This window comes from Lolium rigidum, chromosome 1 (genome assembly GCF_022539505.1).
Source record: "Lolium rigidum isolate FL_2022 chromosome 1, APGP_CSIRO_Lrig_0.1, whole genome shotgun sequence".
Taxonomy (NCBI): domain Eukaryota; kingdom Viridiplantae; phylum Streptophyta; class Magnoliopsida; order Poales; family Poaceae; genus Lolium; species Lolium rigidum.
The window spans coordinates 71695504-71767231 of NC_061508.1; the positions used below are offsets into that span (position 1 = coordinate 71695504).

At 43.2% G+C, this 71728-nt stretch overlaps 3 protein-coding genes, 1 long non-coding RNA gene and 1 pseudogene across 6 annotated transcripts; 4 read left to right on the forward strand and 1 right to left on the reverse strand.

Annotated features, from left to right (window-relative positions):
- Window positions 1–14629: 14629 nt before the first annotated feature.
- Window positions 14630–15251, forward strand: LOC124647073 (annotated as a pseudogene).
- Window positions 15252–33796: 18545 nt separating this feature from the next.
- LOC124647083 (aspartyl protease APCB1-like) lies at window positions 33797–37245 on the forward strand. The gene is made up of 9 exons (XM_047187076.1): window positions 33797–34163; window positions 34902–35044; window positions 35172–35395; window positions 35497–35733; window positions 36177–36330; window positions 36417–36499; window positions 36594–36708; window positions 36796–36868; window positions 36954–37245. The coding sequence occupies exons 1-9, from the start codon at window positions 33797–33799 to the stop codon at window positions 37094–37096; spliced, it is 1539 nt and encodes a 512-aa protein (XP_047043032.1). The 3' UTR covers window positions 37097–37245.
- A 990-nt stretch (window positions 37246–38235) lies between these two features.
- LOC124705086 (aluminum-activated malate transporter 9-like) lies at window positions 38236–42286 on the reverse strand. Its single transcript, XM_047237213.1, has 6 exons — window positions 41902–42286; window positions 40287–40424; window positions 39922–40191; window positions 39618–39754; window positions 39379–39525; window positions 38236–39297 (listed from the first exon to the last, which is right to left on the reverse strand). Exons 1-6 carry the CDS (start codon window positions 42284–42286, stop codon window positions 38620–38622), a joined length of 1755 nt encoding a protein of 584 aa, XP_047093169.1. The 3' UTR covers window positions 38236–38619.
- Window positions 42287–43819: 1533 nt separating this feature from the next.
- Window positions 43820–47853, forward strand: LOC124706155. 3 transcript variants are annotated; one of them, XR_007004697.1, is made up of 4 exons: window positions 43820–44476; window positions 44569–44672; window positions 44788–45123; window positions 46704–47853. It is a non-coding gene; the product is annotated as an uncharacterized LOC124706155 (long non-coding RNA). The 3 variants fall into 3 exon arrangements; XR_007004561.1 differs by having other exon boundaries at window positions 43820–44248; window positions 44321–44476; window positions 44788–47853; XR_007004425.1 differs by having other exon boundaries at window positions 44788–47853.
- Window positions 47854–66439: 18586 nt separating this feature from the next.
- Window positions 66440–67925, forward strand: LOC124675534 (probable WRKY transcription factor 70). The gene is made up of 3 exons (XM_047211618.1): window positions 66440–67125; window positions 67201–67308; window positions 67451–67925. The coding sequence occupies exons 1-3, from the start codon at window positions 66755–66757 to the stop codon at window positions 67887–67889; spliced, it is 918 nt and encodes a 305-aa protein (XP_047067574.1). The 5' UTR covers window positions 66440–66754; the 3' UTR covers window positions 67890–67925.
- Window positions 67926–71728: the final 3803 nt, after the last annotated feature.

Sequence of the window (71728 nt, forward strand, 5' to 3'; positions counted from 1 at the left end):
TCATCCATAAATAAAGAAAAACTAAACTAAAGTACATGTGTAAACAAAAGAGAAGAGGGATGATCTACCTTGTTCGGTAGAGATGACGTCCTTCATGGGAGCCGCTCTTGAAAGTCCGGTTGATGAGGTAGTTAGAGTGCCCACTACCATTCGTTGACAACAACAAACACCTCTCAAAATTTTACTTTTATGCTCTCTTTATGTTTTCAAAACCAAAGCTCTAGCACAAATATAGCAATCGATGCTTTCCTCTTTGAAGGACCATTCTTTTACCTTTATGTTGAGTCAGTTCACCTATTTCTCTCCATCCCAAGAAGCAAACACTTCTGTGAACTGTGCATTGATTCTTACATACTTGCTTATTGCATTTGTTATATTACTCTATATTGACAATTATCCATGAGATATAAATGTTACAAGTTGAAAGCAACCGCTGAAACTTAATCTTCCATTGTGTTGCTTCAATACCTTTACTTTGATTTATTGCTTTATGAGTTAACTCTTATGCAAGACTTGTTGATGCTTGTCTTGAAGTACTATTCATGAAAAGTCTTTGCTTTATGATTCACTTGTTTACTCATGTCATTACCATTGTTTTGATCGCTGCATTCATTACATATGTTTACAATAGTATGATCAAGGTTATGATGGCATGTCACTTCAGAAATTATCTTTGTTATCGTTTTACCTCGCTCGGGACGAGCAGTAACTAAGCTTGGGGATGCCGATACGTCTCCAACGTATCGATAATTTCTTACGTTCCATGCTACTTTATTGATGATACCTACATGTTTTATGCACATTATATGTCATATTCGTGCATTTTCTCGGAACTAACCTATTAACAAGATGCCGAAGTGCCGCTTCTCGTTTTCTGCTGTTTTTGGTTTCAGAAATCCTAGTAACGAAATATTCTCGGAATTGGACGAAATCAACGCCCGAGTTCCTATTTTGCCCGGAAGCATCCGGAACACCCGAGAGCCGCTAGAGGAGGGCCCTGTGGGCCCCAGATGATAGGGTGGCGCGGCCTGGGCCCTGGCCGCGCCAGCCTATGGTGTGGTGGCCCCAGGCCCCCTCCGAGGCTCCCCTTTCGCCTATTTAAAGGTCCTGACCTGAAAACCCCTACGGAGGAAGCCACGGTACGCGAAACCTTCCAGAGCCGCCGCCATCGCGAAGCCAAGATCTGGGGGACATGAGTCTCTGTTCCGGCATGCCGCCGGGACGGGGAAGTGCCCCCGGAAGGCTTCTCCATCGACACCGCTGCCATCTCCACCGCCATCTTCATCACCGCTGCTGCTCCCATGAAAAGGGAGTAGTTCTCCATCGAGGCTCGGGGCTGTACCGGTAGCTATGTGGTTCATCTCTCTCCTATGTACTTCAATACAATGATCTCATGAGCTGCTTTACATGATTGAGATCCATATGATGAGCTTTGTATCGCTACTAGTTATGTGCTACTCATGTGATGTTATTAAAGTAGTTTATTCCTCCCTGCATGGTGTAAAGGTGATTAGTGTGTGCACCGTGTGGTTCTTGTCGTAGGTTATGATCATGATCTCTTGTAGATTGTGGAGTTAATTGTCATTATGATAGTATTGATGTGATCTATTCCTCCTTCATAGAGTAATGTGGACAGATGTGTGCACTATGTTAGTTCTTGGTTTATTTTGCAATGATCTATTATGCTCTAAGGTTATTTAAATATGAACATTGAATTGTGGAGCTTGTTAACTCCGGCATTGAGGGTTCGTGTAATCCTACTCAATGTGTTCATCATCCAACAAAAGAGTGTATGTAGCACATAAGAGAAAGAGTTATTTATTATGCGATCAATGTTGAGAGTGTCCACTAGTGAAAGTATAATCCCTAGGCCTTGTTCCTAAATACTGTTATCGCTGCTTGTTTACTGTTCTACTGCATGTTTACTTCCCGCAATATTACTACCATCAATCGCACGCTAGCAAGCACTTTTCCGGCGCCGTACTACTGCTCATACTTATTCATACCACCTGTATTTCACTATCTCTTCGCCGAACTAGTGCACCTATTAGGTGTGTTGGGGACACAAGAGACTTCTTGCTTTGTGGTTGCGGGGTTGCATGAGAGGGATATCTTTGACCTCTTCCTCCCTGAGTTCGATAAACCTTGGGTGATCCACTTAAGGGAAACTTGCTGCTGTTCTACAAACCTCTGCTCTTGGAGGCCCAACACTGTCTACAAGAATAGAAGCACCCGTAGACATCACTTTACACTTTCAAAGCTGAAGTGGAGATGGCTAGTCCAGGCAGTGTTGTAGCGATAGACAAGCATACAGTTCCCTACAAATTGAAAAGCGGGAAGGTAATGCACAAGGAATGTTTCAGAAGGGCTTTTGTTTGTTTCAAAGCTTGCTTGGAAAGGCTTTTTGGACGGTTGCGGGCCTTATTTGGCCGTGGATGCATCAACTCTTCGTGGCAGGTTTAAAGGACAGCTAGTTGCTTGCTACTGCGAGTTGATGGACATAATTGGATGTTCCCTGTTGCTTATGGGGTTTTGGAGGTTGAGTCACGAGGAAAGTTGGACTTGGTTTCTGCAGAATTTGCGCGACCTTATAGGTCATCCACCAGGACTTGTTATCCACACGGACGCTTGCAAAGGTTTGGAGACTGCGGTAGAAGCGAGTATTCCACAGAGTGGAGCATAGGGAATGTATGCGACACTTGGTACGGAATTTTACAAAGAAATTCAAGGGTAAAGTTTTTACTGACAACCTATGGCCAGCTTCATACACATGCAGCTCTAGGAAGCATCTGTTTCACTTGGATGTGTTGTATAAACAAAAACCTGGGGTGAAGGAGTACTTGGATGAACATCATGGTAGGGTGTGGTCAAGAAGCCAATTCAATGAAATTTGCAAGGTAGACTATGTAACAAGTAACCTTGTGGAGAGTTTCAATTCAAAGGTCAAGTCATTGAAAGGGCTTATGCTGTGGCAAATATTTGATAAGATTAGGCAGATGATCATGATAAAGATCGATCTGCGTCAAAGAATTGCATCCACAAATTATGTTGGCCATCTCATGCTCCCATCTTTGATTAAGTCTTTGCATGAGAGGGAAAAACAATTGAGGATGCAATGCGTCAGAAAAGGAATGGAGGCTGAGGTAACCTACAATGACAGTAAAAACGAGCGGTGGAGGTATCCGGTGAGTTTGGTTGATAGGACATGCCATTGTAGGGGATGGCAGATCCGTGGGATACCCTGCATACACGCATTGTTTTTCATGAGTGTTATAGGGGGTGAAGATGGTGAAGTTGATCGGTATGTGTCAGAGTATTTCTCTGTTGACAAATTTAGGGCTGCATATGCTATGAATGTTCCTACCTTGTTGGGAAAAGACCAATGGATGAAAGTCGATCCAGGCTTCAAACTGTACTCTCCATTATTGACTAGACCGGCAGGTAGGCCGAGGAAGAATAGGATCAGAGCTAGTGCAGAGGGTGGTGCACCGATTCGAAAACGTAAGTGCAAACGTTGTGGAATCCCTGGACACATTGCTAGGCTTTGTAAAAATGATGTTGACCCAGCTTTTGGAATGGAAGATCAGGCGGGAGCAGAAAATGCAGAGGAGAATGAAGCAGCAATTCAACTTGAGATTGAAGCAGCAGTTCAACATGAGGTGATTGAAGCGACAAATGCGAGAGGAGATTGAAGCAACGAGTTCAACATGAGGAGATTGAAGCGAGCAAATGCGAGAGGAGATTGAAGCAGCAATTCAACATGAGGAGATTGAACCGATGGATCGAGAGCGGAGGGAGTAGATGGATGTAGATCTGCTTGAACCGATGGATCGAGAGCGAGAGGGAACAAATGGATGTAGAATTTCTTCAACCGATGAGTCTAGAGGAGAGGGAACAATATAGTCGAGAATGCCTCGAAAGTAGTAAGGCCAACTTCGAAGCTAACTTCGAAGAGTACATGGCAGAAGAAAAAGCACAAGCTTTGCAGAAGAAGAAGAACAAGAAAGAGGGCAAAAGGAAGGTAGACACCGGTAATATCCCTCGTAGGGTTACCCGGAGTAAGGTGGTGGCCCCGGCGAGTCACACCAGGAGCAAGAGAAAGATTTTATTCTGAACAACTAATTTTAATTTGTATGAACAATTTGTATTGTGGTTCCCTTTGTATTGGGGATCCCTTTGTGTTGAACAATTTGTATTGGGGTTCCCTTTGTATTGGGGATGCCTTTGTGTTGAACAATTTGAATTTGTATGAACAATTTGTATTGTGGTTCCCTTTGTATTGGGGATCCCTTTGTGTTGAACAATTTGAATTTGTATGAACAATTTGTATGCCACATTTAAGCCACATTTAAGCCACATTTATCATTTTAGGGTTTTAGGGTTTTAATATTGTAGGGTTCAATTCAAAATAATTCAAAACATGGTGGAACCTTCCCATGGAGCCTTGTTATGTTACCTACAACCTAGAGAAATAATAATGGAAAAGGAAATATAGAGATATGAAGTTTTTATGAAGTTTTTATGCCAAAAGCTTCAAAACCACTTCCTACTCCATGAGCTACTAGATATGAAGATGCAGGGCTTTCTGCTCAATACACCTCCCAAATACCCACTATGCTTACAAACTTTGTCCAAATGAGTCCAAATTCGTCACACTTGTGTATCTTTGAGTTGCAAACAATATCTAGTTGGCCAAAATGTAATATATTGTTCAAATAACACAATTTTACAATTTTTATGCCAAAAGCTTCAATTTCCCTTAGTCTGTTTATTATTTGGGTGCCCCTGTTTTACTTAGTGTTACTCAGTTTTCCCCTCCGGGCCCACTTGTTTTACTCAGTCATACTCAGTTTTGCCCTTCCGATAAACATTTCCTCACTTTTCCCCCTCTTAGTTCTACTCAGTTTTCCTAACTTGTACTCACTGGCTGATCTCTGATTGGTCGCGATGTATGTCACACGGATCTTGGTTGGATGAAAGCTCAACGAACGCTTGCGCCGTTCGATCATTGATGATCGGACGGCCTGTATCTCTCTCTACCACGATGGACGCATACGGAGACAAGAGCAGAGCACATACCTACCAACCCTAGCAGTCGCATATTCCAGTCGCATCCTCCTCTCTCGTATTTCCTCTCTTACTACGGCGGTCGCGGCGGCGCAGATCTAACCGTGCGTGCGGCGGCGCGGATCTAACCTTGCATGCGGCGGCGTGCGGCGGCGCGGATCTAACCGTGCATGCGGCGGCGCGGATCTAACCGTGCGTGCGGCGGCGTGCGGCGGCGCGGATCTAACCGTGCGTGCGGCGGCGTGCATCTAACCGTGCGTGCGCCGTGGATCTAAGAGTGCCGGTGAGGATCTAACCGTCAGAAATAGTTGAAATGTCTCTCTCTGTCTCACTTTCGATTCTATTCTCAGATCTGTTGAATGATGAAGAACACCAAGACGGCGGCCATGCCGACAGTGGTCATCGATGCCACGAACATTGAAGCCATCGCCTACAACATCGCTTCGACGGCGCAGACCCAGCCTTCAATGTCGGAGCCCGTTGATGTCTCACTTCCGGTGCCGAGAGTGCGAATCGATGCCAAGACGATTGAAGCCATCGTCTACAACCGCGCTGCAAAGCCGCCGATCCAGCCCTCCGCAGATCCGTCGCTGATGAAGTACACCAAGACAACGGCGGTTCCGACACTGGTCATCGATGCCACGAACATTGAAGCCATCGCCGATAACATCGCTTCAACGTTTGATGGCGCAGATGACCACCCCTCAGCCGCCCGTCGTCCCGGCCTTTCTTGCCCATCGCTGCGCGGCCGTGTTCGACGCCGCAAATTGGGATAAATTATTATAAATTTGTATTTTTCAATTTCCAAATGGGATAAAATTGTTCGAACTACTACCTCCGTCTCAAAAAAAGCTTCTTCACGTTCTTGATGTGTCCATGTACATCCGTATGTATGATTTGAATTCTATCCCAACTTGATTGGGAAGATATTGATATGTATTTGATCCGGAGGCTGGTACATGCTTTCACTTTTGGGATCCCTTCACTTTTATAAAATGTTCATGCATGCTAAAATTATCGTGCGCATTACTTAGCACAAGTAGGAAATTGTACACCGAAATACAGTGCTTAGAGCCACAACAAAATACAGTGGTTAGAGCCATCTACTGAATAACAATTCTATACTAAATCATCTACCAGAACCACATAACTGCTAGGACAGGGATGACACCTAATAAAACTGCACAGATGAATCTACTTTTCTCCTCTCCCGTCACTTTAAGTTCATGTTCTAGATTTTCTACCACTTGATCAAATACGACAAGATCTGTCTCAACTTTCAACTTCTCCTTGCGAATAAGCTCTGAATTCTTCTTTTCTTCCTCCACAATATGCTTCAGCTCGAATATCATCAGGTTTTTACGGGCCAATTCATCACCTAAATTGGCCACCTTCTCCTCCAAATCCATCCTCTGGCTACACCACCGGGTTGATTCATCTTGGTATGCAATGTACCATGGATCATCGGCTTGCCCGGCTAACTCGTAACAATAATGGAGAAAAGAACAACTGAAATCACCCCAACAGGCCATGGCGGAACTTCAAATTCAACGGTAGTACAGAGAGCTGAAGCTATATACCTGCACTTCCGACGAGGTAGGAGAAGTAGAACGTGACCACGACATGATCGAATCCCCACCCTCGCCGGTGTACCCGCTACGACGAGACATTGAGAACTATTTCGTACCTGGAAACTCCAATAAATTACGGGAACCGAATCGATTAGGGGGCGGGGGAGGCAGAAGCGGAGGTCTTACCAAGCTATACCAATTGGTGCGCGGAACAAATCCCGGTCGTCGTGGGCCGCGGATCTGCTTGCGGCGGACTTTCCTGCGGTGGGTACAATGCGTGCGGACGAAACAAGTGCTGGAGTCGTGGTTGACGTGCAGCGCCGCAGTTTGTCCGACGCCGCCGGGGGACAGAGCCGGCGGCGCGACGAGGCGCCGGCGATGGCTGCTCCGTCCGACGGTGGGGAACGAGCTGCCAGCGGTTCTCCGGTCTAGCTTAAGAATAATTAATTAGCGAACTTGTTGCTTCTCTCTATGATATTATCTAAAGACATATATCAGAGCGGCAATATATGATTTTTTCTCTCTAAATAAATAGACGACCCCACTGGTCATTGGCTGCGGCAGCCCCACGAGCGGCAATATATGTCTTTTCTCGAAAAATAGACGACCCCACTTGGTCATTGGCTGCGGAGGCCCCACAGCGCGGCAATATATGAGTTTCTCTAAATAAATAGACGACTCCACTGGTCATTGGCTGCGGCAGCCCACGAGTGGCAATATATGTCTTTTCCTGAAAAATAGACGACCCCATCTGGTCATTGGCTGCGGAGGCCCCACGGAGCGGCAATATATGAGTTTCTCTAAATAAATAGACGACCCCACTGGTCATTGGCTGCGGCAGCCCCACGGAGCGGCAATATATGTCTTTTCCTGAAAAATAGACGACCCCACTCGGTCATTGGCTGCGGAGGCCCCACGGAGCGGCAATATATGAGTTTCCCTAAATAAATAGACGACCCCACCGGTCACCGGCTGCGGCAGCCCACAGAGCGGCAATATATGTCTTTTCATCGAAAAATATACGACCCCATCGGTCATTGGCTGCGGCAGCCCTATAGAGCGGCCCCATTTGTCATTGGCAGCACCGCATATAAAATCATGAAAAATAAAACGGCCCACACGTCGGCGATAGATGGATGGCTGCTCCGACGTGTCTCCCGACCATACCCGTCAGCACGAGACGGTCGGGGAGGAGCTGCCCTCGTGCGGCCCCACCCGGTCGGACTAACGGTCAAGGCCTCCGACCCGACGGCTATCGGCCGTTCCGAGCACTTGTGCGTGTTTCAAACTAGAGGAGGGGAAAACTGAGGAAAAACTAAGGGACTGGGGAAAACTGAGTACAACTAACGAACCAGGGGCACGAAAATAGAAATCCCTTTACTCTAAATTTTATCCTCCAAGTGAAATTCACAAAGACCGCAACCGTATATATAATTTCTGGCCTCATGATGGAGAGAGTATTGCCCAAGCGTGGGGGAGATTGAAGACTTTAATGCTCAAATGCCCCGTTCATGAGCTTCCTGGTAATATTATCATTGATAATTTCTATGCAAGACTTCCTTTTCAAGATAAAACCTTGTTGGATACTTGCTTGTTCTGGATCATTCACACGCAATAAAGAAGAGTTTAAATGGGACCTTCTTGATCGAATCCAAGAAAATACTGAAGGATGGGAGAATGACAAAGGTAGAGTGTCAGGTATAAATTATAATTATGAATGCACTGAAAATTTTATGGATACTGATGAATATCGTAATATAAGTGCTACATATGGTCTTGACTCTCAAGTTGTTGCAAATATTTATAAAGCCTTTGCCTCTCATTTTGAATTGCCTAGGAAGAATTTTGATAAGTATCATGAACCATATAAAGATAAAGTTGATTCGCCTAAAGGTAAATGTATTGAAATTAAAACTGTTGATCATGTTCTTCCTAAAGCTTATATTGATAAAAATCCTTTCCCTGCTAAAATGAAGGAGTATTTTGTTATAACTAGTGTAGTTAATAAAAGTGCAAAGAAACCCATAGAACCTGAAGAATAAATAAAGGTTGAACCTGCTGTTGCAATAGTTAAAGATCTTGTGACTAAAAATGTGGAAGATGGTCATATTTTTTTTTTGAAGATGCTTCTAATATTGTTTCGCATCCTAATAAGTCTAGGAAAGCCAGTGTTCATGTGCTCTCTGTTCGAATTGGTGATCATTGCTATTATGGTTTATGCGATATTGGTGCAAGTATTAGTGCCATTCCTTATGAGCTCTACACGGAAATTATGCATGAAATTAGTTCTTGTGAACTTGAAGATATTGATGTGGTTATTCGGCTAGCTAATAGAGAAACTATCTTTCCCATTGGTATTGTTCGGGATGTTGAAGTTCTATGTGGTAAGATTAAATATCCTGCTGATTTTTTGGTACTTGGTTCTGCTGCTAGTAAGTCTTGTCCTATTATTTTTGGTAGACCTTTTCTGAATACTTGTGGAGCTATTATAGATTGCAAGAAAGAGAAAATTGTTACTAAATTTTCTGGTGAATCTTATGAGTTTAACTTCTCTAAATTTGCCAAAACTCCTTATAAAGCTGATTTGCCTAATGATGATTTTAGAGTTGAACAGTGTGCATCTATTGCTCTTGCTCCTAGTAATCCTTTGCAGCAACATTTGGAGAATAGTGAGAGTGAAGTTTTTAGGGAAGAAAGGGATGAGCTTGACGAAATTTTCCTTCGTCAACCTATTCTTAAACATGACTTACCGGTTGAAGATTTAGGCGTAACACCACCACCAAAGGAAGATCATGTATTTGATTTGAAACCATTACCTGATAATCTTAAGTATGCTTATATTGATGATAAGAAAACATATCCTGTTATTATTAGTGCTAAGCTTTCGGATATTGAGGAAGAAAGGTTATTGGAAATATTGAAGAAACACCGAGGAGCTATTGGCTACACTCTTGATGATTTGAAGGGGATTTCTCCCGCTATTTGCCAACATGCCATCAATATAGAAGATGGTGCAAAACCCGTTGTTGAACATCAGCGTCGTCTAATTCCAAAGATGAAGGATGTGGTAAGAAATGAGGTATTAAAACTTCTTGAAGCAGGTATTATATATCCTATTGCTGATAGTAGATGGGTTAGTCCTGTGCATTGTGTTCATAAGAAAGGAGGTATAACTGTTGTGCCCAATGATAATGATGATCTTATTCCTCAAAGAGTAGTTGTAGGGTATAGAATGTGCATTGATTTTCGAAAAGTTAATAAAGTTACTAAGAAAGATCATTACCCTTTACCTTTTATTGATCAAATGTTAGAAAGGTTGTCTAAAAATACTCATTTCTGTTTTCTTGATGTATATTTTGGGTTTTCACAAATTGTTGTTAGAGCTAAAGATCAAGAGAAAACCACTTTCACTTGTCCCTATGGAACTTATGCTTATAGGCGTATGCCTTTTGGTTTATGTAATGCTCCTGCTACTTTTCAAAGATGCATGTCTGCTATTTTTCATGACTTTTGTGAAAAGATTGTTGAGGTATTCATGGATTATTTTTCTGTCTATGGGAATTCTTATGATAATTGCTTGCGAAACCTTGATAAAGTTTTCCAGAGATGTGAAGAAACTAACCTTGTTCTTAATTGGGAGAAATGCCACTTTATGGTTAATGAAGGAATTGTATTAGGACATAAAATTTCCGAGAGAGGTATTGAAGTTGATAGAGCTAAAGTTGAAGCAATTGAGAAGATGCCCTATCCTAGGGATGTTAAAGGTATTCGTAGTGTTCTTGGTCATGCTTGGTTTTTATAGGAGGTTTATTAAAGATTTCTCTAAAATTTCAAAGCCTCTTACTAATCTTCTTCAAAAAGATGTACCTTTCGTTTTTGATGATGATTGTAAGGAAGCTTTTGAAACTCTAAAGAAAGCCTTAACAACTGCTCATGTAGTTGAACCTCCTGATTGGAATTTTCCTTTTGAAATGATGTGTGATGCTAGTGATTTTGCTGTAGGTGCTGTTCTTGGACAGCGAGTAGATAAAAAATTAAATGTTATTCATTATGCTAGTAAAACTCTAGACGCTGCTCAAAGAAATTATGCTACAAGCTGAGAAAGAGTTATTAGCCGTAGTTTTTGCATGTGACAAGTTTAGACCCTATATTGTTGATTCAAAAGTTACGAGTTCATACTGATCATGCTTTGCGATTAGGTACCTTATGGAAAAGAAAGATGCTAAGCCAAGGCTTATTAGATGGGTGCTTCTTTTGCAAGAATTTGATTTGCATATTGTAGATAGGAAAGGTGCTGATAATCCTGTTGCTGATAATTTGTCTAGATTGGAAAATATTACTTATGATCCTGTTCCTGTTAATGATAGTTTTCCAAATGAACAATTGGCTGTAATAAAGGTGAGCTCGCGAGATAGTCCTTGGTATGATGATTATGCTAACTTTATTGTTTCGAAGTATTTGCCTCCAACCTTTTCATTTCAAGCAAAGGAGGAAATTCTTTTATGATTTGAGGCATTATTTTTGGGATGACCCACACTTATATAAAGAAGGAGTGGATGGTATTATGAGAAGATGTGTCCCAGAATATGAACAACAAGAGATATTGAGCAAATGTCATGGTAGTGTTTATGGAGGACATCACGCCGGAGATAGAACCGCACAAAAGGTTCTACAATCAGGTTTTTATTGGCCAACACTTTTCAAAGATGCAAGGAAGTTTATCTTATCGTGTGATGAATGTCGAAGAGTTGGTAATATCTCTAGACGCAATGAAATGCCTATGAATTATACTCTTGTTATTGAACCATTTGATTGTTGGGGATTCGACTTCATGGGTCCTTTCCCTTCTTCAGAAGGTAACACTCATATACTTGTCGCTGTTGATTATGTTACTAAATGGGTAGAAGCTATACCTACAAAAAGTGCTTGATGGTGAGACCTCTATAAAAATGCTTGTAGATGTTATATTTCCTAGATTTGGAGTACCTAGATATATTATGACTGATGGGGGTTCTCATTTTATTCATGGTGGTTTTAGAAAAACTCTTCCCAAATATGGTATTAATCATAGAATTGCTTCAGCTTATCATCCTCAAACTAGTGGGCAAGTAGAATTATCAAATAGAGAAATTAAATCTATTTTGGGAAAGACTGTTAATAAATCTAGAAAGAATTGGGCTAGTAAGTTAAAGGAAGCATTGTGGGCTTATAGAACTGCTTATAAAAACCCTATGGGAATGTCTCCTTATAAAATGGTTTATGGAAAAGCTTGTCATTTACCTTTAGAATTAGAGCACAAAGCTTATTGGGCTGTAAGAGAACTTAATAAAGATTTTAAACTTGCCGGTAAGAAGAGGTTGCTACAATTGAGTTCTTTAGATGAATGGAGAAGTGAAGCTTATGAAAATGCTAAACTTTTTAAGGAGAAAGTTAAGAAGTGGCATGATAGAAGAATTATTGAAAGAGAATTTAATGTTGGAGATAAAGTCCTATTGTATCGGTCTCGTCTCGGATTTTTTGCGGGGAAATTACTCTCAAAATGGGAAGGACCATATGTTATTGAGGAGGTATATCGTTCAGGAGCAATAAAAATTAGCTCTTTGGAAGGTAACGCCACACAAGTAGTGAATGGACAAAGACTCAAGCATTATATTTCTGGAGATTCTTATAATGAAGATATTGATGTTATTCAAGTGATAACTCCGGAAGCTTTCATGAAAGATCAATTGACAGTTCTGCAGAGTCCGACTTTGAATAGGTAACAGTTTTAGTAATAAAAAGTCCGCGTTTAGCTTTCCGAACAATATTTCTGCTGTTTATGGAAAATATGAAAAATTACGGGATCGGAACGGAGTGGAGGAGACGCGCGAGGGCCCGTCACCATAGGCCGGCGCAGGCCCCACCCTGGCCGCGCCGCCCTATGGGGACAGCCCCTCGGCGTCCCGTTTCCACTCGTTTTCGGCCTGGAACCTTCCTTTTGTCGTAAAAATATTTGCTATATAATCCCCCGGATCTCTAGAGGTCCGTATATCGTTTTCTCGTCGTGTTTTGTTTCGAGCTGTTTTTCGCGGATATTGTTTTCAGATCTAGAGCCACCATGTCTTCGTCGGAGCCTCCGAAGGACAACTTCTTTGAGAACGTCGTCAACCCGTACATAAGCGAGTTGAAGATGCATCCCAAGGAATTGCTGCTCGTAGATGGAGAGTTGCAGATAGAAGATGTTCGGGGACCTAAGGTTGAAGGAAGCTTGGAGGACAGGATTGAGAAACTAGAACAAGAGGTCTTCCACAGAATTGAGCGTGAAGTGGACATCTTCCATAGAATTGTGTCCGAGCTCATTGGTGAACACGAGAAGGAGACTGCAAAGCTCTGGAGCGATATCCTCTCACTTCACAACACTACCAACCAACTTCAGGCGCAACTTTATGATGTTTGGAATCAAAATTGTGAGTATGAAAACAGGTTTAAACGCATTAGTGATGCTGCTAGTTTCAGGATTCCCGAGACCAAGACATCGTTTGTTGATGGAGAGCCTCTTCCCTGGAAGTCTGATGACAAGAAGAATCCACCATCATCGCCATCGGATGAGTAAATTCATCATCGGTATTGGCATCACCTTGATTTGTTTCAAGCTTGGGAGAGTGCCGCGGTATCACATCATCACTATCTTTATCTTTTACTATCAAGTAGTGTCATATCATGAGTAGGGAAGTTATCATATAGAATAGTTTGCAGTATGGAAGTATCTCTCTCTTAGTTGGTTATCTATGTATCCGTTGGTGTGAGTTATCGTTATGGAATATTAATGAGAAGTCTTATCATTTACTTTTTGCACATCTTATTTTAGTTTGCAATTTTTGTTATATGATTACTCTTGACATTAGTATTGGTATCACTTTGGGAGCATCAAGTAAATCTATTTGGTTTTGGCAAACTTAGCATTGGTCAGTAGCAACAACACCTTGATGTTTAAATAGAAAAGGGAAATACATGTAGATATATTGCTTTATAATCTTTGTGCTAATGAGTTCAGTATTCTGAAGTTAAAATTGCTTGTGCTTATGAGAAAGATGCATGATTGTTTCTATCACATGTATATTTGCTTGTTTCCCTCAACCTTTATGCTTGCTACCCAACCTTGCTAGACAAAGACCTGTATTGAGAGGAAATGCTTCTCATACATCCATGACTTTAAACCAAACCCATGCCATTTGTGTCCACCATAACTACCTACTATGTGGTATTTTGCGCCACTCCAAGTAAATACTTCATGTGCTACCTTTAAATAATTCAAACTATATTACTCCTTATTTGTGTCAATGTTTTATAGCTCATGAGGAAGTCACTACTAGGAAAAGGCTTATAGCAGCACTTCTTACCACCGGCGAGTACGGTTTAAAGATGCCGGCGGTAAGGTCTTCCAGGGTCGCCTCACCTTACCGCCGGCGGTTTGGTCTAGGAGATGCCAGGGGTAATCTAATTACCGCCGGCGAAATCAATTCGCATGCGCCGGGGGTAAAGTTGAGCCGAGAGCACCCAGACAGGTCAAAATTACCGCCAGCATTTTCAGTTCAAACTCGCCGGGGGTATTAGATTTACCGCCGGCGTTTTCAATTTATAGTTGCCGGGGGTAATGTGGACTTGTGTGGGCCACCTGGGCCGAATTTACCGCCGGCATCCCTGAATCGTTTTCGCCAGCGGTAGAGAAAATAGCCTAGCGGTATACTATTTGGCCCTATACCACACGAACATCCAGCCCTTATCCTCTCACGCCCTCTCTCCTCTTCCCTAGTCCCCATCTCCATCGTCGCCGACGCCGACTCTCCATATCTCTCGCACCGGCCACGCCAGTCCGCCCACCACGCTGGTGCAACCTAGCACCACCACTCACCGACGCTGCTCCTCCACCGTTCCCCTGGTCAAATCCCCACGGCGGCCATGGCGTTGTTGCGGCTGTGAGGGAGGGGGAGCGAGCAGCGCCGGCGGCGGCAATGGAGGATGTGGCGGTGCAGGTAGCTAGGTGCCACCCGGCTCCACCTCCGCCTCGACATCGGAGACCGCCCCGAGGCGGCGCTGCTTGGCGGAGATCTCGAGCTCCTCGATCCGGCGGAGGATGCAGACGGTTCCCCGTCCCCGTCCTCGGCGGCGTAGCGGTGGCGCGCGGAGGCATCCTGGGCGTTCCAGCACTACCTGGACCGGGCGGCGGCGCACACGGCGGGGCGGTGGGAGGGCACGCTGCTGGCCGCGGCCGTCTCTGCGCTGCGGGTCTACTACGCGCAGGGCTTCTACGTCGTCTCATACGGGCTCGGCATCTACCTCCTCAACCCCCTCATCGGCTTCCGCTCCCCCATGGTCGACCCGGAGCTGGAGGCGCTCGACGCCGCCGGGCCCGCGCTGCCCACCCGCGGCAACGATGAGTTCAAGCCTTTCATCCGCCGCCTCCCCGAGTTCAAGTTCTGGTACGGCTCCACGTCTCTCATTTCTACGCTCTTCCCTAGTCCCCCGCTCCCGTTCGATTACAGGGAGTTTATTCGAGATCACGCTCTTCTAGCGTCGGATTTGATTGGAAACCCAAGCAGCCTGCTACTAAGACGATCTAGCCATAGGATTTAGTTACAAAGATTGTCTGCTTAGTAGTAAATTCCTATATTTGTTTGTTGAAAAATAATCATGTACTTAGTTGGATCAATATGAGGATGCAACGGTGACAATGACATGGTAATGCAGATCATTGGCCTAATTGCAGAGTGGACCTCTTTTTTTTTTCAGCTGTCACATGTTTGGCTGCTCCTTGCTGAATCTGCTATATCTGACCTAACTTGAGGCACAACAATACAAGTTGGCTCTTGTTTTTTAAGTTAGTTGCCTTTGTTAGTATGCTCAAGTTTAAGGCTGAAAGTTATTAAGTTGGTTTTCCTGTTAGTCACGTTTTTTCTCTTTTAGTTTGTGCTTGAAATTGTAGGTGGTTGGATGCTATAGTTTACTGAGTCTCCTTATACTAGTGATGTGTGTTGAATTCTGATGGCTGGGAGCTATTGGACATTTATATGATTGAGCATATCCTTATGCTAACTAGTACTAGAGATGATTTTCACAATTTAGACTCTAGGCATGATATAAATATGTTCTCGTAGCTTCGTGTCAAGGTACTTTCCATCAAGACCCTGAATGTAATCCTTTTTAGGACAAAATTATCTTTGTGCATTTGCAACTTTATGGGTGTGTGTAAAGCTTCTGCAGGCTAGATAGTTCCACATTTGTTGTTGTTCCAGTTATAATAGACAATAATTTCTCAACACATGCGAATGAAATCTGAATTAGACCAGCTCTTGGGTCTGATAACTTGATCAAATTGACAGGTGGATAAGGAACCTTGGAGGAGTAGCTTCAGGTTATTGCCTGGATACAATCAGAAATACACAAGAAGCTGGTATAGTTACCTGCTTTTACTTCTTGGTTTTTTTCTGCCCAAGAAGCTGAAGAGTAAGAAACGATGGTAGGATATTCATTGTTAGTTTTTCAGCTTAGAGTGTTTGATAACTGGTTTTATTCAGTTGTGTCTTCTGGGGTGGGCTTCCGTCTTCACATGAGCTGATTTAGCTAAGCCTATTATTTGAACATTGACTCCTGTAGCGATTGTCCTGTAGCGATACTGAACATAACCTTCCATTCATAGTTTCTGTTGTGATTTGCTTTTATTAATTTTGTAAAAGCAACTAGTTGATCAGAATTCATTTGCTGCTGATATCTGATTCTGCACATGTGTGCTTCATGCTCACTAGTTGTATGATTTTCCGCTTTCTTGTTGTTGCATGATATATTTGTCTACTCACACCATCACTTGATTCTATCCTTGTAATTAAAGTCCCCATTTAGTTTTTGCAGGCAGACAACCATTATTCTATGCTTGTGATGCAAACTTAAGTTTTGCCCATATCCTGTAATACTTCTGCAACAAATGCATCTGTTTATGGATGTTTTTTTGTTAACACATGTAGCTTTTACTTGATGAACCACTTACTCGTGCACCTACGCCGACGCGCGAGGCCGGGTCACGCCCTACCTCGTCTACCTCGACCACGCGCACGCCAACATCGTGCTCGCGCTCCGGGGCCTCACCTCGGCTGCGAGTCCGATTATGCGCTGCTCCTCAACAACACTCATATGTTTCAGGTACCCTCTGTTCTTAATAAATGTATAACACTCAAAGGATCTGAAATATAACATTGATGCAGAGTAACACTAAATACCACTCATATGTACCAAGTGTTACAAAACGTTAATGGGGTAATGGCAGAGGTTCTCACAAATTTCAGAAGTAGAAATAATGTAGCTGATTGGTGTCAAGGATTCATCTGTATCCTTGGTATCCTATGAGAACCTTCACAATAATTTATGCCCATTGATCTGTAATATAAAAATGAAGGTGCTTTTGTTTGGCATCGTTGTTTGATACAAGCATATTGTTGGCTATGGTAAACTGCACTAGATGCCAGAACTCATTTTTTGTAAAGTTGTTTCGCTGTTCCGAATGAACTGCATGACTTATGTATTACTAGCTGATTAGTCAAGTACCAATTTTATCATTTTCTGTTTTGAGAGATGTTCACTGAATCCTAGAGTGTCAATTCTATCATTTTCTGTTTTGAAAGATGTTCACTGAATCCGAAAGTGTCAATTTCATACTGCTCATGTTTTTCTCATTAACACTAGTTCTAACTCATGGATTTCTTTCATGTGATTTTTTTCTTCGGTTGAACTAAACAAACAATAATGATACTTCCATGTGTAGGGAGCTCGGCTTCGGAGTCCGAGCACGCAGGAGGAGGAGCTGGCCGGCGGCGTTTCAGCGAGTAGGCTGGCCAACGTCGATTGAGCGAGTAGGCTGGCCGGCAGCCAGCGGAGGAGCGAGAAGGAGCGAGTAGGCTGGCCGGCAGCCAGCGGAGGAGCGAGAAGCCTGGTGGGCAGCTAGAAGTTAGCTAGCCGCTGGAAGGAGATTTTGTATTCACATGTGCAAGCCACCCTAATAAGCTGAGATTGCCGGGGAAAACGGGGAGAAATTGTATCTATTTGTGTAAGATTTGCTAGTTGGAGACTTTTTATATCTGTTGTGTTATTGATGCATGCACGTTATGAACATTTGGATACTTTCTATATCTGTTGTGTTATTGATGTGTACGTTGCTGTTATTCTGGTATTTCCCTCTATATTATGTGTATATACTATGTATTCTGGTGTATGTACAGAATTTGAGATTTTTTTTTGGCTCCTGTTATTATTACCCCTGGCGAATTTTTAGTCTTACCACTGGCAAGAACGTAAGTGCTGGTGGTACACACCGTTACCCCCGGCGAATAGGCTAGGTGCCAGCGGTAATAAATACCACTGGCGAATTGGAGAAGGTGCCGGCGATAAGTTGGAGTTACCACCGGCGAATCCGAGGACGCTGGCGGTAAGCGCTTACCACCGGCGAGGTTATCGCCGGCGAATTCGAAAGTGCCGGCGGTAAGCCTTTTCAGGTCGCCGGCGGTAAGCCTTTTTCTAGTAGTGAGTATGTGGTGTTTTATCTTTGAATCTTGTTGGGCGGACTTTCACCAATGGACTAGTGGCACATCCGCTTATCCAATAATTTTGCAAAAAGAGCTGGCAACGGGGTTCCCAGCCCCAAATTAATAACTTTTATTAATAATTCTCTTCACATGTTTTGCCCTGATTTATCAGTAAGCAACTTAATTTTGCAATAGACACTCCTCCATGGTTTGAGAAATGTTGGAAGGCACCCGAGGATTCGGTTAGCCATGGCTTGTGAAAGCAAAGGTTGGGGGGAGTGTCATCCATAATAAACTAAAATACATGTGTAAACAAAAGAGAAGGGGGATGATCTACCTTGCTGGTAGAGATGGCGTCCTTCATGGGAGCTGCTCTTGGAAGGTCTGTTTGGCAAGGGGGTTAGAGTACCCACTACCATTCGTTGACAACAACAAACACCACTCAAAATCTTACTTTTATGCTCTTTATATGATTTCAAAACTTGAAAAGCTCTAGCACATGATTTAATCTCTGCTTCCCTCTGCGAAGGGCCTATTTTTTTTACTTTTATGTTGAGTCAGTAAACCTATTTCCCTCTATCTTAAGCAAGCAATTGAGTTGTTGTGAACCAACCATTTACGCTATGATTTAGTTAATCATGTCTTTTATGCTTTCTTGTTCAGTACAAATTTTATCTGAATGAATATGACTTTGAAAGTTATCAATGATTATGAGGAGATTGTTATGATTGAGGATGAAAGCCCTGCTATATAAATTCTAATATGAAAGCTTTTCTTAGAAGATAAGTACAATCCGTTAGTAGTTCTCTGACCAAGAGCAAAGTTTGCCATAACCGTTTATGATTTCCTATGCACCTTTACTTGTGATTTCTCTTTACTTATTTCGAGTTGAGTTATATGAAGAGAATGTTTACTAGAATGTCTTGTGTGAATCAATATGATGCTTCTTGTCCGTATTTTATTTATCGACTCTTCACTCCATAAACATGTGGTCTTGTTTATTGAGCTCAGTTTCGCTTGGGGACAAGCGAGGTCTAAGCTTGGGGGGGGGGGGTTAATACGTCCATTTTGCATCACTATTTTATATCATAATTTGCTGTTATTCATTGATATATTTCATATTTAGAGATGATACTTATGTTATTTCATCTATTTTGCATGTTTCATGATCATTGGAGAATTACTCACCGGAGTCAGGATTCTGCTGGAAAAAGCACCGTCAGGACACCATATTTCGGAAGATCAGCAATTGACGGAGATTATACGAAAAATCCTATTTTTCCAGAAGACGAAGGGAGCCAAAAGGAGGGGCCGAGAGGGGCCGCCATGGGCCCCCCATAGGCCGGCGCGGGCCCTGCCCTGGCCGCGCCGCCATGTGGGGAGGGGGCCCACAGCCCCCTCTGGTCGCCTCTCCTTTGCGTACTTCTTCACCCAGAAAACCTAAGCCACGGGAAGTGACGGAGAATAGACAGAGCCGCCTCTGCGGGGCGGAGAAACACCAGAGAGAAAAGAGCTCTCCAGCGGGCAGGAATCCGCCGGGGAAATTCCCTCCCGGAGGGGGAAATCGACGCCATCGCCATCGTCATCGAGCTGGACATCATCTCCATCATCATCACCATCATCTTCAACATCATCACCGCCGTCTCCACCGCTGCACCTCATCACCGCTGTAACAATTAGGGTTGGATCTTGATTGTTTGATAGGGGAAACTCTCCTGGTATTGATTTCTACTTGTTATTGATGCTATTGAGTGAAACCATTGAACCAAGGTTTATGTTCAGATTGTTATTCATCATCATATCACCTCCGATCATGTTCCATATGATGTCTCGTGAGTAGTTCGTTTAGTTCTTGAGGACATGGGTGAAGTCTAAATGTTAGTAGTGAATTATGGTTGAGTAATATTCAATGTTATGATATTTAAGTTGTGGTGTTACTCTTCTAGTGGTGTCATGTGAACGTCGACTACATGATACTTCACCTTTATGGGTCTAGGGGAGTACATCTTGTATTCGTTTGCTAATTGTGGGGTTGCCGGAGCGACAGAAACCTAAACCCCCGTTAGTATATCGGTGCAGGAGGGATAGAAGGATCTCAGAGTTTATGGCTGTGGTTAGATTTATCTTAATTACTTTCTTGTATTTGCGGATGCTTGCAAGGGGTATAATCACAAGTATGTATTAGTCCTAGGAAGGGCAGTGCATTAGCATAGGTTCACCCACACAACACTTATCAAAACAATGAAGATTAATCAGCTGTATGAAGCGAAAGCACTAGACTAAAATCCCCGTGTGTCCTCGAGAACGTTTGGTCATTATAAGTAAACAAACCGGCTTGTCTTTTGTGCTAAAAAGGATTGGGCCACTCGCTGCAATTATTTCTCTCGCAATTTACTTACTCGTACTTTATTTATCTACTATATCAAAACCCCCTGAATACTTGTCTGTGAGCATTTACAGTGAATCCTTCATCGAAACTACTTGTCAACACCTTCTGCTCCTTGTTGGGTTCGACACTCTTATTTATCGAAAGTACTACGATACACCCCCTATACTAGTGGGTCATCACGGGGGCAAAACGTTTCAATGCTATTATGCGTGAGAGTAGGTTTTTGTATCCTAGTCTTCTAGCCTTTTTTGGCTAATTTTTAACCTTAATTACTTTTTGTTAGTTAATGAAATAGGCAAAGCTTTTGCCTTTGTTTCAAAAACTATTTACAACCACAAACTACAATATGATTACCACAAGGATGAATATATCTCTTTTGTTCTATTCATCGGGTAGTTATTCCAAAGTATTAGAGAGAGGATGTTCTGAGCAAGTGCTCACTACACACACCCCTCATTGAGATGTTCATAGCTGCGTCAAGATCCACGCTAGCTTTTTTCCCCCTCACAAACAACTTCTCTTTTTTCTCTCTCACACATACAACATTTGAACTTGAATCTTTGCAGTTCACAGAAACATTTGATATATAATGTAGGAAAAATAATTCAGGATCTTTATGACATTAAATTATATATATTTAAAGATTTTTTTTGAATTTCAATTATTAAAAAAATCATTGCTAAAAAAATCAGAACTATTTTCCTAGATTCTAGTTGTACTGTTTGAATGACCTGCAGATTTTTGAATCCATACTTTGTGTAGTTTGTGAGATACAAAAAATACAAACTAAAAAATGTATTGGTGTGTAGTGAGCTAGCATCTGCTCAGTATAACTACACTTCTTCCTACTCCAAAAGCAGCTAACTAAATGTGATTATTATAATCTACAGCAATGTAAAGCATCGTTTTAGTGATACTTGGGAAAAAACATGCTAAAGTTTTCATTTATAAAAAGGGCATTCATTAGAGGTGAAAGATTAGGAGAACTGAGCTCTAGCTCAGTGGCAAGGCAAGCGAGTGCGCAGCCAGCCCACCCGGGTTCGAATCCCCATGCGCGGTAATTTCGCAGCAGGGGCGAATAAACCGGGAAAGTCTCATCCTACCTAACAACGTATAGCCAAGGGAGGGATCATTCCCCCGTTGGTCAACGTTTTTTGAGGTGAAAGATTATTTGTTTTATTTTATTATTTCGTGTATTCTCTTTTAAAATATTAACTCCATTTTCTCTGTGGTTAAGCTAGTAAAGAGTCATAAACTCCGATTTACATCAGAATATTATCCTCGGAGTCACCTTGATGTGATCATTGCGGATTTTCAAAAACAGAAAAGAGTTCATAACTGCCTTCCCCAGAAGAACATAGGTCTGGTCCGGGACTGATAACCTCACATTCAGGCAGTATCTTGCTCATTAATAACCAATTAGTACGACTGCTAATTAAACCACCAATGTTCATTCATCATAAAAAAGGCTGCGACTTTTGCTACATCAGGTAGGCAAGATGCAATCAGGGAGTCGTTTGGCTTACTGCAGGTGTTAACTGGCTTCCGCCTTCACCACAAGCGAGCTGAAAGTGGTCAAATTAATCGAATATTCTTAGATGGAACCAACATCATAGGAGTAAACTAGTGTATGTTGCGTATTGGAACCTGCCGAAGGATGTAAACCAAATCGTATTATATTACCGTGTACTTCTTCCCCTGAGCATGAGACTACTACCCAAGAGAACATAAAGCAAAATTGAAAAGATTAATTCAAGACGTTTACCATGTCACGAAATTCGATCCATGATGTAGACCACATTTTCAGAACCCGCTCACGCCTTATACCAAAATCTCAGCCGCGGAGAAGTTCATATTATTTTGGGGACGGAGTGTTGCACCGCAAGCCAAACTGTCAACCTCACCGGGATAAACTTGTAAAACCTAGAGAAATCATCAAACGTTTTGGAATCTTACACTTACTTTCTTATTTTCAACTCAAAATCTATGTAGCTGGGTTTTTTTTCAAGATTTTATAGATCACTTGGGCTAAGATACATAAAGCCTTTTTTTCGAAAAGGGATTAAACATTCCAGGCTCTGCATCAATCGATGCACACAACATATTTTCTACGAAGTTCACTAGATACAGAAAATGTGTGTATTGATATCGAATGAGATTGGTTTTCTATTTATGCTTTTTTACATTTCTCGCACGGGTACCAAACGAGATTGTGTGCGGATGTCCCTAGGACCAGATTCACATTTGTCATCCATGACCCAGGAAATGAAAAGCAAAGATTCAGTAATGGATATAGTACAATTTAATCATGCGGTGAATGAAAGAAGTGTCTATATGAAAAGATTGTCTTATCAACCATTTTACACACTCCACCAAAATCGCTCGCAAGATTTTGGTGCCTGAATAAAGGACTTCAAGCCCAAACACTGCACCCTAAAGATCCTCACCAAACTGATCCTGAAAGAGGAAAGCAGGGATGGAAAGATCGAAACTGACCGCACACCGATCAAAAAGAGGCAACCGGAAACTGACCGCGCACCAAGCCAGACCAGCAGGAGCAGGTACCGACTGTTTGGTGCTCCAGGACCGGCCGGCCGTTTGCTGTTCAGTGCAGCAGTATATGCTTGGCTGCTCGCTGACTGGACTGTAGGCATCTATGATTCTCAATTTCTCTGTCCGATGTATCGTCGTCGTCGACCGGTCTTGTTAGGCAGCAACTGCATTTGTCGCTGCCCTCGTACCCACGCGACCCCAACTTGGAAACCTGCCAAATGATCGAGAGGACGACGACGGATGCTCTTCTTCCTGTACATGACTGGAATTTGGGCAGGTTGTATCTGTATGTAATGTTCATAATACGCTCTCGCTACGTGCACGCGTACGTGAAGATTGTGCTCGATGCTCCTTTGGCTGTATGTGCGATTCTCTGCCACATACGGCTTTGGTCACCGATGTACAGGCTACTGATCCGTAAGTCCTGTGCGGCGATAGCCACCGACGGATTCGTTTGCGCGATCTACTTGGACAAAGAGAAAAAGGAGCAGGAAAGGTAGACACTGCACTGAAACCGACTTGGCAACAGATTCATGACGGCAGAGGGCAGACAGTCGATCTAGCCTGTGTTTTCATGAATGGTATTGTTCCAAAATCGTAGGAGTTAAGGCCTTCTTTGATTCCTACGGTAGAAATAGGAAAGACATATGATTAAGATGTCATGCCTACTTAAATTCTATAGAAATATGAAATGTTTTTTATTGTAGGAAAGAATTTTTTCACGAGGTATGAGCCTAGATTTTTTTCCTATAGGATTTGCATTACAAGATTTTTATAGAATTAGTTCTTCATGAATCAAACAGCTATATATGTAGATTTCTTTTTTATAGAATCCACATCTTACATAATTTCCTACACAAATCTTATGAATCAACAAATCCCTAAAAGGATGGGCAGCATTGAAATGCCATGACTTCCTAAATCGTACAGGAAAATTTACAAACATGGTTGCTGGTGCGTTTCGCAACGCAGTACTTTTTTTTGTCATAGGTTTCCAAAAATACTACAGCTTACAATACTTTGAGGTATTTGGCTCTAACCAATAATATTGCAGTTTCAAGCACCAAAGTATCTCTAAAACTGTTATTTTTTTTAGTATTGGAGAAGGTATTCTGAATGAGAAAAACTGTGTATTAATTCTTGGCCAGTAGGGAGAATTTGGTTTTATAAATACTGAGCTACCAAACAGAACCTGCACCGCGGAAAGTTTGCAGAAACTCGAAGAGGTATATGCAAGTTGCAAAGTGGAGCATGCATCTTCAACAACGAAAAGAAATGCTTCTACATATGAGGTTACTACACTTTTAATAAGGATCCCACGGAATCGAGGTATATACATAAGAAAACAATCCAAAAGAAAATTAATTCGGTGCACTAAATCTTCCTTTGCTACCAAAAGATGTATGGAAAAGAAGCCAGCAGAACTTGGTCTGAAGATCATCATATATAAAAGAACATATCTTTGGTCTGACCCTGACTCGCAAGGCACGAGGCGCGCGCGGCTAGCTGCCGCCTTTAGTTGGTGAGGGAGAGGGTTAAGCGTCAGCGTTCAGGAAATCAGGACCAATAAATCCGTGTGCTCTTTGTGCTGATCGATGCTGTTGTGTGTGCACTCTTTGGATCCATGCCAGTTGATTCCGCGGCACTCAAAGGGGCTCGCTGAAATTGACCCTGCAGCCGCTATGTGTGCGTACGTACTACGTATATAGAAGGCCAAATAATTCATCGACGCCCCTACTATCTCAAAGTGATCCGCCCCTTTTTGTCGAATATAGCGAACTATCTCTGGTGCTTACATACAACGGCATTGTCTGCAACGGTATTGGATTTCTTAATTAGAGAGATTATTACTAAAAAAATATGAGAATTTTGTAAATAGAGATAATTCAGGAAAATTTGAAGTGTTATTATATAAAACATGAAATTAGAGATAAACACATTCTCCATTTTTATTTCCTTGCCTGTCAATAAAAATTATTTTTCACTTATTTAACTAATTATTTTCAATTATTCTAAACTCATAAGATATTTTTCGTCATTTTTTGGGTAACTCTTACGATTATTTTTGTGTGTGTTGGCTAGCCAGGCTAACACATGAAGGTAGCGGTTGTCATCTAGAGCCGCCTTGCAATGGTGAATTGGCATGGGTCAACGTGGACTTCGCTAGGCCGATGTGGTGGGAACCTCTTAGGTGGACATTCTTCGGTGAAGTCATAGTACCTAGATCGAGGAGGAGTGACAAAGATAACACTGGTGGATAACCTCAACGACGGCTCTCAGTTTGAGGGTTTGTGCACAGGTTGTATTCGTAGTAAAGTGTGTTATTTTTATGGTTTTCATACCTTTTTGTCAAAAAAATACGGGCAACTCTTTATCTTCTTATTATTGGATAAATTGAGCCTTTTTTGGCCCTCGTTTCGCAAAAAAATGGATATGAAGTACTACCTATGTTCATGAATAAGTGTATTTGGCTTTTATGTAAAGTAAGTTTTTCCCAATTTGACAACTTTGTATAATAGATTAGCAACATATATGATATCAAATTGGTATATTATGAAACTAAATTTTTAAACAAATCTAACAATATTAATGAAGTTTCATAAATATTGCCACTTTTACCTATAAAGTGGTCAAATTTTTAAAAGTTTAACTTAAAAGAAAACTTAAAATTACACTTATTCGCATACGGAGGGAGTTGAGTTTACACGCCAAATCTAAACTTGAATAATAATTCGATGCCCAAAATGTGTCTTTTTTTAATTCGAAAATGAGACATAGCCTAAAATGTTTCTTCTCCCCTATGCTTTTTTTTTGGCCAGTAGTTCTGCAATCTAGGTTTTGTGTGTTAGCTCCGCGCCGCATATGTTATTAATCCTACCCTTTCTTATCGTGCCTTTGTAACAAATCCCAAAAAGGTAAGCATAGTACAAACCGCACCTAGCTAACATCCAAAATAAAATAAGGTCGCTGCTAACAATGATGGGTTAACTACGTTGCTTAGGACGCAAATCTCAAGCAACTGGACAAGCTATAGTACCCTCAACATACCTACAAGCTTCCTCTTATTTATTAATCTACCACTACATGATCGGCTCCTCCTCGATCCACCCAAATGTGTGCAAGGAAGTCCAAGTCCATGCTATCCAATCATGCAATCAAGCCATGGAAGTTGGCTTACATATGCGCCCCCATGACGTGACCAGGAAACTTTCTTCAGAAGAATAGAAAAACGTGGCCAGAGACGCATTGATCGCATGCAAGAGATACGGTCAAGTGCCAAATTGCAAGAATTTTTCATCCCTGGAATTGGCACCTAATTAATCGAGATCCATGCATGCACGGACTCCGGCGTGGAAGTCCACAAACCCATAATAGTGTATTTTATGTGGATGAAATTGAGCGACCAGCATCGCCAAAACCCTGTCGCTGTGCCATCAACTACGTTGCACGACCCCAAGTCTGTATGGACATGCCAAGTAGAAGCCGCCCACGAGAAGAAATCAATGATACGGGCAGGCGAGAGCATCGTATGCGCGTACAAGAACGACCAAGCTAATCAACAACGCCCCCTTCCGATAATACAGTAGTGTTATATACCTTTTTTTTTTTGCGAATGAGTAGTGTTATATACCTGAATTATAGGATACAATATTTCAGTTCATAGCTTTGAATAAGTCCAAGAAAAATCATGTCGTGGTCAACTGTACGCTTAGGTTCTCGCATAAAAGAACAAATTTTAAGAACGAAGCAAGACTTGGGTGATTAGGTGCCCGTGAAAATTTTCCCTCAGAAAAAATAGGTTCCGGTGAAAAACACCACGGGATCTAGGTACTCTGTATATACTTATTAGGTTCTCGCAAAATACCCAAGGCTGTGTAATTTGGATGTTTGTATTGAGGCTTGACATTGGATATTGGGCCATTCACAGCCGAATACCTCAATTTAAGTTGTTTGGGTGTACTAGACATTGGGGCTAGATATTCGGGATGAATATTGACCTGCCCGGTTGCTATGGAGAGAGGCCGTTCCCGAAAATCAAGCCCACCTGGACATCACTTGGCATCAAGAGAAGTCGCACACATTCTCTTCCCCAACCCGACTCCCTGACCTAGTGCCGTCCTCCTAGGCAAATTGAGTTGCGTATGCATTTTGAGAACTGTACCTCCGTCGCATGCCCTTCCCTCGGTGTCTCCTGGCGACCACCGGTGTTCCCGCCATTTCCCTCGACCTCGACCTCCCTTTTCCCCTGCTGAATCGACCCGTCCTAGCTCACAGCTTTTGTCCGCGAGCACCACCGAGCAGGACGGGGCGAGAACCGCCGATACATCACTTTAACCATCCAAACAGGTTTTGGCATTCAACTAGGGTATCAATTCAAGAAACAAAATATCTAAACATCAAGATATTGGTATTGATCTCAATGTGAATATCTCAGGATATTGATATTACGTCCAATGCAATGCCAAGCCTAATACAAACATCCAAACAGAGAGGTAACATGGGTATAGTTGGGCCTTTTTTTAAATAATCCTAAGGATCATATTTTAAAGTTTGAAATCCTATCGAAATATATATAATACCTTGATACTTACTCGCGTATTTTTTAAATTAAAAGTACGGTGGTGTGTGGCGTAAAAAAAGAAAAAGAAATAAAATATTGATGTTTTTCAGTGTAAAAATATGAGCCTGATGCTCTTCATGGAACACTTTGTTTTCTTTTTCACAAGATACATACTTTTATATTTTTAGTTTGAAACTTGTCATACATGTATCTGCATACATTCTCTACATGCATAATGTATGCCATAAATTTTTATTCTTTTTGTAGTACTCTTTGGTTCCATGATTTTTGTATAAAATTAAACCAAAATCATGGCAAGAAATATGCAACAGAGCAAGTATATTCTAGTTTTTTTTGAAAACTCACCACTATATTTGGTCAGCAAGCCGCCTCATTAAAAACCTTCCAGCCCCCTTAGGTACCCTGGAAGGAAAAGAGTGCGTAACAAACTTGCCGCCTCGCAATCACAGGTACGTTACATCATCGAGGAGGGGTTGTAGAAGAAAGCTAGGGGGTTCCTCGACCCAATTACAATCAGCTCTCGAGCTGAAACTAAACCTAGCAATATCATGAGCTACTCTATTCATATCCCTCCAACAATGATTAAACTCGACCATACCAATACTCCCTGCCATAGCCATAATCTCAGCAAAGATTGTCGTGGCCTCACTCCAAATTCTTTCAGCTCCCGTACAATACTGGATGACTTCAAGGGAGTCAGACTCAACTTCCACCGCCGAATAATTCATGTTCTGTGCCATTTTTAGGCCGAGTATATTCTAGTTGGTAGCACTCAGAAAATATAGTGTTTTTTTATTTGTGTTTCAATTTTGCATCTGGTGTACCCATGTTTTGAAAACTCCTCCTATTGAATACATATATACCTGCATACTCACTACACATTTAATGTTTTAGTGAAATCGAAGGTGCAGCAAAATCTATCTCCTGTTTCAGTGGCGCCGGAACATACATGTAGCACTTTCAAAACAGTATAAACATTACATCTAGTTTCTGCATAGCTAAGATGTATATTGATACACAAATTCAAATGAACCAAAAAAATATAAATAAGAACGAAGAGAAAATAGTCATCTCAAAAATTGTAAATACACTAAGATGATGGAGGACCAATCCGAAGATCACAGACAATCTTGAATGGATCAACACTGTGCATTGGTAGATAACCTGCACGAGAGATCAATTGTTATCATTAAATATCTTATCATTTTTACATAACCAAAACGACCAAATAATGGCAAACGCTCACAGCCTAATAAGTAATTAAAACCTATTATCCACACCGTTTAGCTAGTTGCAAAATATATTAGCAACGCTACTTGTGGTGCGTGTAAGGTAGAACTTACTTGGATAATGAGCATATAGATCTAGTGAATTTTCCCTTCAAGAATAAGTTTCTAATAGACTCACCGTGTTGACAAAATACACACGTTGGACGTTCGCGCAATTACACTTTCCAAAGTTGTCTTTGGCGATGATTAGTCCTCTTTGAAGATACCACACAATTTTGTTTGATGTTTTCAGTTTTTGACGTTTTTATCACCTATTATGGTTGTATTAGAGTATGTTGGTGCACATGGACACATGTGATCCCTTTCAAAGAAAGTAATTAAAATTCATATTTCCAAGTTTTCGAAAAATCTGCAAATAAATCATGATGTAGCAAACGTGCAAAGTTTCAACCGGAAATAATGTGTATTTTGGGCTACACAAAAATAACAAATATGTGGATCTGAGTATAGTGATTTAACTCTAAAAAAACAGACTTTGTTATTTTTGTGTAGCCCAGAAAATAAGATATTTGTAATTGAGATTTTGCATGTTAGTGGGATACATCATCAGCTCCTTTTAGAATTTTGTTATATAATTTTTTTAAAATATATAAATATAATTTTTGAATTTTTTAATACGGTGAGAGCACTGGTGCCTAGGATAAAAAATGACTTTTCGTGTCATGTAGATTCCACCGAAATACGTTAGTCATTTGCATTAATTGGAACATAGCCAAACGATGTCGCAAAGCACGCCGTGATGCAAGTCTGGGCCAGCTAGATGTGTTCTAAAAGTCGGAACTGTCGACGTATGACCCGGCCAGGCTAGCCCACCAAGAGAGTCCTCGGCGTAGCGACACCCTCGTCGTAGGTAACGCTACGCCAACGGCTACCCACCGCGCACCGGGCCGTCCGCGTAGGCCTGCACACACGCCCCCCAAAGCCAGGTCGTGATGGCGTTGTCACGGCTTTAGAGCTACGCCGAGGGTTGCCCTCGGCATAGCCTCCTCCCATTTTTTTCTTTTATCTACAGGAATGGTACAGATGGTGCAGAGATTGATCACTGGTCTTTGCAAGAGGGTGGAGATCTTTATTCCACCAAGAAAGTTTACCTACGTATGATCAATGCACCCAAAGTCTGTGATGTTTTCAAATGGATTTGGAAGTCATGTGTGCTCTCCAAGCAAAAATTCTTTTACTAGCTAATGATACAGAATAGAATCAACACTAAGGAGATGATGCTCAGAAAACATTTTTTTTGTCCAATGTGATAAATGTGTGCTATGTGACCAGCAAATTACTGAAGATGTGAGACATCTCTTTTTTGACTGTGATTTCGATAGAAGCTTTTGGTGGAAGCTAAACCATGAATGGAACAATGACCTCCCCCTTCTAGAGATGATTGCAGATGGAAAACAGAGGAAGACTCTTCATTACTTTAATGAATCTGTTATTCTTGGTTCATGGAGTTTATGGAATCACATGAACAAGATCATTTTTGAGCATGAAAGCAAATCTTCATGCCTGTGTGGCAATGTTTAAAAGCTACTTTGCTGAAATTATTCATAGAGCCAAACCTAGTCTTAAGGAGGGCATGCAGGATTGGTTGGATCTTTTGTGAGCTGTTTCTTTTTTAAAACTTTATCTGTCCTTTTGTAAATAACTTTATTATATAATGAAAAATGGCGCAGTAAGGACCTTCCTTACTGTTTTCGCTAAAAAAAAGGCGCAAGGCGTCGACGGCCACCCTCGGCGCAGGCCTGAACTTTTTTTCCCTCCACGCACACACACATGACACACCCCCTCCCCCGGATCACCTTTTAAAGTATCAACGGAATGGCAGAAAATGATAAAAAGTTCAAAAAATAAAACCGTTTGAGATTCTTGTATGTTACACAACCTACTATTAGGGGAAATTAAAAAATTTGAATTTCGACTTTTTTTTGCAATTTTTTTATTTCTCGGTAAAATGGCATTATCTTTTCCATACGATGTCTGGAAAAAAAATATCAAAATGATTATCTGAAAAAGTTTACCCGGTTGCCATTTTTTAGATTCTCAAATTCCAAATGGAAATATGAAAGCAGGAAAGTTTTTGCCAGAAATTCAAGAATTTATATTTTTTAAAAATAAAAAAAAAATTACATTCTGCATAAAGATTATTATTACTTAACCATTGATGTTTATTTAAATAATTCTTTTAAAAATTTGGTATAATAAAGAGTTTTCATACCACAGTCTAAAGGTATTATTGTCAACAATGTTTTGTTTCTTTAATGGAAGCTAAAAATATGCTAGCGCTAGAGTAGTGTGAGGCCAAATTGGGAAGTTTGATCATGAGTGTTATATGACCTAAGATTAAGTGTAGGTAGATTTAAAATGATCCATGTGAGAGAATAAAAATTTGAAAAAAAATATTTTAATTTATTTTTATTTTAGCGAACGGACGGCGTGACCTGCGCTGACGGTCTAGACGCCGAGGGCCCATCCTGGCCTTCGGCGTATACGGGCTACGCCGATGGCCAGGTCTACGCTGACATCTCACATGGCTCTGCCGAGGAGGATCTTCGCCAAGGAGCTACGCCGACGTCCCGTTGTGGCTAGGCCGAGGGTTTCCGGCCATCGGCGCCTTGCGCCATTTCTGTAGTGCATTTTGTGTGGAGGACTCTATTACCTTAGCGCTTTATCGTCCTTGCGACGAAAAATATGGTTATTGTTCGCAGAGCGTAGTATTATCGAGATGCTTATCATTTTAGAATCTTCATTTTCGAGCCATCCGTAAATACAACGAAACCATACGGGAAAAACATTTTAGAACCTAATTATAACGAACCAAATCTTCGATATAGTGAACCAAAATTTCCTAATTTTTCTTTTTTCGATAAAGGGAATATATTAATATCAAGAGATACCAATTACACCCAGCCTCTGCAACAACGCACCACCCTAATGCCACTACGGATGCATACAGCCAAAAAAAAGAAAAAGAAACAAAAGTCCCGTTACAGTATCTCGGGCCTAACAACAGCAATACATCCACCGCCATGACAATACCTGAATTACAGACTCTCCAAAAAAACGACGCCTCCAAGAAGGGAACAGTGCTCAAACACCGTCGTCGCCCGATCAAAAATCTTAGGTTTTCACCCTGAAGATAGTCCCCGCTCTCAAAACAATGCCTCCACCAATGTCACTGCCAGACACAACCAGTTAAGGCCAAACCTTGGGTTTTCACCCTGAAAGGTAGGACTCTGCACTTCACCTGTGTTGTCGCCCCCACTTTCATACCGCTGCTGTGAAACCCGGACACCAAGCAAGCCCCTCAACAACGCGGAGACTTGAACCTCCCTTAGCTAGTCCTCCCCTCCGGCCTTCATGAAATTCTCTTCTTCCGACTTTCATCATGGATCCATAGTCACTTGATGTCAACACGGAAAAGAGCTTCACGCCGCTCCCTCCAGAACCAAACGGCCGGAATAAACGCATGGGTGTGCACGACCGAATACCTCCGATCCAGCAAACTCTAGGCAAAGCACTGTTACATTCGCCGGCGGAGCCTTCCGGAACTCAACCCTCCGGCCAGATCACGAGTCCAGGCCTCCGGTAGGTCCTCATCTTCACGCAAGAGAGGCCCTAGGACCGCCGCCTTTATTCAGGTCGGACCCCCACGTCGGCGACCATCCCGGGCTGGCAAACCCAACCCTCCACCAGCGACACCATCGTCGGCTTCCATGCTCCTCCATCTCATCTCTAGATCGCGGTGATAGATCAAAGATCCACCACCACCAACCGCAGGCCGATCCTCTCCGGCGAAGAAGAGGTCACCTCCTCCGTCGAACCCAAGGCTGCTGCCCCGGGCGCCCTCGTGTCGCGGAAGAAGCCCGAGATCGCCTCCACGCACCGACGAGAGGCGGGGGTGGATGGCATGGTGCAGACCGAGGGCTTGGCCGCCGCCCACCACCAGCCCCTGCCGGAGTGCTGCGGGGAGCCGCCGGGAGGAGGGAGACCGCAGCGCCGCCCATCCCAACCGCGCCGGCCGGTCCGCCAGGGGACATCCGACGGGAGGAGGACCGCCGTCGTCGTCGCCCATCCCACGCGCGCCTGCTCCGCCATGCGTCGAGGAGGTGGGATCCAGTCGCCGTTCACCATGCAGCGACGAGGAAGGCCCCCCGCCGCCGCCACGCCCCGAGAGACTTTGCCCCGGAGGCGCTACCGGCGGCAGCGGCGGCGGAGGGTGGTGTGCGGGAGAGGTTAGGGTTGGGGTGGGGTACGGGACGGGTCTAAATCATACCAAAATTTCCAAATAGATGATAGGAAACCGGTGAATCGGAGAACGCACACCTGTGTGGCACAATCCAGTTGTCCACCACCGTCGACACGCCACGCCACGGCACAGCGGGAGTGCGGCCGCCGTCGGGATCATACGGAAGCGGCCACGACCAAGGACAGCCTCTCTCCCCCACCGGACACTGCCACTTCCCCCTTCCGCCCTCAGCTGCTACGGTTAAAGTCAACCGTGCTTTGCCGTTCGCGAACTCCGGGCTGGCCGGCCACCGGAAAGGACCTCTCTCTCTCCTACCGGAGTCGCAGGAATCCAAAAACCCGCGGCGAGAGCGAGCGAGCGAGCAGTAATATACCAAACCCAGACCAAGCCAACACCCAACGCCACCGCATATATACCGTCCGTGCTCGTGCTCCCACTTCCAACTTACGCGCGCGCGCTGCCTTCCTCTCCACGACGTACGGCGACCACCTCCTCCTACCCCCATCCTTCTCGCTCACAAGAATTAGTCTAGCCAGCTAGCTCGCCGCCGGAGATGACACAGTCGGCGCCGCTGCTGTCGGGGGAGAAGCCGGAGCTGCGCCATGGCGATGTGTTCGTGATCACGCTCCCGGGCCATCACGACCAGGCAGACGACGGGCCGTCGCCGTCCAGGTGGGCCGCTGCGTGGAGGGCGGTGATGGTGCTCGCGGCGCTCGCGCTGGCTGGGCACTGCTACCGCCTGCACTACTACTCCCCCGAGGTGGCCGCCCGGCTCTGGGGGGAAGGCTGGAGATGGAGCGCCGAGGGCGCCTCGTCGTCGTCCTTCCTGCTGCCGCTCTACACCAAGAAGGCCGGCCACGGCGCCGGCGTCAAGGCTTCCACGGCGGCGCTGCCGGAGAGGTTCGTGCTGCAGGAATTCGGTCCCATGATTTTGCTTCTTCTGGCTGCTTGGATTCTATCTACAAAGAAGACAAAATTGGTTTCTTGGCTTTCGGCTGCTTTGGCTGGTTCCGTGGGTAAAGGGCGATGCCTTCGATGATCGGGTGGGCATTGCTTCCTTCTTGGAGCTACTCTGTTTTCCCAATTCACGTTTCAACAGTTTTCTCAGTTTAACCACAAACCTCTAGAATTTTCACTCTCGATTTGGCTATTTTCCAGTGGCAGCTTGATCTTTCCACATATGCTGCATGTTTGGATAAATCATTGTAGCAGGAACATCTCATTTTCTGAAACAGAGTACTCTAACTCTATGACATTTCTCCAACTATTTCGCACGAGGAATCTGCTGAATCCTTACAGCGATTTGGAAAACTACTAAACTAGCCACTTGCGTAGTAATAGGGATTTCTTTGGAGTGTTGCGCTTTTGTGCTGTCGGGCTGGGGTATACCTTTGACCGTCGACGTATTCAAACGGAACCATTTGAGGTTCGGAACTGTAGAAACGGTCTGTATTTAGACAGGCATGTCGCTGGCAGTTACAACTCGAATAACCGGACTTTTATACTCCCCACTTCCCAAAGTCAGCTCAGCAGTTGGTGTTCAGATTACAGTTTCTGTCTTTGCATGGTTGATCTTTCGGCAAGTCCTGTTATTTGCGGTTGCTGCCTACCAGAATTCAGAATGCACTGAATTCTGCTGCATACTAACATCACATTGTTTCTTCTTCCACCATTGATATGCAGGCGGTACTACACTTCGATAAACATCGGCAATCCTGCCAGACCCTACTTTCTCGACGTTGACACCGGGACTGACCTGACATGGATCCAGTGCGACGCACCCTGCACCAACTGCACAAAGGTGCGCACCATTTCAAATCACACCTTGACAGAATTCAGCTTCGTCGCAGCGCAATTACTGTGGGCATCGAAGTTCCAGTATTTCATCATGAGCCTGATTATGTGATAAACATATTATCTTGTTACAGGGGCCTCATCCTTTGTATAAGCCTTCGAAAGGGAACATGGTTCACCCCAAGGACTCAGTGTGCCAGGAACTGCAAGGCAACCAGAATTACTGCGACACTTGCAAACAGTGTGAATACGAGATCGCATATGCGGATCGAAGCTCCTCTGCCGGTGTGCTTGCAAGAGATAGTATGCAACTGATCACTGCAGATGCTGAAAGGGAAATTGTGCCCTTTGTGTTCGGGTATGGCTCGACTTTCCGATAACTGACCCTCTCGCATGTTCAGACATGGATGGCGTTGTCTGTATAGTAACAAACTGCCGTTTTGGTACCTTGTCTGTTAGGTGTGCATATGATCAGCAAGGAAAGCTTTTGGACTCAACAACAGGTACTGATGGAGTCCTTGGCCTTAGCAATGGGGCAATAAGCCTTCCTACCCAGCTGGCCAACCAAGGGATTATTTCCAATGTTTTTGGCCATTGTATCCCCGCGGATCCCACAAGTAGTGGCTATATGTTCCTTGGTGACGAGTACATTCCCAGATGGGGAATGACATGGGTTCCCATCCGGAATGGTCCAGAGTAAGCCCCTTCCTTTTGTTTGAAGATTATTAGTTTCATATCTGGCAATCGTTTCTCCTTCGGATACCAATAGGCTGCATCATCTTAAGCAGATACGACATGCTCTCTTTGATCTCAGAATCTTAACAAATTCCAGTCGCTCTCAATACTCAAACTGAAATGGAAAATTTTCCCGAACTTCTCTGCAGTGTTGCTTTACTCTTTCTAACATTTGCATTGTAACCACAAATCAAGCAAACCTTTCTTTTAGAATAGCCATAGCAGTATATATAGCATCACTTTATAAAACCAGAGTAAATTACTGCACAGATTTCCCTTTACCATGCAAACATTGTGTTTTTCTGATCCTAAGAACTTTGACTTCCTTTCTTTTGCGGGGGACTTTCACTTCCTTCAAGTTGGAATACATATATGACTGCAATTTTGCCTTTTGTTACCGTCAGGAACGTGTACAGCACAGAAGTCCAGAAAGTAAACTATGGGGGTCAGGAGCTTAATGTGCGACGGCAGGCAGGGAAACTGACTCAAGTGATCTTTGATAGCGGGAGCTCGTACACGTATTTCCCACGTGAAATATACAGAAACCTGATTGCTTCGGTGAGTTTTTGTACTAACTCTCCATCATATTAATCGAGTTCAGTTCTATATTACTTATTGCTTGTTATTATCTTGTATCTCGACAGCTTGAAGACGTCTCACCAGGATTTGTACATGATGATTCAGATCAAACACTACCTTTCTGCATGAAACCTAATTTCCCAGTGAGGTAATGTGATGGCATCTGTTGAATACCTAATACATCAGTCGTTTCTCAATCGCTTGGAATGTAGAGTAACACCTCCACATTGCACATTCCTCAGGTCTGTAGATGATGTGAAGGAACTGTTCAAGCCCTTGGAACTGCAATTCCGGAAAAGATGGTTCGTGATCCCAAGAACATTCACAATTTCTCCTGAAAGCTACTTGATCATCAGTGTAAGTTCACAAGCACAGCGAGTAACATCTTTAACATCATTTCCTCTTCCGGGTTCATCAATCATGTTTTTCCTGGGACTTTTACAGGAGAAAGGCAATGTCTGCCTAGGGGTGCTTGATGGAACAGAGATTGGCCACAGATCAACAATAATAATTGGAGGTATCAACTGGTCATCTGCTTGGCATATTTCCCTCATTTCACTTACTATCTCTGTCAAGCTTACCTTTCTCTTTGCTTGTTGCAGACGCCTCTCTCCGTGGGAAGTTGGTTGTGTATGACAATGACGAGAATCAGATGGGATGGGTTCAGTCGGACTGCACCAGGCCACAGAAAGAAAGCAGAGTTCATTCCTTCCTTTCAAGAGCATTGCACAGTCAACTTCTTTAAATGTCACAGACAGATCACAAGCGAATTCGTCTGACCATGCACAGATATGCTCGTCTTCTCGACTCGCAGTTCTGCATCTGAAGCTGCCATAATCATATAATGGATATAGTTAAACAGGGGATAGGAAAACAAAAAGGAAAAGAGAGGAGAATATAGCCTGTAGCTTAGTACCTGTAATTTTTCTCTGCTGTATATATACCAGAGAAGCAGAGTTATGTACACCTGTATGTTGTAGAGTATCTCATCCACTTGTAAGACTAAGGGGTGAAGCATATCAATGAAAATCGAGTAGATATGTGATTGATGATCTATTGTTTTCGATATTTTATTACAAAAATACAGGAGTTTGGTTGATGGAAATCTAAATCCCTCCCAAAACTTAAAGTGTTTGCCTGGCTTCTTTTGATGGATCGGCTCAACACTAGAGACTTAATGCTACGTAAGCAATTGCACCTTGATTCTGGTCCTGCTTGTGTACTACGCACCAGAAATATTACTGAAGCTCGCGACCACCTCTTCTTTGAGTGTGACTTTGCTAGACGCTGTTGGCTTCTGTTGCACATCCATTGGGATCTCTCGAGGCCTTTTTCTGAAATTTTGTACATACCAGGGCAACATTCGGAGGACCATGCTTTATGGAAATTTTTTGCTTGCGCTGCTTGGAACATTTGGAAAGTACGAAAATAGCTGATTTTCAACAGTAAACCGGACTCCTTTAATAGGTAGAAAATCGGGTTTCAGATTGATGTCCTTCTTCATAGGCATAAGGTCAAGGCTAGTTGTGTTCAACCTCTTGTTGAATGGCTCCTCACCATTTTTGTGTGATCTTTTTAAACTTTCTGAGACATTTTCTCCCCCCGTGATGTAATCTGCCTCCCTTAGGGCTACTTGTATGTGGTGTTGCGTTTAATATAAAAAGTATTACCGTAGGGGTTTCCCCTATGTTAAAGGTGTAAACAAAAGTTTGGTGTAAACAAAAGTTTGGTTGATGGAATATCGCAAGAAGACTAGACATAAAAGTTAACTCAACCAACACAAGTCTCATGTCGAAACAAACCACACCAACTCATGGAAAGCAACACCACAACTCTGAGCACAGTGCAATGTTGCACAGCAATGCATTGAAAGTAAGATCACAAGAAAAGCACTATGATGACTTATGAGCAAACTACAACACAGCTACCTTCCAATCAAGTAGGTCAAGAAAACATCCTTGTTACACGAAATATACATGAGCTTCCCATGTAACTACCAACTAGCTGATTAATCAGAATTAACACACTATTTATAGGGTGCTTAAACACACTATAGAAATACATGGATCAACAGTTTTACCATAGTTGACCACTTCAGTGGCAGTAAACATGTGCTCCATTAGCAATACAGCCAGCAATCTTCTCATTGCTTATACACAAGTTCAGTATTATACACATGTCTTGGTCCCAAATTATTGTACAAAACTGGATGACAAAGGCAAGTGCCAAGGTTTCAGATGGAGGAACCTTGAAGTGTCATTGTCAATGTCAACTCCTCAGTCCAAGAGATTTGCATATTTTATGGAGAATCCCACCATCACCTGTGCTAACTGCAGCAGGCTCTTCCACAGGATCCTTGAAGTTAGCCTTCTCACTCAGCTCTTCAAATGCGTTAACAACATTCTGTAGCCGGGCAACAAACTCGATTAGAAGTGAGGCAAATGTGGCCAGGGATAAAGCACTTGCACTTTCATATGTTTTTGACTCTTCGTCTTCAAGTGGCAAGTTTGGATGGAATGATCTTCGAGTAGGCCAGGCTAGTAGTGTCCTGTAACCGTCTATAGTTGATTGTGAATCATATCTGCTAAGAAATGAACTAGCAGCAAAGCTCTTATAATGATGAGCCGAAGTTTGATCAGCTATTGTAGGTTCCGCCACATCATTCTTATTTTCTTTTGCCACGACACCGGTGCCATTCATGGCATCTTTGATTCCTTCAGCTCGCTTGCTAGTGTCCCATCTTTCGGTATTCACCAGGAGGTATGACTTCTCATCAATCTTTTTTTGCAACTGCTCAGCTGCCAAGTGGACTTCAAATAGTATATCTGAAGATCTCAACTTGTTCATTGTCTTAACATTGTCTCCAAGCTCGCGCAACACTTTAGCACCTTCTCTGCCCACTCTATGAAATTCTGAAATAAAAAGCCTTCTGTATTCTGGCGGTGCCTAGAAAAAGTCAAATATATATTTGTTTAGGAAATAAATGCAGGACTTCAACAGGTTGTCGAGAAAACAATAATAGCAAACCTGAATTTCTGAAAGAATGCAACCATGCAATGCCATAACTGCAAAGGAACAATGCCTTAATGCTCCACCAACTTTAGTGAAGCTCTTCCAAGGATAGCTCATCATTTTGTAAGGGCCATGGGGTGGTTCCCATATAGCAAAACCTAACTAGGAGCAAATAGAAAAGAACCGAGTCAAATTTGACAGAAGAGGCGAGATAATCTTAAACAAGAAGTGTTAGCTTTAGAGCAACAACGAACCAGAGTTTCCTCTTGTGCTGATGCCTCAACAGCTGCCCTGTACCCACTATATAGAGGATCATCAGAAGCTTGATATGTAAGTATTTTTGAAGGAATCCTTTCATACTCCATGCATTTCAGGTATCCATCGACACAGCCTACAGTGAACAGCCAAGTCGTCAGTAAAGACATAAAAATCAGATGTATCTCTACTCCATTACAACAATACCGCAACTAATATTTTTCTACCTTTTCAAGAAATATAAAGTTCATATTAATATGACATGATTCTAAGCATGACTGTTTAGGGATGGGAGAGTTATACCTTCTAAGGATTTGGCAACACCAGCAAAATTCTTTGCAATCAAATTGTGCAAATCCTCTCCAGCCCAGATTGGGTAAATACCAATGTTGATTCCGAGACTGACAGCAGCACCAATAGCAATCAATACAAATCTACTTACAGCCGTGTCAGTGAATTTCCCCGTGTTGTACCCAGAGACCATGACATAAACGAATGTCAGCAAGAATACACGAAATCCATATTCATAAGGCTTCATCTTTGGGTGTAATTTTATCAAGTTTGTGCAAAAACCTAGCAGCAAAAAACATAACAGGATTAGACTACAAATTAGATATACTTGTACAAAATGCGCCAGGAAACAATCGCGGCATGCCCCAAATGCTTACCAACAGTAAAGGTGCTAATAATAAGAATCACTTCTTCCAATGCCCCCAAGTTTTTGGATAATTCGGCAACTGCTAGAGCAAGCCCTCCTGCAGTAAGTGTTCCTAATGCCCTGTTGAAACCTTTGCTCAATGTTGCACCTGCATAATAGTGCACCAAATTAACGAAAGGCAATAACACAATTTTTTTGGCAGGTGTAGACAGCGTAAAACTTAGCACAGAATAAACAGAGCTCCTGAATGAGATCCAGGTAAGACAAAGACATGATAAATAACCGACACTTTCAGTGTCAAAGTGGTGTTACGCGCACCAGCAAAATTACAAGAGAAATAAACAGCCTTCACCAGTTGCCAACACTCATTCTCACTGTAATAAAGTTTAGGATAGTGAAACTAGCTAACAAAAGTTAAGATGCGCTGGTCAGTAGCCGCTTCAAGAATGAAGCTAAACACCCCCATTGAGCAGGCTAAAGGAAAAAACTTGCAGGACAAAAACATAAACTTTAGAGATGACATATCATTATGTTTGGTTTCTACTCTACACCACAATGATATTATGAAAAGCCAGCAAGCAACACCACAGAATACACTAGACTTGTTCAGTTGCTGGTTGACAACATTACAACAAGTTGTACAACTGGCCCAAGATCAATGTGTCAGAACTACAGGTGCCTTTGCTTAGTTTCCCTGTGTGTTGTCTACTACTACGTATTTCATACTATAGAGTAGTAAATTCTGCAACTGGCCCAAGATCAATGTGGTCCCAGCAGGTGACATCTCTAACAATAGATTTAGTGGCACTTTCAACCACCCTTAGATAAATTATTAATTACTTTTTCCCAAAGAAAAAGCAACTGGCCCAGACGGTGGCCCAGAACGATATAAATTACACACATAATTATTCAAGTAAACAGCTATCTTAAGACTGCTCATAGTGGGAGTAACATAGCTAATAACATCACACATCTCAAGGCATTTTGGTGACATGGCATGCTAATAAATGAAGAAATAGAGTGGGTGGTAACTAGCTATGTTACCATAACATCACACACCCCAAGACAAGATGAGTCTACAATATAATAAATGATACAATGCATGACACCACATATAAGTTACTACCCACTATGAAGGTAGTAACCTAGACTAGTAACATATGTCATGTTACTAGTCTAAGTTACTCCTCACTAATGTATCTATCGCCGGGTCATGTCCAAATTCTGTAGCAGCGTGCACGTTTCAGGCAGCAACAACAATAATGCAAGGTCAGCCGGTAGACTTTTTTTTTAGAGGCTGAGACGACGTTGACATGGACTGATGATACTTCTCGAATCTCAAGCATGCCCTCCAGATTCGCGTGTTGGTCAGTGCAACAGGTGCTTCCGATCCGAAAAATCAGATCGGAATTGCAAGGGAAATGACTATGCTCCACGCACTGATGCATCGGGGCATACTAAAGAGACTGATTTACTAGCATAAAGAAGTGGATTAAGTCGCGAAGAATGTTCAGAAGCTTACCCTGGGTTCTCTAAGCAAGCAAGCAAGCAAGAACGGTGCGGCAGATACACAAACAAATCGTGGCTCGCAGAAGAATGAGAGAGGAGCCAGCGGCCATACGTACCGATGCTGAACTCGAAGACGACGACGACGGTGAGGACGGCCCAGATGGAGTGGCTGACGATCTCGCGCGGCTCGCGGAGGAAGACGAGCAGCGAGATGAGGGCGAGCGCGACCCCGACCTTGGCGGCGAAGACGGGCCTCCGGCGGTCGGCGCGCGCGAACGCCCACATCTCGGCCGCCCCGTCGCAGACCGCGCCCCACGCCCCCGCCACCGCGGCGCCGGCGTGCCCGAGCGGCCCCTTGCGGTCCTGCTCCTTGCTGGCCCCCTCGCCGCCCGGCAGGCTCCAGGTCGACGAGAGCAGCGGCACGTCCCCGCGCCCGCCGCCCCGCTGGTCCTCCAGCGTCGACCACAGCGACCCCAGCTGCGCCGGCGGCACCCCCGCCATGGCGCGGATCGGCTGGAGGTTCTTGTACTCCTAGAAGGGATTGCGGTGGTGGATGAGACGGAGCTCTGGGCAGTGGGCGGCAGTGTGGTTTTCTTGGAATTTTCCGGCCGTCGCAGTCCCGAGCTCTGCCGTCTCCGGCCCGGCGACTTGGACTCCACTGGTGGTGGCTGGCTTGGCTGCCGATCGCCGCGGAAAGCTGCGGAGATGCGACGAAACTGGGCTGTCCCGGTCTGCTTGAGAGACCAGACAAGCCCCCGGTAGCTGCGTCTGCGTGCGTCAGACTCCACTCATCGTCAAAAAAAAAGCTGCGTGCTTTATTAGATCTGAAACATAAACCGGGTGCTGCGCTGCTAATACTCTCGCGATTAAATACAGTGGAGAAGGGCAGGCAGAGGAACCGGCCTCAGGAAATACCAAAAGCCCAAAATCCCAAGAGGCAGATCTCCACGATCGAAAGGACATCAAAAGAAAACTTCCCATAAACCAGAGCAGGAATGGACATTGTCTAGGAACCTCCCATGGAATGGATCGGCCAACAGGAATCCTAGCATGATTATTGGACCATGTGAATTGGGAGTACTACGTACTATAATATCCTGACATGAAAAATTCTTGTGAACCAAATGTCGGTTTCTTTAGTCTATTTTTCGAACGGAATGTCGTGTTTTTTTTATTTCAGTGATGGGTGCGCCCGTTTCTAGTTTTCTCTTGTATTTGCTATATAGCATACAACTATTATGTGAGTGAGCTCTGTAACCTCACAATAAAATAAAATTCACAGGTTATACTTTTTCTATATCTATCAAATTGGATACAAAGTCTCACTTATCCCTGAATCCATTATGATATTATCGCACCATATGAGCTTTTGATCTTAGAAGACAGGAGTTGGTGCACAAATATCCTACATTAAAGTCCCCCCTCTCTCTCTGTCCATTATTTTTTCCAATTGTCAATCTGGATACTTATTATTTTTTCCTTTTCTTTTAGCCTGCCGTGATTGTCAACTTCACACCATCAACCAATTATAAGATTCAAGAAGTCAAAGCCAATACATTATATACATTTTTATGTGCAAAAAGGCTTTCTGTCTCTTACAATTGTTAAGAGAATGGCATATACAACCTTACAAAAATATAACAGCTCTTCTCTACCTTTCCCACCCGTAGAGCAAAGGTCTCCTCTTTCTGTCAGGTGGACATAGTCATTCAGAAGTTATAGCATGTGTGCAGAATAAGTACTATATTAAACCTCAACAACTTCGATTTTTAATAGAATTTTGGACCTTGTTTGAATTAATCTTGTGGTTAGTCTCGGTGCTACCTTAGAGTTGTTGTTCTCCTTTTCTTTTATTCTGTAAGTTATTTGGTTAGTCATCTGGGTGGATCTAGCAATTTTAAGCTGTTGTCAGCTAAGCGGTTGGTCAAAGCGGCGCACAGAATGCCCCACCACCAAACGATTTGAGCGGTTGTTTTGCTCCCTCTCCTCTCCATTGCCACCTGCTCGCCGCCCACATCCATCTACTGTGGCCGTCGCCTTCCTCCCCCTTTTCCCCGCCGCACCGATGCGCTCGTGCTAGCCGATATGCCGCTTATGTGGGAGATATGCGTCTTCCATTCCCTCCCGAGGCAGCTGGCAGCGCAGAGGAGGTCATCGGCACACTCCTCTACCTCTCAGGGCCCACGCCGCCGACGGTTTGTGGTCTCTGCGTGCTCGGTCGGTCGTCCTCGCTCGATGCCCCAGTCGGTCCCGCGCGCTATAGGAGCACATGGACTGGGCTAGGGGAGGAGGCGGCGCGGCTCGGTCTCCAAGTTTTGCTCCGTTGTCATCTATGGCAAGATGATGGTGGGCGGCGCGGACAGCGGACAGCGGAGCGAAGCTGCTGCTGAATGTGGTGTTCAAGGCGGACATCCCACCGACCACTTTGGAGTACACCTTTGCTGAACCGAATATCGCGGCGAGGTGGGGATTTTTTTCTCCTCCGGAGCGGTTCTGCTCCCGCCCCTCTCATCTTGGCGGTCGACATCCCTGCAGTTTGCGGCTGGGTCTTCGGCTATAAATCCATCGAGCAAGATGTGGGCGTGCCAATGGCATCTCTGCAGTTCGCGGCGGGAGGAGAAGGACCATGTGATGCCTCCACCCCTTTTCTGATGGCTCCTCTGCAGTTCGCGGCGGGAGGAGAAGCACCATGTGATGCCCCCACCCCTTTCCCGATTTCCCTACTCGCTCTCCGTGCCCTCCACCTCCTCCTCTCTCTCTCTCACGACTCTCTCTTTCCATAGGCTGGAGCCTTGCGAACGGGCAGAGCAGCTGCGCGGTCGCCGGAACAAGACGAGGTCCCAGCAGCGTCGGCGCACGGGAAGCTTACAGACGCGTCGAGGAGCAGGTACGCTTGAATTTTCCGCTGTATCCAGTGGTAGAACCACAAAAACTATGCTGCCCCTAATCCAAATCGAACCACAAGATATTTCAATTGTGCGATGCTGTTTGCAATTTGGTAGGTTTCAGTTCGGTGATTCAAGCGACAACGTTGTCCCCATGGATCCTGGATATCCTGCTGTGCTGGAGGATGAAGGCGCAGTTACCACCGTCGCTGCTATGATGGCGTCGTCTGCATGTGCCAAGGCTGAGAGCATGGGTCAGGCTCAGCCCGAGCAGAATGTATGCGATGATGCAGAGAGTAGTGGTGAATGTTGAGGTGCAACACACTCTATTGTGCTCATCCATCCTGCTCTCTGTTCCCTGGGGAAGAGAGTTTTTATGGACGATGGCCCATATTCTTATTTAGTTCAATCAGCATTGAAGATAAATCCGGAAACACCTAGCTGGACTAAGAGGTATGTGCTAGCAGCTCGAATCCTTGATTTAACTTTGATGAATGTAATTGAGTGTTCATGGGTTAATTTTTGCTGCAACCAGATGGTAACTGAAACGAAATTCAGAAAAATTGGCATGTGACTTGAGTAGACCATAGATACATTTAGATGAGTATAGGCTGCCACGCATGTACTAATTTGGTTCATACAAAAATCGTGACTTAAGTTTAATTGAACGGAGAGTTGGCTCTACAACACTTGCTTCTTTTTTTTCAGAGATTTAGATAAGATTGTGCAGGTGCCTTGAGTAAATCATAGACCGTTTTGAGTACATTTTGATATGTAGGCTATTTTTTACTGTTTACCTCCCAAATTTTTTTGTAGCTCATATGGAGCCTCAAATTGATTGTGCTGCCAGTGTGTTCCTGTTTTCTTTTCAGCTGAAAGTCAAAATTTTACATGCATGACTGTTTTCTTGACAGCTTTGAGAGAAGAAGAATAAGAACTGCCTTTTCACAACTTTTAGTTTTGAGTTACCACCTATTCCTATGCTCCTGTTATTACTTTTTCCTGTCATATATAGATAAATGAGCAAGGGTCCATTTAGTTTGGGCTCCAAGTATTACATTAGGGATTGCACATTATTGGAAACTCTACAAGTCCAAGTACTTATGATCTGTTTTGGTGCTAGCTGGGGCTGTGCACAAATTAAGGAATACCAATCATCATGGCTTCCTTTGCGGAATTGAAACTGATAATCAAGTTTAGAATTGATCTTAAGTTGGCCCTTCCGCAAGATACAAGTATTATTGAGCAAATTGATCGGAGTGGGGTATGTAGCGTATCTTAATCCAATATACTACGCCCTTCATTTTTTTTGTAATTGTCGTAGTATTTTTCCATCGTTTTAGTCTGCTTGATTTTGCGATAATACAACAATTGAGGTGCTTGGTTGTGGGATTTCCTTGTGCTCTGTTAGTGACTCAATGGAAGGGTTTCTCTAGCAGATAGGGATGGGCATTTGGATGGATGAGAAGATACCTTGCTAAGCTCTCTCGAGATTCAGTAGAAGCATAGTTGCCCCCTTTATTTAAAAAGATGAAGCCGGTGGTTTCCATCGGGTGGAGGAAGAGGCGAACAACTCATTCCATTTGGTTTTCTGGCAACACCAAATCCTTACTGGAAAAAAACTCTGAATGGTCAATGCAACTATGCTGTGAAGAGGGACCAATAGTTTAAGTATTGTTTTATTGAGCAGCTCCAGAACATATTACATATTCGCTTGACTATCTATTTCAGCTTATTTCCAAAAGTGATGGTTATAATGTCTCAACAACCTAACTAACTAAAAAAAGGCTGTAGAAGGTATCTCTCCTCTCTTTCAGAATATTTTCATCTATCTACTGTTCCATTTTGATTTTTTGGTTTGTTGTTCAGATGATTCATATGTGCATCTAGGTTGTTCTCATAGGATTTATATTCATGTGTTTTTTACAGTGCCTCCGGTTTGTTGTAGCAAAATGGCATGTGCTTACATTTATTCAGTTCTTCTCTCAAAGTTTAACTCAAGTCTGAGTGATCCAGTTTTTGTTTATATGCAGATTATATGGAGTGTGCTTCAGCAGATACTTACCATCCTTACAAGTCGTGTCAACAACTCATTCCGGGTATTTGAGATTGCCACTCTTTTGTATGGAAATGAATCAGCCATTTGCTTCCTCTGTGTTAATGCATATGGAAATGCTATCTGGTTCTGTGATTATGTTCCTCTCATATCTTCTTTGTAATATGTCAGTCATTTTTCTAAATATGTTTACAAAAAGATTATATTCACATACTACCTCTTCTATCCAACCATTCAAAAATGCTTCTTTTAATCTAACATGCAACTATTCTCATAAGTATCAGCAGAAGGTACTTATATGCTTCAATGATATCAGTTGGCAGTATGGTTCACAATTTCTAGAGCCCACAAGAAAATTTAATACTGTTACTGATCGAACACCAATTTTGTTAGATAAGAATATATGTTTCTTAGCTAGGGCAAAAAAGAGTTTTGTTTACATTTGTAGTTGTACCCCTATGTTTTCACCACTAGGTAATCTATTTGGATTGACGTTGAGATTCTCCACCTTGATGGAAAGAAGAGACCTGAGAGCGATACTACAATCAAACATACACTTGCTCATCATGGAACTACTTCAAGGGAAACAATGCTAGCCATTACCTTACAGTCTGCGGCCTAAGATGCCAAAGGTCTGAACTTCCAATAGCAACACCAAATATTTCTACATACATACGCGGTCGACCGCAGGTATTCTCCATATAAAACTTAGGTGTTAGTTCTTGCTCCAGGTACAGGTAAGAACGCTCCATATCTTTTTGCTTACTTTGTTTGGTTCTTTCCACGTATAATATTATGTTATTTGTCAGATGTTTTTGTTGCTACGAAAATATTTCTATCAGCCTAGAAAATTGTTCCTTTATACTTTTTCAAATGTTTGTCATATGCCCAGATCAAATTTTTCTTTACTACTTTTATGTTCTTTTCCTGAAATCGCTCCTGTCATTTTTTTTTCTTTACTACTTATATAGGTTTAAGAATTCGACTACCTTTTTTTATTTCACACACAATCTAAATTTTCATCAAGGTATATCTGTTGTTTATGTACATGCCAAGTTTGAGGCTATGAGCGATTCAAGAAGAGCCCCCCTCTCAGTTTTAGAGATTGGCAACTAATAAAGTAATTCATTCCAGGGGATGAAAAGATCATAAAGCACTAGGAGCTGAGAAGGATCCTTTTTTTCATCCATGGGTGTGTTTATCGGTTCCCAATATAACACACTGGTATATCTAAGTAGTTCTTATCTCTACTACTTAAAAAGACTAAAGTGGTTCCTTATTCTGCCCACGAACCAATACGTCAAACTTTGGTCGTCCTCTCGTCGTACTCCCCTTCCGCACTTGGGCCGCGTCGTCCTTCCCGCAAACGTTGCCGTGGGCCGTGGCTTCGTCCTCCCGCAAACGTCGCTGCATTCAACCCACACAGCGCCCCCGCCTCCCATCTCTCTCTCCCATCGTCACGCAACCCTAGCTCCCTCCGCCGCCAGTCTCACCTCCTCGTTGCCGGACTCCCGACCACCGAGCGAAGCGCCGCCTCTACTCTCTCTCCCCAAGAATCCAGCCACCTCTCCTCTCGGCCTCTCCAGCATCCACACCTTGGCGACGGCCCTATCGGCCTCTCCCTCACATCCGGGGGCCCTCACACCTCCTCCTCCAACGCCCTTGGTCGTCACCGTCTCTACCGCATGGATCCGGCCCCATAGCCTCCCCCTCGACCGTCGGTAATCCCCCTGCTTGTCCCTGTTCACCACCGCCCGACGCCCTCCATAGATCGTGACCAAGAGGAGCAGCACATACCCTCAAAAAAGAGGAGCAGCACGGAGTCAATGCGGGCATGGAGGCCCGGATCCGACCTCCCTCCCCCTCCCTCCTCCTTGCCCCTCTCTCTAATTCATTCTCTCATATTGCAAATCAATTTCGTTCGCGTTTTAGCAAATCTGTAGCAATCAGATTATTTACCATGTAATCCATTTTTCCGCAGTGAATTTTAGGTCACTGATGCACAAATCGAAGCATGGTTTCAGTGAATTTTGGGTCACTGGATGGGCACTCGTCAAGACCACAACCGCCGGCGAGCCTGTCGTCGCGGACTCGACGGACTGCTTGGCGGGATCGGCTCCGGGTTCAGGTAGGTCGGCTTCTTGGCCTTCATCTTCGCGTGGGAGAAGCTCAATCCTCAAGCCCCCATACGCAGTTGTGTGAACAACGTGATTTCTAATCGACTACACTTGTGCGGTTTATTCTCAGAGGACATGTACTACTACTTAGCGGTGAGGTTCCAGTGTTGATTCTTTTGGGGACAATCACAATTGTTGCTCTCTTTCACTAACAAAGGTGAGCACTTCTCACCTATATGCACATACGTTCGTTGATTCAGCTAAAGCAAATACTAGATTGGTTGTGAATCGTTTTTGGTCTAATACTCACAGCTGGGTGAATACCTACAAGGTTGTTGTTTTCATTGACATTTCCGTCAATAAATTTAATTGTACTACATGATATGAATTGATGGTAAGAAGTTAAATAGTTTATCTTATCAGTAACTTTTACTTTAATTCAAATGTGCAGATATATTTCATCTGATGCTTTCATAAATTCAATTATTGTTTGTGGGACTGCGGGTGCAGAACAACATGGTGCCCATCATAACCGATGCCTGTTGTTTTATTCCTTTGCTGCAGACCAAAGTTTGCTTCCTTTTAATCAAAGTATGCATTATTCAGGTATAATCAAAGATGCTAAGCAATCTGAACTAATTTATGCAATATCTAGCTGACAAACCTGAGGTCGTAAAAATGCTACTTTCATTTTGGTTAAATACATCTTGTAACAAACCTATGAGAGAACAATTGGTAGTTCTTTAACTTCTATTTTTTTTGGAAATGCTCTTGTTACATATTAAGCTGCCAACCCTGAAGGTTGATTGAAAATATTCTGTTGTTATTTTACGACCATACTATAGTTTGATCGCTTGCTATAAGAAATAACCTTGTTACATACTTCAGTTTTTGTATTTCAGAAGATGAATTGTGCTTTCATATCATGATCATATAGGAGGATTATATTGATTAGCTCAATTTTTATTATTTTCCATGATTTTAAGACTGGTCATCGCATTTTGTCATGATCATCCAATAGTTGTCTCACATGCGAGTAGAAAAATATCTAGGTTATCATTTAGCACATACATTAGTTTAGCTGTTGGTGTAAGCTTATATAACTATGAACTGTAAGTATACATTTTGGCAGCAGTTCGTTAAAATAATAATTTGACCAACGTTTTGACGTGATACATGGAGTAAATTTTGCAATGATTCAGATTCCCATCTTATTACAGATATCCCAGAACCACAAATAATCTTTGTCTTTTGTATTGCAACCAAATGTTTGTGATCTGCCGTTTGCACAGGTATCATATGCACCGAAGGAGTTACAACCTTCTATCTGTAGACAACTTGTAGGCACGCCCTCTACACTCTGCAGCTTCTCGCTCCATAAAAGAGGCCGCTTCCATTGAATATGTATGCTTGCGTTATGAAAGCCTTAGTGTGCTGATCTATGACAAGCTTATCAGCAGATTGAATCTTGTCCTGGTCATATGGGGTGTCAGTCTCCTGCAGCTGAATGTATGTTGCTTTCATAAATTTGTGTCTCCTTGGAGCCTGGTTAGATCATTACTTCTTAATTTCCCTTCAGATCAACCAAGTTATTTATCTCCTTTCAGTGCATAAGTAGGCATTCACCTGCAAAAGAAACTATTGGGTTCAGGTTATAGCATTACAGAATAGGATGTGAACTACATAAGTGGCGAGAATAGGAATACCTCAAAAGCGACTTTCTTCTTAGTATTTCACATCCTATAATAAGATAAGATACAGAAAGTGATTTTCATAAAGTAAACTACAGGATTCTTTGGGTTTCTCTAAAGCTTATGATGAATTGCCTTTCTTCTTAGTATTTCACATCCTATAATAAGATAAGATACATAAAGAGATTTTCATAAAGTAAACTACAGAATTCTTTGGGTTGCTCTAAAGCATATGATGAATTGAGTAACTTTTCATGAATGTCCAGGAATTTTTATTGTTCAAAGGAGGCCCTTAATCAAAAAACTAATTTATTCTTTTTTCCAAGGTCCGCTCTCAAACTTTTGCATTTATTTCCAACACAATTCCTTGAAGAATATTATATCATCTTTGTTGCATGATTTTTTTGAATAAATGTCTATTTTGTCAGTTGTACACTTCCAGCTCGCATTGAAGTTCTTTCTAACACAGAAAATCATCAGATGTGTTGCGATGACTGCGAGGACACTTGGCACCGTGACGCGAGATCCAGATCATGCACCACCTCTCCGAGCATCCTCGCCGCTATGAGATGCACTCTTAATGCATATTTTCATGGAGATCGGAGGCGGTGGCTTGCTCTTCGACCTCAACGTGACCAAGGGGCACTACACCAAGTGTTATGCCGCGAAGCTCATCAAGACAATCATTGTGGCTGTGGAGAGATGCCACTTGCTTGTCGTCATGCGCATGGACCTCAAGCAGGAAACTTCTTGTCTGCTGGCACCGCCAAGGACATGCCACTGATTTTGGGCTATCCATGTTCTAGAAGCCTGGTATGTACTATGTTACTTTACTTTATGTTGACCAGTCTACCACAATTCATGATATAGAGATGGTCTTTCATGTGTAGTAATTTATTGACCGGTTGGAGCTTATTGGGATGATCAAGACGGCCATAGTACTTTCTAAATATTTGTTTAAAAAAGTCTTCATGTTATTCTATATTTCCTTGAAAAGGGTGCTCAACACAGGTATTTTTTTGGCTGTCTTACTTTGGGGCTATAAGAATCAATGTAGGCGTCTCCTTCATTGCGGCTACCTATTCGGCAGATTTTTTTCCTTCGAAATTGGGAGCATAATTTATATACATTTTGCGAATCATGGCTTTAAGGCGTCTGCCTTAGAACGCTTAGGCAATAAGGTGACATGGTAGAGCAACATAAATTTGTCCGCTTTAGGCACTTAGGTGTCAGGGCGGGGGTAGAATGCCTTACCGCCTTAAAAAACCATGTGGAGAATGCCTATTTTCCAGAAGGAAAATATTTGTTGCTCACTCGAGTTAGTGTTGGTGATCTGATTCTATCATTTGTTGCTCTGATAGGAGTTCTAATCTCCAACAAAGTTACATAATTATTGCAAATACAAGACAAGGGAAAATTATATAAAGAATTCTTCATGAAATGGTCAAATTGCAAAGAAAAGTGTTGCAAATTGTCAAATCCCCCGTCCCAATTCTCTACCACCTGCAATTATCGGTCTTTGCCTTATCTCTCCTATCAGTTATGTGGAATGTGATGGCCTTGATTCTGGTGTAATAAGTTAAGTAAATATAGTGTTAATTTTTGACTTGTTTCTCGAGTTGTAGTACTCTTTCAGGAAGATTTGCTAATTTTCTACATGACCAACATCATTAATTGGTTTTTATATGGACCTTTAGCTATTTTCCCTTAGAACTATCAAACTAATGTAGCCTCCACATTCATTCTAGCCTGTAGTCGGTGAACGCACAACCGCCTACTGTTAGTAATGCAGATGATGTCCCTTCATCTTTGGTGTAGGTAGCTTTTACTTTGAATTATGGGCAAATTTTAGCCATTTATTTGGGTTAGTGCAGAACTATAAAGCACAATCAGCTTATTGGCAACTCGTATCTGACTTTGTACCGGATTTAGTTCTCTTACAGTGGCATATGATTGCCATTTAGATATCCTACAATGGCATAATTATTGGCAATGCATCCTGGATTTTCATTAATATGTGTGCTAGCGATAAACTGATCATGTTTGAGGTGATATACATAGCACGAAGAAATTGTTACCGTTGCGACCTAAACCACTATTCATCTCTTTGGTTCTGGCTGAATGAAAAATGACACAGAGCTTCTTATGTGCCCTCCAGGTTTACTTTGGCATGTTGATCTTCCTGGGGTCCATGGTGTACGACCCGCAAGAGATCATTTAGAGGGTGCACCACGGCGACATGGACTACGTCAAGCACGCGCTCACCCTTTTCACTGATTTCATCGCCGTCCTTGTCAGGATCCTCATCATCATGGTGAGCACCCAAACCACCTTCGCGGCATATTCATTCTCCATCCACTGTTTACCACAATTTATGGTCATGTTGATGTGGTATGATCTGATCTATTGTGCTGATGATGTTGTTTTCCATTGCAGCTCAAGAACGCAGGTGACAAGTCAAAAGAAGGCGGGGAGAAGGAGGGGAGGAGGAGGAGGTCTTGAACATTTCATCTGCACATAGTAGATACTACTGCTACTACCACCATCACTAATGGTACCACCACACTATGTAAGGAAGCTGGTGAAGTAACTTGTGTGTGAGGAGGAGGAGGAGGACGAGGAGGAGGAGGTCTTGAACGTTTCCTCTGCACATAGTAGATACTACTTCTACTACCACCATCCCTACTGGTACCACCTCTGCTACGTAAGAAAGTTTGGTGCAGTAACTTGTGTGTGTTCACTCTGGTAATTCACGCGTGTGAATCTGATGCGACTTTGAAGCTTTTGCTCACAGGGTTTTCATTCCGGATTTCCTGTACTCTTGTCGTGCTTCATGAGTTGGTTGAAACCTGGAACGCATTCGTAAGTGAAATGGTTTCTGTTGTATGATTGCTCGTGTGTTTGTGGTTTGAACTTTGCACTGTTGATTCATTTTTGCGTTGAATGCATCTTTGTGTCGTTTAAATTTTATTGGATGTCCCTGAAGGTTCTGCCAAATGCATCTCATGCATGTGCTGCAGCCTTGTGTTGATGAGCTATGTTATTGTTGTGGTTGGCTCGCTGGGTCGTGCTGGCACCCTGTCTGTAATTCTGTCTTGTTGCATTGTTGTGGACTCAGTGCGTAGATATGTCTCACAGTTCAGCCTTAGAGTTTGAGGCCTCTCAGGACTGCATGATTTAGAAATAGAACAAAATGCGAGGACGTCTGTAATTCTGTCTTGTTGCATTGTTGTGGACTCAGTGCGTAGATATGTCTCACAGTTCAGCCTTAGAGTTTGAGGCCTCTCAGGACTGCATGATTCAGAAATAGAACAAAATGAGAGGACAAGAAACACAAGAAGAAGATACCAATACAGATTACTACCTTCGGTCTTGATTAATTGACGCAGCAGATTGCCGAGGTCCATGTTCAATCATACACACTCCACGGCCATTAAACTCAATCGGAGGTAGTAGCAATCTAGCATAGTGCTCCTTTGATACAATGCAACTATAGGAGAAACGATTAGTACCCCACTCCTCTGATCCATAAATTTAACCTTAACCCTGGACACTTATTATGAGCAGTAGATTTTTATACCAGGCAACAACTAACTTCTAAAAAATGTCTTGTCAAGAAAAAAGAAGACTGCACTGCCAACGGTTGGAAGTGTTGATTTATTTGTTTAGTGATTTTGGTACCACCGTAGTATTTCCTAAAAAATAAATACTATCTTGCATATATTACATTCTATATCTTCGGAGGAATGTTAGCTTTATGTACCATGGTCATCCTCCATAAAGCCTTTGGCTGAACCTGTATTTAGGGTCATCCTCGGTAAATCCAGGATCAGGCATAAGGTAACATCTTCTAATGACAGTTACAAAGGTCCAGAACATAGGTGTGGAACTTACCGTGAAAGAGTAACAAGACCTAGAACTTAGAACCACAAAGATGCATGGCAATACTATCTTGTTATTGCATTTGGTATTATCATGATGTAGTACATTACGATATTCTTGATTTATTTAAATTTTCATAATAAATTAAGAATTATATATGTGCATTGAGAAATGAAATTTAAGGACCCGTTGCAACGCACGGGCATTTGTACTAGTCACACTACTGAAGAAGATCACGGTGCACTAAGTGAAGAGCTCACCATCCTCTCCTCCAGCTATGAAGATGACAACATCGAGCACCGATAGCTCAAAGACGTGGGAAAACCGACACCACCCACCCTACCGTGCTAGCTCTTCTCGCTAGAAAAAAGCTATCATGTATACTAAATAGAATTTATATGATCGATGACATTTATGCAAGACAGGTCCATGAACTATGTAATCGAGTTCTAGGTATATACTAATATGACAGGCTAACCTCCATTTTATAAGTGAATTTGCCCTCCTAAGTGTCACTAATCATCGATGTTGTGACAAACTCCTTACAACAACCAATGCTGCCTCACGCGCGATGATCAATATGCAATGTCAGTTAGTATTACCAAACTTAATTTTGGTTTCTTTCTGATGCTCGCTTATTTAATGATTCTCGGGTTCAACCTTTTATGCACATATGTTCAATGTATGATGTATTCAGTTCGTTACCATCTACCTTGAAACCCATTGTTTTAAAAGCAGAATATTCATTACCTTTATCAATTCAAATGTGATCTTAAAATTCGTAACACCATCATATCATACGGTCGGTGCGGCGTGCCGCCGCGCCCATTCCTGCTAGTGTTTCTTATATCCAAACAATCTCTTAGTCCGGTACATTTTTAAGAAAATAAAATCTACAACCATACAACTCACGTCTACTTTTCCTATACTCTTTAGACATATTTATTTATTCACTTCCTATCAGGTTTTGTCAACATATTTAAGAAATTTAACATTCTTTGCCTAGGTAAATGTCCTTCTTATATGGGACAGACTTTATGTCCCTTGCAATTGTTAAGGGAACGGCGACCATAACCTCAAAGAAAAACATCCTAGCCCTAGCCTCCTGGGTCCTCTCATAACACGACTTCGAAGACGCAAACGTTACTCTCCTGAAGATCATAGTAGGCATGTGATTCCCACGTGCACCGGTGCAATGCCGAGCTCGTCGAGTCACGCTTGTCCTACATTGACAGCCAGGCAGCACAAATGATTTACCAAAATTACATACTTCCTCCGTCTATAATAAATGATTTAACTTTGTGTACTCCCTCTCTCACAGTTTATAAGGCACGCGCGTACCCCTAGGTTGCAAATTTGATCAAGTTAGCATTAGTTATATGTTATAAAAATTATATCATTAGAAAGTTCAGATGTTCTATTTTCTAATGATATAATTTTTGTATTATATAATTTAAATTATATAGGCTAAATTGATGACCTAGGGGTACGCGCGCGTCTAATAAACTGTGAAGGAGGGAGTACGTGTAGATGTGTTTAGATGTTATACCAAAAAATTCCACCAATTACTTAACCACCATATTGGCCATCCGCTGGTTTAAGGCGCGAAGCTTTGCTAGTCTCACCCCAGGAAATGTGATGTGCTTTAACTTAACTAATAACTTCTCTTTCCCAAGACTTGTTGCATCAAAAGCACTAGCCGCCCTAACCCTAGCCCCCCACCAACACCCTCCTCCTCCTCCTCCCTCCGCCGCTGGTGGCGCCGTCGGGCGAAGCCCCGGTGGCGTGGCGGTGGCGGGGGATCCTCTCCTGCTGTGCCGGGTAGCGGCTCGGCTTGGTTTCATCTAGGGTTTTGGGGGACGTCGTCGGGATGGTGGAGGCGACGTCGCGTTGGAATAAGGGTGCTGGAGCTCGATCCCCATCTCGGTGAGGCCACTTGTGGCGGCGCTGACGAGCTGCTGGCCGGGTATCCTCTCAAATATGCGGATCTGGGGAGGGTGGTTTCCCCGGGTGCGGTCGACTTTCAACCCTGCCTTGGAGTTTGTTCAGGAGTCGGAGGTGTGCTGATGCTATTGTCTTCCCCTCGGCCGACCATGGTGGCGTGGGAGAGGAAGGGGATGACACCACCTTCTTCCTTTTTTAGGGTCGTTTCTGTTCTTCTGGTGGTGTGCGGCTGCCGTGTCTTGCAGCTTCTTCCGTCCGGCCTTGGTGGCGAGGGGAGGAGGCGGCTTGACGTGTCGAGGCCTAAACCTGCCAGATGGTGGAGCGTTCTGCTGGTGGCTTCGGTCCACTGCTCGGGGATTTTCGTTTGGAAGTACTGCTAAGTCTTCCCCATCTCATGCCTGCCCGATGGTCTGGAAAAGATTATTAGCTCTCACCCTCCGGGGTGGGCACTCCTTCGGTGTTCAAAGCCCAGTGTGGCGACAGCGGCGGCGGCGGTGAGACGATGGTGTTGGGAGATGCGCTGCTTCTGGATCTGGTCCGTGTACTTGGTTGGCGACGACGAAGATGATGGGCTTGATTGCGTTTTGGAAGTATAGTGTGAGGTCATTCTTGCAAACATCTGAGATCATATTGTATTTTTGTTTATTTTTGGAGTCGTTTTTAATCGGTTTCGCCAAAGAATTCCATCGCTTGTTATCTCAAAAAAAAACTCTTTCCATTAATTTAGCACCCATCGTGGGCTTCCTGCTCAGTTTTGGCCCTCCACCTTTGTCATTTGACTCCACTTCAGTAAGCATTGCATTGGATTGGATCGAGCCCATCACATCAGTGAGATGAGCAGTTCTAAAAAAAAAACAGTGAGATGAGCAGCCTCCGCCGCCGCCCCTGCTCGCCGTCGGCAACCCGCTCTCCGAGATCCTCCTCCGTCTCCCACCGCACCCGTCCTCCCTCCCGCGCGCCTATTTCGTCTCCAAGCGCTGGCGCCTCCTCGTCTCGGACCCTCGCTTCGTCCGCCGGCCGGTTCCGCATCAACCACCGCCGCCACCATCTTCTCCTCGGCTGCTTCGTCCAAAAGGCTAGGGGACTATCATTCGTTCCTACCATGGAGGCCCCCAATTGTGTCCCGCCTAGGCGGCTCTCCTTGCGGTTTGACAACGGCCACTTCTCCCGGCCCCTCGGATGCCGCCAGGGCCTCGCACTCATCTCCTGCCAGAGATGGCGCCGAAACTTCATTGTCTGTGATCCGGTCACCGGAGAACAGCATCAGCTAGCCATTCCCCGGGGTCAACGGGGCGGTGCTTCGTTCTGCCGGAGACGTCCACTTCCAGAGTTCCAGGCGGTCTTTGTGGCAGCAGGAAAAGGGACTAGCGATGGCCTGTGTTTATTCGTCCGAGACCGGCTTATGGGGTGACCTCATCTCTATCCCGGTTATAATGCTGACCAACTACAATGCTAGATTTTTTCAGTCTCCGTTTCGCCCTATCGTTTCTCCAGAGCACGCCGTGCTGGTTGGCGATTCCCTTTACTTGAAGCTCACTGGTTGTGCATCAAGCATCCATGAATTTGATCTTGAGAAGCAGAGCCTAGCTGTGATACAGGTGCCTGTCTATGCGTTTTATGACGGTGGAAACTTCACGATTACAAGGGTAGGTAGCTCTGGTGGTGGACTGGGTTTCTTCTTCCTGTCTGAACTCACTGCACAAGAATGGGAGAGGAATATTGGTTGCGATGGTGTTGCTTCATGGGCGTTGGGCAGGACTATTGAACTTGACAAGCTACTTTCCCTGGATGTAAAGGTTCACTATAAGCTAGAGATACTAAGGTTTGCCGAGGAAAACAATGTGGTGTTCCTGACGACAGCAGGGATGTCTTCGCGGTCCAGCTCCACTCACTACAGTTCAAGAGACTATCCGAATTCAATGGTGCAGATGATTATTATCCATTTGAATGTGTCTATACTGCAGGTAATAGCATGACTTTACAATGTGAGTTTAACAAAAAACAAGTTATTGTCCAATATCTGGTTGACAGAATGTTGTTCACGTCCTCTGGCACTAAGCAACAATATTAAGTAGTGTCGAATCAAAATAGTACACCAACATTAGTGAATTCTTTGTGCAACAATAGAAACATATGCAAGAAATTAATATGGTAGTGCTAGTGCATAGTTGTAGTGCAGTTTTTTTGGTGAAGATGATATGCATAACAGTTGGAATTTGAAGACAACTTCATGAAAAACTGGATTAATCCAACTAAATGACAGATATATACCTTAACATGTACATTTGGAAGGTTAAAGTTAGTTATATTTCTGCCATTCAATAGTTTAGCTCTGCTGATCTTTTAATAGTTGTAAATCCATAACAACAAAATAATTGCTCATTTTATAACTGCTGCAAGTGGCAAGTCCATTTGCACCATCATTTTTTAATAAAGGGAGTTCATTTATGTTTTTGATGCTAGGATTATTTGGAGATAATATAAATCTGAATTGTCATGGTCACTTGCGTTGCTAGGATTTATTAGTATTTTCATATGTTATTTTGTTTGATATGGTATGAAATGAGCTTAGTAATAATTATATATAACATATCTGTTTTGATTAGCTAATACTCGGAGTGGGGATGTTCTTCTGTCTAGCTATTTCTAACCAGGGTTGTTTTTCTAAATTATACCTGTGTTATCTGAATATCTCCTTGATGCATTCTCATATCTACTTGGATTACTATTGGAATGCCATTGATTGTTTGATTTCTTATCTTTTTAGAAACAGACATTGGCGGTGAACCATGAAGCTGCAGTTTTGCACAATGCATAAGATGATTGTCTGGTGAGATATGCTACTATGCTGCATTAGTTGATCAGGTAATCACTTACCTTCTGCATGTAGGTTAAGGTATCTGAAATGAATTTTTTACTACTGCTTTCCTTTTACTACGATTTCTCAAGTACCAAATGGACAGAGAGGACTCCGAGATGCTGTATATGACCCTTTCCTTAGTTCTTCTCCAGTTACGTCATGCTCTCATAATCCATGTTATTCCTCCTTAGTATTTCTCCAGTTCTTTTGAATAGTGCAAGCGCATTCCCCTCTAGCTTCCCCATTCCATATTTGTATGGTTAGGCCTTCTGCTAGATGAGAGTGTTGTCATGCTAAGTAGTAGCAGACTAAAATACTTCCCATTCAGTGTGCTTCGTGGATATTTTCTTCTATTTAGTCATCTTAGGTGCTTAATATTTCTTATCAAATATTACCTCCGTTTCGAAATATAAGAGTAACCTGCAAGTATCTTAAAGTAGAAGAACGGTCAGTGCTAAGCGGTCTGCTCCCGATGTAAATCATATACAGCAGCAGCATATTTTTGGAAGGTCAACTTGCAAAACCTAGTCCAAACAGAGAAGCTCCCGATCTTAGAGCCCCGATATGAATTTCACAATGCCAGCATGATTTTGGAAGCGAGATTTGTAAGTGAGGCATCTTGACTTACAAGTACAACCCTCCCAGTCCCGCTGTCTGGATGGCTGAGGGAGGTGGATGCTCGGAAGCTGCTGCTGGACTGCACCAGGCAGGGGTGCTTTTCGTGGAGGCTGATGCGACGTGAGGCTTACGGAGCTGGACCGTGCCGGGATCAGGCGTTCCCGTGCATGGACCAGCTGCTTTCCGACGTGGAGGGTTCCATCGACCTGCTCAACTACCCTTTGCTGCTAATCCCAGTCTATGTAGTGGTGTTTAACTTGTACTAGACGAACAAGCGAGCTTCGTCTCGCCGTCTGCCTAGCATCGTCACATAGCATTGTGCAGGCTTGTTCCAGTAGTTGGCCAACTTTCACCAGATCATGCTTGGAGGGAAGCAGGCTCGGTTTATCGTTGGGGTGGCCGAAATTTCCAGAAAATAGCACTGCCTTTGGAACAAAATCTACGGGACATAGTGATATCTGTTAGAACATGTGTATAAGTTGTATTTAGCCCAAATAGTCTAGTCTAGCCCAAGGCCCAAGATGGCCCATGTAACCTCTGTATATTACTCTGAAGTCAATAGAGAAAGGGTAAGGTTGGAAAGTTAACATGGTATCAGAGCTAGGGTTGCTCGTGACCTAGCTCCAGCCGCCACTGCTGGCAACTCGCCGGCGGCTGCTCCTGTCGTCTTCGCACGAGCTCAAGCAGGGCTTGTGCCGTCTCCCTTCGTGCTGCTCGCTGAGTCCAGGTTGGACTCAGTGCTGCTGCTGTCATTTTCATCTCGTGTGTCCAGATCGGACTAGGGCTGTTGTGCCTCTTCATCCTATTGCTGCTGCAGCTGTTTTTTCTGCAAGGAGCTGCTGAAATCCGCTAGTCTGCCCGTTCATCTCTTGCTGCTAGTGTTAGTTTTGCGGTAGCTGCTTGTTCTCTACAGTTCTCTACAGTGGCTCTACAGTGGTTGAAGCTGCTAGTGCCCTGTTCTATTCTGCTCAGTAGTTGTTGCAAGAGATTTCTTGCTAGCTTGTTAAAATGGCCAAGGACGGGTCTATCTTTTCTATTGACATCAAGCTTGATGGCCCAAATTACAGAGAGTGGGCATTCTCAGTGAGAACTGCTGTGAGGGCTGCTGGATTTGATGACCATTTGACTGATGATCCTCCAGATTTTAAGGAGGATGAGGCCATGAAAAAGGCTTGGAGGAAAACAAATTCTAAGGTCATGGGTGCCTTAAACCTTAATGTTGCTCCATCGCTGCGGATGAGTTTTGAGCATCACATCATTGCAAAAGAAATATGAAAGTATTTGGAGCAGCGATATCTTCAGCCAAGTGGGGCACTTCGCTACTCCTTATTGCAAAATTTGTAAAATCTTTAGCAGCCATGACTCATCCATAGAGGAGTATTATGAAGCTTTTACTCGCATCACTAGTCAGCTTATGTCAATGACTCCAAAGAGTCGTTCTGGTTGTGAGTCTTGTGTGGCAAATGAGAATTATGAGGCTCTGTCCTTCATGTTTCAGTTTGTGATGAGGCTTAGGCAGAAATTCGAGAACAACAGAACTCAGCTCCTTGGTCGTCCTGCACCTCCTTCTTTGGATGAGGCGCTTGCTAGCTTAATTGCTGAGGAGACATGTCTTCGCTCCCTTACCTCATCCACTGGTCCAATGACTCACACCATTGATCTTGCTGCTCCTTGGGGCCCCTTTAGAGATTTGATAGTTGCTTTGTCCTACACCCAGAGTTAAAATATTGTACCCAATGCAAGAAGTCTGGACACATACTTGATAGCTGTTTTGTCCTACACCCAGAGTTATTGGCTGAGTACCAAAGGAAGTTTCCTCCTCAGCAGCAGCGTCATATCCCTCTACTAGGAGGTCTTCTGCTATTGTGGTAGGTGAACCACAGCCACAACCAGCAATGAGTGCATAGTGTCTGCTGCCTCTCAGTCTGCTTCTCGTGTTACTCAGCCTTGGGTGCTTGATTCACGAGCTTCTTTTCATGTCACCTCTGATCGTTTCCAGCTTGTGTCATGTCAGCCAGTGAAGGATGGTTCCTTTGTTCATACCGCTGATGGTACACCTTGTTCTATTACTCATCAGGGCTCTCTTTGCACATCCAAGTTTTCAATTCGTGATATTTCCTCTATTCCTGAATTATCCATGAGTCTCTTGTCTATTGGTCAAATTACTGATATGGACAACTTTGTTGGTTTCAACAAAACCTCATGTTATGTGCAGGATCTTCAGAGTAAGAGGATCATTGGTACTGCCCGTCGCCTTAGTAGATCTACGTCCCTCTACGAGCTTGACACCCTTCATCTTCCTTCAGTTTTCGTCAAGATCCACCTCTTCATTCTCTTTCGCCCAGTGGCATCATCGTTTAGGTCATCTATGTGGTTCTCGTTTATCTAGTCTTATTGGGCAAGGTGTTTTGGGCCGTGCTCCTGTGGATGCCGGTTTCCGCTGTAAGGGTTGTAATCTAGGGAAACAGATACAACTTCCTTATCCCTCTAGCACTACCTATTCTAGCCGTCCTTTCGATTTAGTGCACTCTGATGTATGGGGTCCTTCTCCTTTCGTTTCAAAAGGTGGTCACAAACGTTATTTCATATTTGTTGATGATTATTCTCGATATACTTGGGTTTATTTTATGAAAAATCGTTCGCTTTTGCACGCATGGTTCATACTGAATTTTCAAGTGCTATTCGTGTTTTTCGCTGTGACTCGGGGGGGAGTACCTCTCTGCATCCTTTCGTGAGTTTCTTGCTTCCGAGCGTACCCTTCCCCAGCTGTCTTGCCCTGGTGCTTATGCTCAAAATGGTGTTTCTGAGCTAAAACATCGCCATATAATGGAAACTGCTCGTACTCTTATGATTTCTTCTTTTGTCCCTACTCATTTCTGGGGTGAAGCTATTTCCACAGCCGTGTATCTCATAAACATACAACCTTCTTCTCGTCTTCAGGGCAAGTGTCCTGGTGAGGTTTTGTTTGGTTCTCCATCTACATATGGCCACCTTCGTGTCTTTGGATGTACATTTTATGTTTTATTAGCACCTCGGGAGTGTACCAAGTTGATTGCTCAATCTGTCTAGTGTGTTTTTCTTGGATATAGTCTTGAACACAAGGGGTATCGTTGCTATGATCCTTCTGCCCGTCGTATTCGTTTCTCTCATGATGCCACTTTTAATGAGGATCAGCCCTTCTTCTTTAACTCTTCTACTCCCTCGTCATCCTCCACTTCTTTAGAGTCCACCTCTTTTCTTTCTCTTCCACCGATCTTCATTTTGGATTAGTCACTCTCTGATCAACCACAACAAGACACCTTCCTCACCAGTTCCTCATTCCCCAGTTGATTTACAATCCACTCATTCCTCTTCTGTTCCACCAGCCCCACGTCATATTGAGCCTTTTCCTTTATACTATAGTCGTCGTCCAAAAGTTTCATCTGATATTCAGTCGCCTATTCCTTCATCACCTGCTCATCTGACTAGTACCACTGAACCTTGCACTTATGATTCCTCTTAGACAAATATGTATGCCCTACATGATCGCTCCTCTCTTGAGCTTCCAAACAGATATAGAAATGATTTTCATGTTGGGGTAGCCTGGGAGCCTAATCCTTATCAGGAGGCAGCCATGGTGCCCGAGTCGCAGTTGGCCATGTCTGAGGAGCTTGCTGCTCTAGAGGCTACACGTACATGGGATATGGTACCTTTACCTCCTCGATCAGTCCCTATCACTTGTAAATGGGTGTATAAAGTCAAAACCAGGTCAGATGTTCAGTGGACCGTTATAAGGCCAGACTTGTTGCTAAAGGTTTTCAGCAGGCTCATGGGAGAGATTATGATGAAACATTTGCGCCAGTTGCTCATATGACCTCTGTTCATACTTTAATTGTTGTGGTTGTTGCTCGGTCTTTGAAGATTTCACAAATGGATGTAAAGAATGCATTCCTTAATGGTGATTTACAAGAGGAAGTTTATATGCAGCCACCTCCAGGTGTTGAGGCCCCATCTGGTCATGTTTGTCGCCTTCGCAAAGCACTTTATGGGCTTAAACAAGCCCCTCGTGCGTGGTTTGAGAGATTCAGTTCTGTGGTTTGCGCTGAAGGTTTCTCTCCCAGTGATCATGACCCTGCACTTTTCATTCATACATCTGAACGTGCACGTACTTTGCTTCTTCTCTATGTGGATGATATGTTGATTACTGGACATTGCCTTTGTTAAAAGAAAGCTAAGTGAGCAGTTCAAGATGTCAGACCTAGTATCTCTCAGTTACTTTCTGGGGATTGAGGTTGATTGCACTGATGATGGCTATTATCTTTCTCAGTCTTGCTGCACTTAGGATTTGATAGTGCTCTCAGGTCTTACTGATACTCGTATTGCTACTACACCGATAGAACTGCAGCTGCAATTGCGCTCTACTGATGGCATTCCTCTTAAGGATCCCTCTCGCTATCGTCATCTTGTTGGCAGCCTTGTATACCTCACCAGACCAGACATAGCCCATGCAGTTCATATCTTTGTTTGTGCTCCTACCTCAGTTCATTATAGTGACTTGCTTCGTGTTCTTCGATACTTGAGGGGGACATCATCTTGCCGGCTATTTTATGCCCGCACAAGCCAGCTCCAGCTTCATGCTTACTCTGACTCCACTTGGGCGAGTAATCTTGATGACCGTTCCTCTGTTACTGGTTATTGTCTTTTTTGGGCACGTCTCCTATTGCATGGAAGTCGAAGAAACAGAATGCAATATGAGGCTGAACTAAGAGCTCTCTCTACCACCATAGCAGAAATCATTTGGCTTCATTGGCCGATCTTGGTGTCTCATGTGATGCACCCACTACCATTCTTTGTGATGGCATGCAAATGACCCTGTCAAGCATGAGTTAACCAAACATATTTGTGTGGATGCTTTCTTCACACGTTCTCATTGCCAACAATCAACCATTCACCTGGAATATGTTCCACCAGAGCTTCAACTTGCAGATTTCTTCACAAAAGCTCAAACAAAAGAACATCATAAGCTTCATGTTCTCAAACTCAATGTCTGAGATCCACCTTGAGTTTGAAGGAGGTGTTAGAACATGTGTATAAGTTGTATTTAGCCCAAATAGTCTAGTGTAGCCCAAGGCCCAAGATGGCCCATGTAACCTATGTATATTACTCTGAAGTCAATAGAGAAAGGAGAAAGGGTAAGGTTGGAAAGTTAACAATATCAACAACATAGTTTCTTCGAATCAAGCCCGAAATCTCAGGTGGTATGAGAGAAAATAGGGTTGTGGATTTTCAAGCTAACCCTAGGCTACATCTATAAAAACCACCGTCTCAATAGTTCAGCCCTTGACCGCAAGTATGATTGGTATCCGGGCCCTGCAACGGTCTGAAAAAAACATCGAAACAATTGAAACAACATTTAGATAACGGAGTTACAGACTTCCAAGATAAGGATATCACAAGTGGTTTTTTTTTTCCACGACTCCCTTCCGTGCACTAGTAGATGTTGTATCTAGAACTGAATCCCAAGCACACCCATCACATGACAACAACCTTAAAAACTTGTCTTGTAAAACATATACAAAAATAAGCATAATATGTACCCAAAGATTAATTGTGAAAAAGGTGTCAAATTACCAGCAACACATGTCTCCGCGAGTTTTCGTTGCAGAGAGAACAGCAACAGTATTACCATTGATGTACTCATCTGACTCAGACACCATCACCATCTCCTTGAATTGCAAACACATTTTGAACAAAAGTCCTTCTAATACAATAGGTACTGCAAAGAATGGATCATGCACATGTTCTTTGAATCAGCACAGACTCGGGGCCATATCATGCCTTTTGTATTTCTATAGGATTTTTTTAATCGGGATATCTGAGGCTATAATAAAAAAGGCTTATGATAAGCCTCACATCGAACAAGGCATGGCTTGCAGGACAGTGTCTCGGCTTGCTACACATGTCTGCGGGAGGTGGACTCCGTTGATCATATCCTGGCTGGGTGTGTCTACTCCAGACAAGTTTGGTCTCGATGTCTGGGTATGATGGGAATCGAAGTGGCCAGCCCGCGGGCTCATGATAGATGGAAGGAATGGTGGCTTGAGACAAGGAAGAGTTTTAGGAAGAGAGAGTTGAGGGCCTTTGACACTTGTGTGATCTTGGTCAGTTGGAGGCTTTGGAAACAAAGAAAGGCGAGGCGAGTGCCTTTGCCAACCCTAGAGCCCAGTTCACAGAGGAGTGGCTAATCGAGCAAATCTATCCGGATTGGGAGCAGTGGTCCAAGGCGGGCTTAGGAGGGTGTAGTCTGTTTGCGAGAGTGGTGCATTAGTTGTAGGTGTGTGTGTGTCCGAGGTGTGGTTTGCTTTGACAAACGTTGTCACAGCGTCTTTGTCATTCTTGTAAAACATCTTCTGCCTTCTATGAAACTAAGGTACGCAGTTCCGTACTCTCAAAAAAATAAGCCTCACATTGGCGTCGGCCTCCACGAAAAGCACACCCTCGCTGGTGCAGTCCACCACCAGCTTCCAAGCCTCCACCTCCCTCGGCCGTCCAGACAGCGGAACTGGGAGGGTTGTACTTGTACGTCAAGATGCATCAGTTACAAATCTCGCTTCCAAAATCATGCTGTCATTGTCAATTAGTCTCTGCATTCCATAAACAAATGAATCTCTGCAATCATTAGTGCTGCTAGAACCACCTGCTCAAATTGTTGGAGGGGGCGAAACCATGGTTTTTGGGGCCGCCCATGGTATCATGGATCTAAATTATTTAGGTATATTGTTATATCAGTTACCCCATGTGCATGCACGCGGCCGATCGACTATACTATAATCAGGGCACAATTTTCATCTGCATCATAGCAGTTAGTTTACGCGGGTGGTTCCTGATGGCCTGGACATATATAGTAAGTAGAATCTAGCTACTAGTTGAGACGGACATGGAGCATAGCAAGATCAGCAGCAGCAGCAGCAACGACGACCGGTTGGGGGCGGCACTGACGGAGATGGCCAGGGAGCAGTCCCTGGTTGCGCTGCTGCGCGCCGTCGTGCTCCCGGCGCTCCAGCTAGCTGGCGTCGACAGTGCTGAGGTCGTCCCCGACATGTTCGAGAGCATACTGGACTGCTCAACCAAGGCCATAGCCGAGCTCAAGCTTATTCGGCTTGACCGTTCCTCAGCCAAGGCCACGGCCGAGCTTGAGCTTGTTCGGCTTGATCGTTCTCCTGGCCAGGATGCGGTCGATCACAAGAGGATAGTCAGGAAGATCCTATCCGGCGACGCCAACAATGCCAAGCAGCGCAAGAGAAGGAGGTAAAGGAGAACGTACACGTACTACTATGATTCAATTGGTCTCGGCTTACATGAACATTTGTCTTTTTTAAGCAGGAGATTAGCCGATGACTCTGTGAAACTTGAAACACCTGTCCCCGACTACGACGGCCACCAATGGAGGAAGTATGGACAGAAGCCCATCAACAACGCAATGTACCCAAGGTATGTAGTACATGCATAGTTTTTATTTCATACATCCACTAAGCGATCGAGATGCAGAACAGTCAACTTTTATACCCCGATTAATGATGATGTTCCCCTCCAAAAAAAGATTAATGATGACGTTTCACTGATAATTAAGCAGGAACTACTACCAGTGCACCTACATGAAAGAAAACGGCTGCAAAGCAACAAAGACGGTGCAGCAGCAAGAGGAGGGTGCCGCCGACGATGGCCCCGCCATGTACGCCGTAGTCTACTACGGCCAACACACATGCAAGCCCTGCGCCGCCGTGGTCGGAGCAGGGAGCGGCGCCGACGAGCTTGCACGGAGCGACAGCCAGTGCAGCAACATCTCGGTGACTTGCACTTCGGCTGTCGTTGACCACCACCACAACAGGACGGCGTCCGTCGAGAGCAACTGCAACCTGCTGGACATGGCGGGAGACTTGGCCGCAGACGCAGAGCTGAACGCGTATGGGCAGCTGTTGGATGTGGCTGGGTTTTCACCGTTCGATTTGGAGACGCCGGGTTGGGCGATAGATTCGCAAGCGCATGGGCTCCTAAAGTATGGAGACTGGTAAAATTGATAAAATTCAGATCACGTGTGCAGGCCGGTCTGGTTTAATTACTGTCGATTTGATCGGTCGGCTTTGTTTTTTCCTGTTGAGTAACGAGTTACGGAATCATATCTCAATTTGTTTGTACAAGTATGGTTGATCGTGATGTTTATGGATCCACATCTTTTGTTTAGAGGTCGTTAAATATCCTGAAAATGCGCACACAACCATAATTTTAAATGAAGATGCCAAGCATCAGGACAGTCGCCTTTGAGCATCTTTAACATACACCCCATAACTCGGTACCACGCCATTTGAGCATCTTTAGCATACATCACATTACCCGATACCGCAAAACTCGTATGCAGTAATCCGCAAATCATAAGACACATTATCTTTCACACACATTACCTATAAATTGGTACGGCTGTGTGCATCTTGGTTATAAAGAGGCTTGGTGTACTATCTCAATTATAAAAAAGCTTGGTGTACTTTTAAGTAATATAAAATGGCTATTATTGGAAAAAAAATCACCTATATTTTTCTTTGCATTATCATCGTCAAAGGTAGAGAACTATACTATTGCCCACTATTGCTGGACAGAGGTATGTACTGTAGTGCCAATTAGTACCCACATAATGAAGAGTACTAGGAGATGTAGATGTTGTTTTGGCTCATAGGTGATATAAATTTATAATAAAATGTACATAAAAACAGAACTTAAAAAATGTGGAGTATCTACTGCTAGATCTGGAATCATATTGTTAGTTGTATCTGGTACATGCAACAGGAAACAACTAGCTAGTTATTTAATGACCACTAGTGGTACGTATATAGTATATACAGTATTACGTGTGACGTGATGACAACAATTAGCTGAATTGGGACTTACAAAAAGTAGTTTGACCCACAGCCGCCACAAGTTTGTCCTACATGCTCATGTAATTATATATGTCTATATCCTTGGATAAGTGATGTTTGCAACTGCCTATCAATCTACATGCATGTATCTGCTTACCTACCTAATTTATATGCGTAGTATATACTAACTTCATCCCAAAACTTAAGAGAGTGGACAAATGGAGGCCGAGCTACATGTAGATCTTAATTTAAAAAAAATTCGGAAATCATGCTTTTAAGTTTTAAAAAATTCTAAAAAAAATCTTAGATGTAGCCAATGATGAAATCTATAAACATACAAAATCTTAATGTGAAATTCTTAGTACATTAGGCTACACAAAAAAGACAAATGTGTGGATCCGAAAATAGTGAATAGTGCACATTTGAAAACTATAAAACATGTCAGATTTTGTTATTTTTGTGTAGTCTACAATACAAAGAATTTTACATTAAAATTTTGCACGTTTGTAGATTTCATCATTGTTTACATTCAGGATTTGTTTTTAGATTTTCTTAAAAAACTTGAAATTATGTTTTTCAAATTTTTGAAAATAGAGGGCTACATGTAGCTCGGCCTCCGTTTGTAGTTTTTGCAAAACTTAAGGATTATATTATTTTTATAAAACAAACTATGTCAAGTTTAACTTAGCTTTACCAAAAATCATTAACATGCAAAATACAAAAGTAATATTATTAAATAGATAGTAAAATATATTTTCGTTCGGTATCTACAAAATATTATATTTATTAATAAATTATTTTAAAAGTTTGATCAAACTTTACTTGGTTAGACTTTTTTTAAGGTCTTGACCTTTAGGATGGAGGTAGTATGTAGTTTAGTGTAGAAAGTTGTATATAGCTAGAGAGGTATCTAATGATGCATATGGATCCAAGTATGCAGCACAATCTATATCTATACCTACTAATAAAGGAAGTAAGGTTTCTCCTAAATTTTGGTTTGTTTTGAAATCTTTTATGTAGCGACCTCACCTTTTAAGGTGCCGATCTCTGTGCGTATCTGTGCTAGTCCCTGGATCAATCGCTAGCACACACAGTACAAGATGTAATACCATGAAACAAAGGTCTTTATTACATTGTATGATCCAGAATTTACATAAAGGATTACAAATTGCGTAGCACAAAACTAGCATATCATCAGAGTTTCACAACGAATAAACATAGACATCGTGGATTCCTTCATCTTCATGTGCCACAGGCGAGCATGTTGAGGATAAACTCGTAACCCTAACCATCGTAACTCACTCGTCTTTCAAAACATCTGCATCATGAAAAGTTACAGCCACGAATGGTCAATACATTTGAATTGTATTGGCAAGATGACACTATAGTGAACTCAAATGACAACCTAAAACTTAAGTGTATATTTGGCTGGTAGAGTTCAGACATATTTGCATAAAGCCAGTTTTCTCCTATCATTTGTCAAATCATTTTCTTTCATACTAATTAAGCGGTAACATTGATAGAAATCAATGAACCTAGAAACCACCGGTAAATCCCCGGTGAATCCTCCTACCCACGATCAACTTGGTTTGGGCGAACTACCCTTGTAGACTCAGACCATAGACATGGCACGGGACCTACTAGCCGATAGTCACTTACACCAATTGTCATAACCTTGTTCACTCATCAAGCTTTATTTAAGAAGTTGGGGTGAGGAGACTTTCGAACAGGTGCCTTGTCAGTTCGCTCAAATTATCCGTAACCGGGGACACGACTAAGTACTTAGATTAACACTCTGCAGAGGTTGTACAAATTTACCCACATGACCTAGTCTGCTCTTCTTCCATGATGCACATTTTGCTCAAATGGACATATGTTGACTAGGACGAGACTTTTCCGAAGAAATCCCCCAGAACTTTCTCTACGGACCCGTACCAACCTACAATCCCCTACATCATCTGTCATGTAGGATCCGGGTTCTCACAACGTACTCTGTCAAGCCAGAGCCCATATAGCATGTGGTTGTACGGTAAGCTAATGAGCAAGGTTGTCTATGGCCGTCCACAAGTGTGATACACACGACCGCCATAGACATGACTCCGGTGTAACCACTCAACATAATCCAAGCAATACCAATTTCACCTAGGTAGTTCATTAAACTTAGTTGTTTTTCCATAACTCACTAACAAAATCATTTCATAGCATAGCTGAGCAACAACTAAATTTAATGGCGACAAGGAAGTCAAGTAGGGGTAGTTAGACTACTGAGATTGCATAGCAAGCATAAAACCCTACACATGTATTCTACAAAAATTCTCTACTGTGTATATATAAAAAATGGGACATTTGTGTGTATCACTTGCCTTTTTGGTAGTCGAAGATGGTTCACTTCTCTGATACCAATTGAAAGTTCAGAGATGGTAAACCTAGAGGGGGGTGAATAGGTTTCTACAGATTTTAATTCTTTCTTTGCAATATTAGGCTTTGCGGAATATAAAGGTGAGCCTAATGCAAACTAGGTGAAACAACCTATATGAGGATACAACTAACTCGAGCACAGAGGCTCTCACAGGCAGTTAAAACACAAGCAAAGAGTTCGGTTAGAGATAACCAATAGCACGTGGAGACGAGGGTTTATTTCCGTGTTCCCTTCCTTTGCAAGAAGGTACGTCACGTTTGGAGGAGTGGAGGTCCCACGAAGGATTCCCCGCGCCACGAAGGCTCACCCTATTCTCCGGAGCCTATCCCACAAAGGAATAGCTCTCTCACTTGTGGTAGACTTTGATGTAGCCTCCAAACCTTCACAATCTTGTCAGGAGCAAATCCACAGCCCGGATGCTCCCGGACCACTCTTGCCCTCCTAGGGTTTTCAAGGAACCCTAGAGAGCAAGCTTCTTGATGAGTACAAGGGGGAATGAGATTTGGCTTGGTAGAACAGTAGATCGAGTCCTCCTCTATCGTTTCCCCGGAGGGATTTGAGTTTGTGTGGTGGAGGAGAGAGA

Bases quoted from the DNA above. Each gene is read 5' to 3' on its own strand.
- LOC124647083 (XM_047187076.1), top strand. From the start codon at position 33,797: ATGACACAGTCGGCGCCGCTGCTGTCGGGGGAGAAGCCGGAGCTGCGC. The intron at 35,734-36,176 runs GTAAGCCCCTTC...TGTTACCGTCAG, and splicing joins CCCATCCGGAATGGTCCAGA to GAACGTGTACAGCACAGAAG. The intron at 36,500-36,593 runs GTAATGTGATGG...CACATTCCTCAG, and splicing joins AAACCTAATTTCCCAGTGAG to GTCTGTAGATGATGTGAAGG.
- LOC124705086 (XM_047237213.1), bottom strand. From the start codon at position 42,286: ATGGCGGGGGTGCCGCCGGCGCAGCTGGGGTCGCTGTGGTCGACGCTG. The intron at 40,425-41,901 runs GTACGTATGGCC...ACTATTATGCAG, and splicing joins CGTCTTCGAGTTCAGCATCG to GTGCAACATTGAGCAAAGGT. The intron at 40,192-40,286 runs GTAAGCATTTGG...TTTTGCTGCTAG, and splicing joins TATTAGCACCTTTACTGTTG to GTTTTTGCACAAACTTGATA.
- LOC124675534 (XM_047211618.1), top strand. From the start codon at position 66,755: ATGGAGCATAGCAAGATCAGCAGCAGCAGCAGCAACGACGACCGGTTG. The intron at 67,126-67,200 runs GTAAAGGAGAAC...TTTTTTAAGCAG, and splicing joins AAGCAGCGCAAGAGAAGGAG to GAGATTAGCCGATGACTCTG. The intron at 67,309-67,450 runs GTATGTAGTACA...ATAATTAAGCAG, and splicing joins AACAACGCAATGTACCCAAG to GAACTACTACCAGTGCACCT.